General features: G+C 41.1%; 1 protein-coding gene across 2 annotated transcripts; it reads right to left on the bottom strand.

The window, feature by feature from the left end:
- Positions 1-32,840: 32,840 nt before the first annotated feature.
- LOC115011319 (protein FAM110A) lies at positions 32,841-56,381 on the bottom strand. Of its 2 annotated transcripts, none has more exons than XM_029436429.1 (3): positions 56,050-56,381; positions 35,882-36,302; positions 32,841-35,535 (listed from the first exon to the last, which is right to left on the bottom strand). In XM_029436429.1, exon 3 carries the CDS (start codon positions 35,523-35,525, stop codon positions 34,110-34,112), a length of 1,416 nt encoding a protein of 471 aa, XP_029292289.1. In that variant the 5' UTR covers positions 35,526-35,535; positions 35,882-36,302; positions 56,050-56,381; the 3' UTR covers positions 32,841-34,109. The 2 variants fall into 2 exon arrangements, with proteins under 2 accessions (XP_029292289.1, XP_029292291.1); XM_029436431.1 differs by lacking the exon at positions 56,050-56,381 and adding an exon at positions 45,791-45,954.
- Positions 56,382-71,330: the final 14,949 nt, after the last annotated feature.

The raw sequence follows: 71,330 nt of genomic DNA, 5'->3' as shown, positions 1-71,330 counted from the left end.
CCCGTGTACCAAACCTGTTTCCGTGACCTGACTCTGCTCCTGGATTACCCCTTGATACTTTGCATGTTCAACTGTCTATGCGTGTACCATAGCAACTGCAAAGTTTTCAGTAAAGACCAGTTCCATTCAACATTTATCTGCCTCTGTGTCGTGCAATTGAGTCCCACCTCCCTTCTGTCTTGATCGTACCGTTACAGGTCAGTGTATAGGCCTATACATGATTATAAAGTGTTAGTCAGTGGGCCTCAGAGGTGCCGGTAGGCGGACTTTATTACCTTTGGATAAATCAGGCTAAGTGTTTTCCCCTGTTTCCAGTCTTTGTGCTTAGCTAAGCTAACCACCCTGTGGCCATGGCTTTATATTGCACACGGACAGATATGAGTGGTATCAATCATACATGTACTTACCAAAATGTCAAACTAGTCCTTTAGTTGTAAATTGAAAATGAAAGCTGGACAGAAACGTTTTTTTAAAGTTGACGCTGGACACCAATTTGGCTACATAGCGGAAGATGAGGGACCAGCAGCGGTGTACTCCGAGTTATACAAATTTAAGTTATACATTTGTTTTTATTCACTAAGTACAACTAAACTATGGACGGATAGAAGACATCAGTATGATTATTGGGTTGGGTCACAGTCTCTAATGATTTGGTACCACAAACTATAGCGAGCATGCTAGCTAACAGCGGCGATCTTCATTTCAGGTAATGTCACAAGAGCCGTGTTGATGCGAGACAACACTAACTGACTAAAAGGATTGCACTACACAAGTAAGTACATAATGTACATGGAATTCTATGAACAGAAATATACAAATTGAGACATGGCTTGGTAGGCACTTTCTGAGACAATTTAGCCATAGGTCTACTGCTTTTAACAGTAATGTTTGAATACACCATGTTATAATGCTTACATTTGTGTTTCGGTGCAGGCAATTACCAGCAATAACCATCAAGACAGAGACTGTAAGACAGTAAATGTGGTCACATGTGTCCATTAAATAGCACCTAATAACATACTTGAACTTAAAAAGCGAGTCAATGAGCCTGCGTAATCGTCAGTGCAATAAAGCCCCCAGGTGCAGTGTGCTGCTGTTAATGGCTACTAAACCGAAATCAAACTCAGATTAAAAACAGCCTTTAAACGGACATTAAACAAGCCTGTCTCTTTGTGTGTGTTTTATTACCACACCAGAGCATCTACACAACCTCCAAGGCCCTTTTTAAAACCTTTAAATGTCCAACACTGACTCACTCACACACACACTGTTTGGGGTAATACCACATGACATTCCACTGAATGCCTCCCAGACAATCCCCCCTCGCCAATTTTCCAGCGTTTTTATTGGTGGTGATGGAGAGAGACCAGGGTCACCGTGGTAACGACATGCTCGGCTGGATGCAGGACCTCATCTGGCTGTGTATAGGCTATGCCTGCGAGGAAGCTGCCCCAGATCTCAGTTGACATTTGGCAGCCTTTAGTGTCTGTGTGTCTGAGTTAGTGTACAGTAGATGTGTGGGGGGGGAGGGGCTGATAACTAATATATATTTCCTTTTTTATAATTTGAGTCCAATGAATACATTTGGATGCATCCTTTCATGTCCTGACAGAATCATTTGCGTGTATTTTTGGCTTTGCTTTTGTTAGTTTTTTGCCTGCATTTAAAGCTGTATATGCAGACGCATGACTGAGATGAAGAGTCTGGATAAAATATTGATTCACCTCATCCAAACTAGGCCTTTTAACACACAACGCAGATGCTCCCATGTGTCCTCTGTTCATCAGAATTAAAGTTTCTCTTTTCTTTTTTCCGTCTCTTCATCTTCCCAGAATTTCTGGTTCAGTCATCACGCTTTAAAAGGGCTTAGTTTCTCTCCGTCTACGCATGTGCTTATGTAAGCCACTAACATTGCATTGTTGTAAAAAAGGAAGATGGAGAACAAGGGAGAGAGACGAAAGGAACGAGAGATGGAGAACAAGGGAGAGAGACGAAAGGAACGAGAGATGGAGAGACAAAGCAGTGAGGTAGAAAGACTGAGTGATTAACAGGATTAAACAGATGCATGGCTGTTGCTGATGCCTTACAAATCACTGTCCTCACTGATAAATAAGTCCATTAACTATATCAATTAATACCTATGCATCCTCTGCAGTAGATCAGTGTTTTAGTCCGGTTAAAAGCTTTTTTAATTTTCTGTAACAGCTGATGAAAACTTTGTGGATGATTAAAAGTTAGGGGTTAGTACAATAAATGTCTTAATGGACTGATTCATTTGCAATTATTAACTGTGTCTGTGGTGACATTTCTGGGAAAAACCACAAGCAGCGCACAGTTGGAGACACGGTATCCATCACCCAGCAGTGGACTGTCTGCTAGTGTGAAGGAGAATAGCTTCTTACAAGGACTAAATAAATAAATGTTCACAGAGTGATAACAGTGATACTATGTGTTAGAGAGGGTATTTTGTCCGGATATGAACACAGGTGTGCCTTGAGATTTTGGCTTGGTCTTTGGTGCGCCTTGGCCACAGAAAGTTTGGGAACTCCTGATCTAGACGATAAAACTTCAGAAAAACAAGTGTAAGTGAGATCCAAAAACACACCAGCAGTTACCACTTGGCACTATAGGATACATGAATGGAGATACATTGTAACTTTAAGTTACTGTTAACAGGTGGAGTCACATATCGTGTCCTCAATCGTCAGGATGTAACTATTTAAAATCACTGATTTGTGGCATTTCTGTCTAAGTGAAAACGTTTTCTTTATCACAAGGCGGAAATGTTTTTATAGTGCATAATCATCATGTGATACCTTTGATTATCACTTAATTATTAAGTTTATTTATGTATGTATAACTTGTGTTATATGTGATTGCCCATATGTTTCCTTGTTCTAAAGGGAGAAAATATAAAGAGAAGTAAATAAAAGAATAAATAAACGTGGAAAAATAAAGACAAATAACAAAATGTTAAAGAATAATAAGCATTTTCATTTATATACACATGTATTTGTTTATTTATTTCAGAGTATATTTATTTACATATTTTTAATATATACATTTATTTGCATATAAAACTACTCTATTTCTTTCCCGTATATGTTTACAATATTGTTTTATAGATTGTCATTTATTTGTTGTTATGCCTTCATTGCTTCTTATTATTTTCCCTATTGCTAAACTAAGTGTCATCTAATCCTCACCTCCTCCTTTTAACTCATTAAAACATAGGCTTCATATACAGTATAGTAATGACACGCTTCCACATGTGTTCAGACCAAACCGGGAGTAATATAGAGCTTTATTTGAGCCATTCACTTCTCACCCTTATTCAAATCAGTTTAGAAGGGGAAGCAGGCCAGAGTTGTGTTGCAGACACTCGGTGTGGGTTACGGAGTCAGCCAGCACAGAGAACGCGATACCGGGCCTGTGTGAGGAGATAACAAGGAGACAGAGGCACGGCCCCAATCACACATGAAAGGGATTTCTGGAGACTGAGTCGGGTTTCTTTTCCCTGGAGCCCCTCCACCTTCTGACACACACACACACACACACACACACACACACACACACACACATTCTTCATCACCGTCTTTTACTTTCTTTCACACACACATGTAGCTCCTGGCTCCCTCCTCCTCCTTTCTCTGATTCCCACAAAGACAAAACAAGTCCTTGAATCCTGTGACAACGTTGCTGCTACGCTATCTTTGTCTGTTTTTCTTGCAGTCTGTTTTCTTTTTACTTTAACTGTCTATCATCCCTTACCCCTCCTCTCTCCTGTTATCTTCTCTCACATAGACAGACACACTTCTCTCAGCCTTTCCCCACTTTTGATCTGATAAGACAATTGCATGGCAGGTCCCATTTTGTCTCTACGTCATCCAGAATAACATAATAATGGGAGTGAATTTATTTTCTAAATGCATCCATATCACAGCTTCTTCTCTGATTCTCTCCTGTTTTGTATGTATCATAAAGCAGTCAACTTAATGCTCCACCTTCCCTTTTCCTCATCCCTGTTTCCTCTGGTGAGGTTTCCTCCCAGTCTTTCAAAGATCAGCGTTATCAAACAGGAAGTAGAGGAGAGTGTGGCTTCCTGTCCCATATACCCAAGGCAACATAATGGTGCCAGTGTAAAAAGAAAAGTCAGACTGTTTATCAAATATTCAACGGATACAGCCAAGAGCTCACTACAGTATAACATCTATTTTTAATTGAAGGCCTCAAGAGGTGTTCTTTACTGTTTATCTTGTATCTTATTTGTGTGTGTGTGTGTGTGTGTGTGTGTGTGTGTGTGTGTGTGTGTGTGTGTGTGTGTGTGTGTGTGTGTGTGTGTGTGTGTGTGTTTATTAACAGTTATAATAATGACCTCCACCAAGGAGGTTATGTTTTGGGCAAGGTTTGTCTGTTTGTGTCTGTCAGCAAGATTATGGAAACAACTACTGGCCCGATTTTCATGAAACTTGTTGGAAGAGTGACGAACACGAGCCAAGAAAGAACCCATTCAAATCTGGAGCGGATCCAAATCACAGAACGGATACATGATTTTCTTTTTTACTTTCATTTATATTGCAAGATAGGAAATGTGTGCTGCATTCATGAGGTGTCAGAATAATCCGAAAAATTAGTTCCCGACTGTGAACATTCACATGAACGACGCTTCACGTCAGAACAACAACGCGGAAACAGCCACTTACGTGTTGTTTTTAATACTCTAAGCAATATAATTCAACACAACTTCTTTGTAGTGTCCATGTTGTTTCCACATTAAGACTTAAAGCTCATGATACAACAAAGTCGGAAGAACAACTTCCCAACTCGGGGGAGAAAACCATCCGAGGAGCACATGACTGCGCCATTGGCCTTGGCAGAGGTCTGCGCTCTCCGAGGGCCATTCTAGTTACAGTATGCATCTCAGCAACACCAAACGTGGGTTGTGGGATACAAAATTAAATGTTTCTGCCATAATTTGCATTCAGCTCTACATCAGCTAGGAGCAATGTCAGTGAAGAGAGATTGCTGATGCAGTAAAGCCAACAGTAGCTGCTTTCACCCACTATTTATAAATGGAACAGTTTCAGTTCAACTCAGATCAGAAAAGTGGCAGGTATTTATTTTCCATTGAGTAATCAGATGAATTGAGAAGCGGGTTTTCTGTGGTGACTGTTGCTGTGAACCCGAAGCGACGCGAGTTTACCGACCGTAGTTACCATGATCTGAACAGTAAACAGCAGCGTGGAGGTAAATTAGTGCGGTAAATTGGATGTTGTGTAACTGTAACTAAATTCATTTAAATGGTACTATTAGCTACTAGGTAGCATACAGTTTATAGTTTGTGTTAAGATAAAAAACACCGATCAGTCAACAACATACTCACAACTTGCTCATTAGGGTCACCTCTATCACTCAGCTCATGTAAGCATGCTTAGCCTTGCTGTGCACGGTCTGTACTCCTGAAGAGTCATGTGTCAAACACACAACTATGTGAGCTATACACAGCGTTCACACTGAGTGGGTCTCAAACTTTAACAAGCATATTCAGCCTAACCACAAACATAAAGAGTCTGAAGGTTAATGAGATGATTGACAGTGGGAAATAAGAAGTGGAACAGCAATCAGAGAAAAGAACAGGGAAGAACTGAAATGCACAAATAGGAAGTTTTTTGCGTTTTCAGAAGTTACACAAGTGTTGCATCTGTTGTGTGTTTTCTGTCCAAGAGTGCAGGCGGCAAATGATTTCAGAATGATGAGACACCCTCAGGCACAGTCCCTATTACCTGGGTGGCTGTTTATGTGCATGTGACAGCATGCAGGCTAAACATGCACAGTGGTATCGTTACTTCTGCGTGCATGTGCTTGTATATTTGTGTGTGTGTTTGTGTGTAGGACAGTTTACTCCCTTTAGTTAATTTGACATCACAGTGACGATCACAGGTGATTCAGCCTCTAAGTCATGTGTGGGAGTGTGTGTATGCGTGCGTGTGTGTGTCGGAGCGTGATGTGTTAGATTTTGATGGAACCTTTTAGAGGGAGAGAGGTGGAAGTGGAGAAGATTTAAAGTACTTGACAGCTCGGTTTGGATAAAAAGATGAAATGTGAAGAACGGGAGGGACACCCACTGCAAAAACACCCACCGCATGACCCCATTTAGCCTCATATTCTGCATTACACTTTTATTTGGTGCCACTTCTTCATTCTTCTCATTATTAATACATGCAATCAAAGTCTGTACATTACGAGGTGGAAAATAAATGATGTTTCAGTGTATGAACAATTCCTAACCAAGAGGCACCTTAAGAAGGTTTTTAGACAAGGTTTGCAGAAATATTCTTCAAACATCGAACAGTGCCTTGACAATTAACAAAATCATCCGACTGGTGCCATGAAAATGTCACAATTGAAGGTAATTCTTGAAATAAACAGACTTACCAAAGCAGGTTTTAATAGAGGCTGAAAGGCAGGAGTATGATGTTAATTTGTGTGTTTGTTTCAGCGAAGCACACTCTACTGGAGATTCCAACATCCTGATACCTTTTCCTTAAAACGTCATTCAAATAATGAAATTTAGGACAGCTGTCTTTCTATTTGTGTTTCAGTTATCTTTCATCTCCAACATTTCCATACGTAATTCACTGACATTTTAACATCATTTGTTGAATTGTTGAACTGACAATTCAACTTCCACATCTCATTTCAACTAGCAGTGCACACACTTGAAAGCACTTCCCTTTCAACTGAAATTTGAACTACTTTTACTACTGACACGGCAACTGACACTTCAACTGCTTTCATCTCTTAATCTGTTTTCACAATTTAGCCAACATGTCAACAGACTTCGTTGTGAATCTCTTTGGTATATTGGTGCAAAAAATAGATTTATCAGAACCAATAAGGCATTTTCTCGTCCCTCTGATATGATAAAACAAATGCCCCTTTGAGAAAAAACCTTTATTGTTTGACCAGCTGCAGAGAAAACATTTAATAATTTTTTTTATGGGAGAACTAGAAAAAGACACGTTTTCTTGGAGCTCTGACAGCAGCTGGATCAGATCTTACCTGGCTTTAGTGACGTAGGAACACAATAGAGGGAGCAGAGAGAACAAGGGCCTGCAGTGTAGAGGGGACGACAACATGACAGGTTATAAAAACATGCATTAAATCCTGACTGATAACAGAAACCAACACACTGTGATATTAGCTCTGCTTCACCTAGAGGTGAACACAATGTAGCACAATCGTGTCTCCAATACAGACACAGATATATACTAACACACAGATAGAAAGATACAGCACACACACTATCTAGCAGTCAGTCACACACTCCCACACCTGGGCAGTAACAGACATACACACTCTCGCCAGTGAAATTCCACACCACCCCTCTGTTCTTACCTCCTCTGTTCAGGTTACATTGTGCTGTATGAATAGCAGCTTTTCCACTTATAGAACTGACGTAGAAAAACAAGTGAATAATGGAAATGTTCCTGCTGGAACATTCTTTTAAGAAACTTTTTTTAATGAGGGATATTCTGACAAGCAGAGAAAAGAAAACAGGTTTTAATAGAGGCTGAAAGGCAGGAGTATGACGTTAAATTGTGTGTTTGTTTCAGAGAAGCACACTCTACTGGTCCCACGTCCTAATACCTTTTCCTTAAAACGTCATTGGACATCTGTGTTTCTATTTGTGTTTCAGTTATCTTTCATCTCCAACATCTCCATACATAATTCACTGACATTTTGTCGTAATTTGTTGAATTGTTGAACTGATAATTCAACTGCTTTCATAGCTTGCACTTCAACTGAAAACTCAACTCCCATACCTCATTTCAACTTTCAGTGCACACACTTGAAAACACTTCCACTTCTACAACAAAAATTTGAACTTATTTTACTACTGACATGGCAACTGACACTTCAATAGCTTTCATCTCTTAATCTTTAAATAACATTTCAACTGCTTTGGTTGTGTTGTCTGTGACTAACATTTCAACTGCTTACAAACCGTTGTTTTCAAATGAAAATTCAAATGAAGCTCGGTAAAATGAGGAAGACTAACTTTACTTTCATTCATTTTCACATCTCTCTCACTCCTCCAGCTGCTTCTAATCAGCTCATTATGGGCGTCCACTCTTTTTATTAACCAATTAGATTGTGCCACCGTATCCAACAGCCAATCATGCTGCTGCTGTCAAACTGTAAATCTGTTCTCCTCTCTGCTGCCATCACTGCATCCCTCCTCCACCCCGTTCACCTCCAGTCATCATATCCAGTGCCCATCTCATCAGAAGTCCACTCCTCTTCAAATACAGATCTTCAGCATTCTCTTAGTAAACAATATTCTCACACTCTAGAAGAAGATTCCTCTAGATTCAGACGTAAACTGGTATCTCTACAGAGAGTATTTAACTAACTTTAGCTGTTTTAGCCACACCCACTGCAATCAGTCACCCAGATGGCCCTGACTGATGGCTGGCAATTGAAACTCACTCAACAGCTTACAAACCGTACTCTTCAAATGGCAATTCCACACTTCATTTCAACAGCTGTCAGTGTACACACTTAAAAAGATTCCACTTTAACTGAAATATAAACTACATTTACTACTGACATGGCAACTGACACTTCAACTGCTTTCATCATTTACTTTTCAAGCGAATGCTCAACTGTTTTTAGCTTTTACATGTCAACTGAAAATTCAACTGCTTTTATTTCAAACTCTTTAACTAACATTTCTACTGCTTACAAACCTTACTCTTCAAATGGCAGTTCAACTGTTTTCAGTTTTTACACTGCAACTGACTTTTATTTCTTATTCTTTAACTGTGAACCTACTTTCAGAGATTAGACTTCAATTGATACGTCAAACCCTTTCATGTATTAGGTTTTCACCTTTCAACACCTTAAGCTTTTCTAAGTCTGATTACTTCCACTCTTCATACACTTTGTTCCAACCGTATTCACTACTTCCATTTATTTAACGGACATTGTCTTTCTGTTTATACACTTGAACTGTCACTAATTTATTTTTTGCGACTTCTCAAGGAAGTATTCCAGCTGAATAATCACTTGTCTTCCACTCTGATCACCAGCTACATGATTGGCTATCGCAGCGTCATGTCATGTTGCGTCTGTTTCAAATTTTTGGCATCCCCTGTCTAAATGCACTACCCAAATTCAAATGAATGAAAGGAATGGTGTGTTCGCCGCAACGTCTGATTTGATGTGAATTTAGACCTAGGCGTCACTTTTCTTCAGAATGTGTATGTGCCTACTTAATCTTACTGTAAAACACAAACCAGTATTACGTCTCTTCCTGTCGTTTAGCCAGCACCTGCCTTTGATCTGACCTCGCAGATCAAATACTTCCTATATCAACAATTTTAAAGGAAAATGGACATGAAACTATTTTAAACACTAAAAACAACTTCACCTCCCTGCAGTTATTTTAGTGTTAGTTTCTCGTGTTGTACAGTGTTTTTAAGCTAGTAAAACAGATGATCAGACAATGACATGCTGTAGATTTGGATCTGCTAAATCTGAACGTTTTGCCATATGAGGCCATTTTGATAAGAACACAGACGACTCACTGATGTTGGAACGCTTGTACAGAAACACGTCACACCTATCACACCTTTATTATTGATCTTTCCTATCCTGTCTGTAACCTTTGACATGTAAGTCTAAAAAATACTCACACAGAAAAAAATGTGGGAAAAGTACGATTGATGATTCACAGTACGCCTTTGAGAATACATGTGTGTGGAAATGCCACTATGAGTCAATGGACAGTGTTACAGCATTACATAAAGCTTGGATGTGTACACACGGTGTACTGAAGGAGTTAAAGTGTGAATAACAGACATGTGATGAATGTTGCATGCTGGGCCTCATGAAGGCGGCTGCCTGGTACATTTCCACTTTGTTTCCACTTTGCAAACCTAAGGCACCTGCTTTACTCATTCATTTTAGCACAGAAATTTGACAAAAGAATCAGATAAAGCTGTCCAATCAATATTTTTGATTTAATAATGGACCAAATGACTATGTGAAATGTGAAAGGTGCCGCATGCAGTGAAGTTACTGCCTTGTGTCGTGTTCAGCCACAGCCAGCAGCTGGTTCCGTCCAAAGTTTGAATAAAATCACTAGGCACAGTTATAATGTAACATTTCCACATTAAAATGTCTAAAAACTACTACACCTATGTTATATATTTTGTTGTGTTTTGTACTTACATTATCCAAAATGCTTTCAACAATTTTCATATCCAGATAAATCTGTCATTTTATTCAACAGTTCCTTTCATTTAGTCGAATGTACTGGCGATATATCACCTTTGTATTGCGTCAGCGTTGTGATTGTCTGCAAGAAGCTGTCATAAATTTACTTTTTATCTAGTTTTAAACCACATTGTTACCATACTCTTTTCAGATCTTGGTCATTTTAACTCAATATTTTAACCGGTTAAAGGATGTTAATCGGATATGAGGATCTCCAGGACGTCATTTGTCTGTCAAACAGTGTTGGGAAACTGATACTTGGTCCGTTTGTTTTTGGAGAGGCAAGAAGCTGACTGCAATGAGGTCAATGGTGGGGAAGACAACAACTCCCATGATCCCACGCTACTTCACTATTACACCAAACTCTGTCTTTTTGTTACTGTATGATTGAAAAACCCCTAGTGGCAGAAAATAGCATATTGTGCGTGTAACACGTGGTATCTTGTTTGTTTAATCTATATTTTTATTCATTTTTATTATTGTCATGACTGTAAAAGTTGCCAGCGACAAACCACAGAACCAAATAATTAATAAGCTAAACAGATGTTTGTTTGTATTTCCCCCTTCTTCCAATTGTTATGCTAAACTAAGCTAATCAACTCCTGGATCTAGCTTCATACTTCATGGACACACATGAGAGTGGTATCAATCTTCTTATCTATCTCTCAGCAAAAAAAACTAATATGTTTCCAAAATGTCAAACTATTTTTAACTATTAAATATTCCTTTAAATGCTACACCTCTTTGTAATTACCTCCGCCAAGGAGGTCACGTTTGTCTGTCAGTTTGCCAGCAGGATTATGTAAAACGACAGGCTCGATATTCATGCAGGTTGGTTAAAACTCTGCTGGCTGGGAATAAGGGTCCATGGATTAGATGGACGCAGGTCGGGGAACGTGTAAGAGGATTGGTTGTTTCTCCAGTAGTCTGTGGGGAAAACAGACAGATGAACAATCAACCAGCTAAGCCTGGAGTCAACAACAGTTTATCATAATCTGCCTTCATCTCTTTCTCATCCCCAAACAGCAAACTCTGTTTATGTATTTTATTTTATCTTTCAAATTCCACCAAAAAGCTTTTTCCATTTAATCATATCAATCAATTCCAAGAAATCCTTCCTTGTGTATTGACATCTTTCTTTGCTCTCTCACCTCCTTAGTTGTTATTCATTATCATCCCCTTTACACCCCCTCTTCTCATCCTCTTGTTAACCCCTGTATCCTCTCACCCCCTACTCTTCTTCTATGCAGCAGACATTATGAAAGAGGTTTACTATAATCATTACTCTAATCACCCTTTCCCCTCTGACTATCCCCCTTTCTCTTCTGTATAATGAGGGAAATTGTAGGTCACCAGGCCGAAGCCTCTGGTGAGTTGAGCCGGTCAAATAAGGCATTACAGAATCCCTCCAGTCAAATCAATAACAGAACGCACCACTGCTGATGTTTTGAAATGGAGAAATGACATAGAGCCAACCGTTGATTAGCTTAGCATAAAGAATGGAGGTAGGGAAAAACCAACGCGTTCTCACCCCCAAATCGTCAAATACGGCAGCTTGGTCAGTGACCTACGCCTATGTCTAAACCAGGAGGCTCCATGTACCCCTCTGGCATCAGTTTGTGACGGGAGTATAAAGATAGACAAAGTCGCAAACACAGGACTTTCACCCAGGAGACGACTGTTTGTGTCCCGTGTGAAACCAAAAGGCATCTTGACTTATTTGAACTTTAAGTTAACTTACATAACGTACAGAACTTACGTACTTAACAAACATACTTATTTTATCCCAAACCATGATCTTTTCCTAGTTTTGTTGCCTAAACCTAACCATTGTCTGAATTAGTAACGTCAACGTATTGAAGTCTATTAGAATACCCTGCACGTTGAAGAGGGGTGACGACAAAGGGTCCTGAGCTGGTGTTTGTGAGTGACTAGTTGGGATTGAGAATTGGGGAAAGCAAATAAGCATATTTCCCAAAATGCCAAACTGTTCCTTTCACATGAAATATGTTTTCTCCTCACTACTAAGAGTAATATGGAGTAAAAACTATTAATAGCTGTTCCAAGTCATCTTTTTAAAAATCATATATTATAATTTGCGTTTAAGTATTTGAAGTGACAGCCAGTAGATGAAACTGGGTCTCATCTCTCCCACAAAGCAAAAAAGAAAAATGTTCCCAATTCAAAGCAGATGTGTAGATGTTTCATTTGCTGCCACACAGACTGCAGCTGTCTGGTGACGTTAAAAGCTGCAGATCTTTTAAATCAGCTCTGCAGCTGAACTCACACTCGGGATTTCAACTCTGTGTTTACCTGGCCACACACACACACACACACACACACACACACACACACACACACACACACACACACACACACACACACACACACACACACACACACACACACACACACACACACACACGCAGACACATACTTAACGCTAAACCCTCCCCCTGTCCTCAAATGTTATGCATGAACAGACAGATTTCTTGCATGTGTTCTCTCACATTGTCAAAGCTTCTCATTTCATTTTCACAACCATCACTTTATGGAAAAGTGTTTGGAGAAATCATTACGAGAGACGGCCGCTCCTCAATTCACCAAAGGCTCAACTTTCCTTTTTCATGTAACACATGAAAGAGATGGGAATTCTTATGAAATCTTTCCACATGGGATGCATGTCTTTTTCCTTTTCTTACTTTTTCTTTGACCCTCTTTGTCTCCACCCCCATTCGTTTCCCATGTTAATGTCCTCTCTTCACCCTCAGCTTTGTCTCCACCTCCATCCTTTCACTTCTGAGCCTGATTTCCATCAATGCTTTGTCTCCTATCAGCAAAACGATGCTACTGTAGTGGCATCATACAAGATTCTAATTCTTGTGAGTTTGATTTCCGGGCAGTGCTTCTTTCACTCTCTGTTCTTCATCAGCTCTTCATCTTCTGTTCATCCCCAGCCTGAGATTTTGGACTGAGCAGTTTCAGACTGAAATATCTCAAAAACAATTGGATGAAATGCCATGAATGTATTAATGCCCCACAAGGGATGAATCTTACTGACTTTGATAATCCTCTGACTTCCTATTGCACCATCATTAGGTAAAATAATGTGTACAATACTTTTGGTTTATGACCAAACACCTGCAACTGCCGTTCCATTTATTTTCAGCTGTTTGTATGTCAGGCTAGGCTGTGATTGACAGCATGCTAAGCTAAGATGGTGACATACTTGCGTGACATCAGCACATTAGCATTGTCATTGTGAATGCATGCTTATTTTAGCATCAAAGCAGCACCACTGTGCCTAAGTAGAGCCTCACAAAGCTGCTAGTGTGGCTGACTTTTAGTCTTGTTAAATTAGTAATATTGGAAGCTTGTTCTACTACTGCACTTATTTACTGTGATATCTTCCCAGAATAAGACCATCAACCCAATGCAAAGAGCGCAGAAATAATGTAAGCTATAAGAAATATGTTGCTGACATCCTCTCTGTGATTTTAAGTGAAGCACATTCTCTCCTCCCCTTAGATGCAGTGCCTTCATTTTCCACCACTTTCATGCATCTGCTAAATAGCTTAAATATGAGCTGCAACGTCTGCTCACTTCCAGGCCATTTTATTAACCAGTACTATTTGAGGCGTCTACTCGTCAGATGAGAATTATTGCATGAACAACCAAGAGAATTTGCCTTTTTCTGTTTCTTTTGATCCCGCAACCACATGCAGGGCTATGTGGGAAAACCACGCTAATGTGGTACATACTTGTCCCTCCACCAGTAAATTCCACATAAAAACCATATGCATTTACATGGTTAATGAGCCAAATCCGAACAACTAATTTCAGTTTTTATTGTCATGAGATTACTTGACTGTTTGATCATATTTGTTTTTTCTGGGTTGTAAATTTTAAAAAGACAAAACTGCTACTTCTCACGGCTAACACTAACAAGCAGCAGATTGTGCTAAATGGATGACCTTTGTATTAATACGACTGTGTCCCAGCGTCATTCAGGTCAAACAATATATACACTGTATAGTATGCACAGTAGATCTACACCATGTTCAGCAGCTGCAGCTACAGCTGGTGCTCTTCTCTGACAGCCTGATCTCAGAAAACTAGTGCCTCTGTATAATTCATCTATACCCTTTCTACACAGGCACACGGCTGCATGCATCTACAACTGCCAACACACACACACACACACACACACACACACACACACACACACACACACACACACACACACACACACACACAGGGCCAATTTATTACAAAACTGCTAACAGAGTTACTGTTTACATTTTTCATAAGTAGGCCATGCAGGATAATGGATAAATGGAGCTGAATTATGGGCCACAGGGTGCCAAGTTTTACATGCATACGCAAGCTTAAAGGGTAACTTTTAACTTGGACCCTATCTCCCCATGTTTTTGTGTCTAAGTAACTAATGGGGACAATTGTTGTTCAATTGGTCCAGTACTGAGCGAAAGTGCTACAACCATGAAGCGGGCTGCAATGTAATCATATTGGGTAATTCCGCATTGTCAATGTACGTCCACTAAAAGTTTTAGTTTTTGCTACTGACAGGCTCAGATTAATATTATAAGCGTTATAAAGCGATCTGGTCTGTTTGTTATCATGTCATGTGACTTGTTGTAAGAAGACAACGGTGAAAACGTGAGTGAGAGTTGGAGAGAGGAGTGCCGGTGTTGTCACAGTTTGATGTGTTGAAGTACTTAGTGTAGCTTAGTGTCACCTAAATGATTTTCAATGTCATGTCTGAATATTAAGCCGATTTGGACAATGTTGACGAGACCCAATGGAACGGTCACACATGTGTGAATGCATGTGCGAGGTTTTCTGCCTCTTTGTTCACACAGAAGGGTAAATCTTTCCGCAGGTGTGACCGTGCCCTAACCCTCTTGTGAGATTTAAAAACGAGACTTCTCCTCGAGCGACACATGGTTAGACATAATAACCAACGGACCGGATCAAGCTAAAGGTAAAGAAAAACGTTTTTATTTCTCTGTGGGGTCCTTTTCATAACGACACCTTTAATAACAATATTAGCCTGTCAGTGGCCCGGAAGGATTACATTGCAGCCCGTTTCGTGGCTGCCGGCTGCAGCACTACTACTCAAGGAAGACGTTGAAAAGGCTCATGGGATCTCACCTCCACAAATGGAAAAGTCTGGCACTCAACTAGACTATTATCCTCACATGTCTCACACCATTAGACACACAGTCACACTTGTACTCCCTCCAAACCAGGAAGGACAGGGGCCCTTTAATGGCGTGACACCTTTTATGGATGGGACAATGTCGACGAGACAAAAAACTGATGGAGATGATCTTCCACCTCTTACACACAGAAGGCAGTGGTGCATTCTAATGACCTCCGAGGTTATAACATGACTTTATCTGACTGTCATGATAAGAGTTGTCTGAATTTGTTGATGATGATGCTGGCAGAGGAACACTCTGTCCTCGTTTCTCGCCGTACCCCTCACGATTTCACCAGCGTCTGAAGAGTCAACCTTCAATTCTGCCTTAGTTTTACATAGTTCTCAAACAAACAATAGACTCTTGAATAAATGAATGCTTTTATGGCATTTTTAAAGCACAAAAGCCACATTTAGAATTCTCTCTCCAGACCCAAATAAATCAAACCAGAAGCCTTCACTCAGGCTCGAGCCATTACACCTTAATAATGCACTATTTTAGCCCCCCTTGCATACACACACACACACAAACTTTCTTTCCTGTCTTGCAAAATTCCGCAGCTCATTCTGGCGACCTAGTTTACAGCCTTCGCCTCTGAGCCACAGAGAGTTGCTTCCTTTTGAAGATGCATTGAGCAGCACAGCATGACAAGCCCATTATAGAGCCGGAGGAGGAGAAATCGCTCAATTACCAACTGGCAACTCTAGAGGGAAAAGCAATGTGCAACTTTTCACTTAAGGATATCAGTTTTTATGACTCAATAATAAATAAATATTCTCAAGTGTTAGGTTGCACACAATACTCTATTCTCTCTCGACGTATAATACACAGCCTCACAGAATACATAGCAAGAGCTATATTGATATATTTTGCTCAAGCAGTTCAGTAATGCAGTTTTATTTACGAATGACCGTGTAACAGACATCCATACTACTAGACGGATCACGTTTGAGCAGGCTTTGGAGGTAATCAGTCCATGAGGAGAGCAAAGGAGGTGGAACACCGAAATGTAATCTCAGAACCCATCGGCTATTGTCTGACGCCGATTTAGCTTTTTATTTATCACACGAGAAAGTGCAGCAGCGACGTACATTCACACGTCTTTGTTAAAGATGTGACAAAGGCACTATTTGCAGTCCTAGCTGGTGAACCACTATAGCTGGAGCTCACCGCTAACACAGCATCAAGCCGCAAACATGCTAGCACTAGCATTAGCACAGTAGCTCGCCAAGATTCTTTCTATTTTCTCTGTTCTGTGTAGTTTATTGGCATTTTGTTCCCAGGATAGTTCACAATTTCATTCAATAAAGAATATTGAAAAGGGATAAAAACTCCCCGAGCTGACCGGCTTGTTAGCTTAGGTGGTAACAGAGCCGTTTAAACACAGTTTACTCAAAGCATATATTATTTTGACTCCTGTCGATATCTGTCTGCAGCTGTGTCTTTTGTCCCTTCCTTGACATACTCTAACAAGGAAGGGTTCATTTAAAGTTGACGGTGCAATTCAGGCTAATAAAATATGAAAGCATTCTCCATTCGGACTATTGGTTACTCTAAAGGTCAGCACTGTTAAGACGGTTTGCTATCGATGAATGGTGCAGATTTAGCTTCAATGCAAGATATTTTGCCCTACAAACATTTTAGCCGTTTTAAATGCTGGTGTGACTTGGCCTTAAGTCGCAACGAGCTTTGCACACCTTGATTTGGGCAGTTTCTTCAAGCCTGAAGTGGTAAAACTCCAGCATCACCTGGAGTATGCAGAACAACTTTCAGATTATGGACCCTGATGAAGGCCACAAGCCGAAACGTGTTGGTCTATCAAAATAATTATTCTGCATACTCCAAGTGTTGCTTAATGCAAGATGGAGGACGGAGTTGAAGTTATTTTAATCTAAATGGGACCTTATTTTCCCAAATGAAATCAGGCTGTATTGAAGAAGATTAGAAAGTAGAGAATGAGACCATAAGTTCTAAGAAAAATGTTTACTGAGGTAATAAATCAAGTGAAAATCAGGTCATTTTCTCATAGACTTCTATCTAATCTGACTTCTTTATGCAACCAGTGGAGTCGCCCCCTGCTGGTCTTTAGAAATAATACAAGTTTAAGGCACTTCCAAATTGGCTTCACTTTTCTAGGTTGCCGCTTGGTTGTGTTGTGTGTTCTTGATACAGTTTATGTAGTTTTGCAAAGAGGCACGTCTGCAGGGCTTATTATCCAGCATCAAGAATATAACAGTGACCTTTGCCCTGATATTAAAGCAATAATGGTTGAGTAAAATAATATAAGTGTATGCAAACACACTTTAGCACACCCACCCACACAAGTGCATGAAGGCATTCACAGATGCAGTCAGGCAGACACACAGTACAGTAGATGCAACCATGCTGCACTGATGAATCTGCAAACCCACTCACACACACATGCACAGACACCGTTAAGCCTCTGCACATGCACACACAAATGCATGCATGAATACACATATGCATATGGGCACAAACACGCTCACAAATACACACACAAACACACATAAATCCCTTGTAGAACAATAGTGAAATATTAATCCACCTCTGTAAAATGAGTGGTGAGATGGGCTGACGAGAAACAAGACCCGACAGTAACCTACATATCATGAGGTTTCCGGCTGGATCACCAGGTTATTTCACATTAAAACTGCTCTACTTATTCTTCCGTCTTTCATTGCACTGTTATAGTAACAGTCTTCTGGCATGCAAGATGAAAGGAAGGCTGTGTGTTAAAATAGAATAAAAATCAGTGTGACAAACTGCCACGACAGCCTTCTAAATGAGTTTACGATCCTGAAAAAAATTGTCATTTGACAATGCAGATTCATGAAGAAAAACTGGAAGCACTCCAGTCTGCATTATTTCATCATACACATTGAATTACATGATTACATGTGACACAACATTTACACAGTCTGTGTGTGATAAGATGCTGCAGCTCAAACAATGTTTGATTCACCGGAACATCCTTCTTTCTCTGTGTACGGGACGTCACTGTTACTGCTTCAAAAGCCCTGTAGTGTGTTTCTCAGTTTGAATGGCTCAACTTAAATAACTGTATTCAAAAACTAAATTTGAATCTCGTGATTTCCATTTGAAATGAATGTGTTGATTTATTTATTTATTTTATTTATAACCTTTATTTTACCAGCATAGGTCTCATTGAGATTAAAAATCTCTTTTTCAAGAGAGTCCTGGCCAAGATAGGCAGCAGCACAGTTACAGACAATATATAAATACAATTTATTATTATTATTATTATTATTATTATTATTATTATTATTATTATTATTATTATTATTATTATTATTATTATTATTATAAGTCCTCGGAGCGAAGCCGATATGGTCCACTGCATTTCCGACTAATGTAGATCCTTAAGTAAGGAGGAAGAGCACCAAAAATAGCCTTAGAAATAAGGATGTGCCAGTGTTTCAGTCTACGGGTGGTCAGGGAAGACCATCCAACACGAGCATATAAGGTGCAGTGGTGCGTCAGGGTTTTGAGGTTTGTTATGAATCTCAGTGCCCCGTGGTAGACGGTATCCAGAGAGCTGAGGCACTGAGACGATGCTTTCATATAAACAACATTTCCATAGTCCAGCACAGACAGAAACGTTGCAGAGACTAATCTCTTTCTGGCCTCGAAAGAAAAACAGGACAAAAACTTTTATTCTTAATTTTTTCAAAAGTTCTAAAATGTGAGGTTTAAAAGAAAGAGAATTGTCAATGATAATAACAAGATATTTGAACTGAGACACAGATTCAATCTCAGAACCCTGTGAAGTGGTGATAGGAGGGACGTTCAAGTGTTTGGTTTTTGCTTTCGAGATCATCATGAGCTTCGTCTTTCCAGCATTTAAAATAAGTCTCAAATCACTCAAGTTACATTGTACAATGTTAAAAGCAGTCTGGAGCTGACAAAGAGCCTGATGTGAGGAGGACACAGAGCAGTAAATTACTGTGTCATCAGCATAAAAATGGAAATTTGCATTTAAAACATTGTGATTAAGATCAAAAGCCTTGGATAAGTCAATAAAAAGTGCTGCACAATGTTCTCTGTTGTCTAAGACATTTATAAAATAATTTACTACTTTTAAGGCGTTCGTTGTAGTGCTGTGTCTTTTCGTAAAACCAGATTGAAGGTCAGATAAAATATTATTAGTCGCTAAAAAGTACTTTAGTTGTTGACTTACCAATGATTCCAGCACTTTATTTAAGACAGACAATTTGGAGATGGGTCTGTAATTGTTTAGGAGAGTGGGGTCACCCCCTTTCAACAGTGGGAGAACAAAAGCAGATTTCCAAATAAGGGGAATTTCGTTTGTCTCCAGGGATAGATTGAAAAGATAGACAAGGGGCGAGGTGAGGAAATCAGCTGCTAACTTTAAAAAGTATGGCTCCAGGTTGTCCGGACCTGCTGATCTTCTTGTGTCTAAACTTTTAAGGGCTTTATGCACCTCTGAGACTGTTACTGGACTAAAAGTAAAGAGTTGACCCTGCCAGACACGACCTTCAGAGCGAGCAGGGGCTCCTTGAGGTATGTTCTGAGATTCAAACAAGGAACCAGAGGCAATAAAATGTTCATTAAAACAACCAAGCATTTCTGCCTTGTCAGAGGTTTGAAGAGAGTCTTTGACAATACAAGGTGGAAGCTCTATCACATTTTTATTTCCAGCTATTGATTTAATAGTTTTCCAGAATTTAAGGGGATTATTTAAGTTATTTGTGGTTTCAGTTTGGAAATAATCAGATTTGGCTTTTCTGATTTTAACAGTGGATGCATTTCACAGCTGCCTGAAGAGCAGCCAATCCGACCCAAGACTTGTACTCCTGGCTTTTGACCATGCCACATTGCGCTCGTGAAGTAAATCAGAGAGATCTGATGTGAACCATGCATTATCTTTGCCTTTTACTCTTTACTTTCTTAAGAGGGCGTGCCTATCAACAATTATAACAAAACCATCATAAAAGAATTTCGAGGCATTTTCAACATCAGAAATGAGATTGATTTTCTCCCAATCGAAGAGAAACAAGTCGTGAAAGAAACCTTGCTTCACAAAATGTTTCATATCACGCTTTATGATGACACGGGGTTTTGTCTTAGGGACTTTTGTATTCCTTACTGTAGCAATGACACAGTGGTCACTAATGTCATTTGCAAATACAGAAGCAGTGGTGTATTTATGAGGAGTATTTGTAAGGATAAGATCAATTAAGGAGGATTTATCAGGAGATTTCAGATTGGGTTTAGTGGGACTACCAACAATCTGAAAGAGATTTAAGGAATTGCAGTATTTTTTTAAAGTTCTCTGATGCTGGTAGCAGCCAGTTCCAGTTAAGGTCACCCACAATGACAATTTCACTATAGTTAAGACTGGACAAAAGCTGCATTAAAGATGGTAAAGCGTCACTGACAGCTGAAGGTGGTCTGTGGCAACCAACGACAGTGATATGGAGAGCTTTTGATACTTCAAAGTCAAGAGCCAAAAGTTCAAATTGTCAGTGATGTAGAGAGAAGAATCTTTACATGAAACTTAGATTTAACAAAGACTGCAACACCTCCACCCTTTTTAGGTCGATCAGTCATATATACATTGTAACCATCAATATTAATATCCTTGTTTGGAATGGATTTGGTTAGCCAGGTTTCAGATATCACCATTATATCAGCATCAGTTGAATGTGCCCAAATACGAATCGTATCCATTTTAGCAATCAAGCTGCGCACATTCAAATGGATGAGACCAAGACCAGACCTCGATTTAAAATCGATTAACAACAGAATCTGGTCCAGGGTTAGGTTGCACATTTCCTGAAATCAACAATAACAGTACAATTAGACATCTACAGACAAACGTAGGTGGATTATATGATGGCTCTCTCTTGGTGTTTAAACCGAATACAAGGTCAGGAACACGGCTAGCAGGGATAATAAAGTTGTTTTGTAGAGCCATGAGGCTCATCAGAAGGGCCAAGTCCACAGATGTGCACTGGACAGATGCGGGGGAGAGGACCAGAGGGAGGGCGATCACCATAAAGCCCAGTGGACTGCAAGATGAGCACGTTCCCCGGCCTGGTAAAACCGGGGTTTAGAGAATTTGACAGGATTTTCCGGTCCCGTGGGGGCATCCCCCGGTGCCGCTCCAAATTAAAAGGGATAGAACAGCCGTGGAGAACCCAACCAGAACAGCGGACTCCCAAGCTCCACGCCACATGATCAGCTGGGAACGATGCGTGTCGTGTCGTCACAGGTCAACAGGAAGCCAGACCCGGTGCATCGTTGGTTCAAAGTAAAACACTTTGGACCAGCAGGATCCTTAGACAGTCAGATACAGTCAAGTGCGCAGCTAATAGAGCCAGGAATTAGCTCTTCCCTTCCAGATGAGAAGGAAATTGGACCCATCGAGTTCAACGACGTGTTCCCGGTTCCCGAGTTGAACAGGCTCCAATAGTCCAAGCAGAAAGGATCCGGTATTTCCGAGGAGACGAAGAAGTAAACCACACTACTACATTTACGATTAGGATTTAAACGTAGCAGTTGTAAATTGATAGTGTCCGCCAGACAATTTAAATATAATCAAATAAGTTAAATATAATCACTCAAACGTAACAGACATACAGACACAGAAAGAGACATGCTGCCATCTTGGATCCCGAGGACATGTGACCAGATAGGATATGTAGAGTATGTATATTGAGAACTGAATTCATATAAACTTAAAAGTATATGTAATATTATTACATTTAAATTTAAATAAATAATATTAGTTATATTGCAGTTTCAAGAGTTTGGGAATTCATCTCCAAACTGATGAATTCTAATTCTATTTATGCCATTCAGATTCAGATAATTTTTTTATGCAATTATTCAAGTTGATCAAATGCAAATTATTCAAATTCAGATTCCAGTGACACATATTTCTGCCCATAGCTTGGAGCATGTGCGTTGGATGTGAGCGGGTGCACGCCTCACTGAAACAAAAGAGATTGAGGAACGTGCAGCCTCATTGTGCGGCCAAGTATAAGCTCCTCAGCCTCACACATTTACTGACGTTAGCTCGAGCCAAAAGTGGGCTACATTGTGCACGTGTAATTAGAGCAGAGTTTTTACTCCCTGAAAAGCTCCTCAGATCTGTGAAGAGGATCAAAGCAGAACTGAGAGAAAGAAAGAAAGGGCTGTCATTGTTTGTAAGGATGTTGCTGTTGTGTGTATTATTTACACAAAACACTGAGTGTGTTTCTGTGTGTGTGTGTGTGTGTGTGTGTGTGTGTGTGTGTGTGTGTGTGTGTGTGTGTGTGTGTGTGTGTGTGTGTGTGTGTGTGTGTGTGTGTGTGTGTATAATCTATTTGGGTTGCTTCCTTTCTGTCTTTGTTCAGGAGGAAGAGATTCAGGCTCAATTCATTACAAATTCTGAAATCGAAGTTCTCTCTCTGGGAGGTTTGCAGTCACTTTACCGTCGCAGCAGGGAATCAGCGTCTGAATCAACTGGAAATGTAAAAGCATCAGGCCCGTCTTTTTCCTCTAGGAATGATCTAATGGGACGGCCATGCTTAAAATACAGATGAAGCCGTTAAGAAACACAAGAAAAAAGTGTTTATATTTTGAAACATACACACAAACTTTACATGTTCAATGTTGGACATCATAACTGGCACAAACACACTGTACGCTGCTGGTTGTTGTCTCTATTAGATACTTTCCCATAATTCAGTTCAGTCCAAATGACAGCTGCTGGTGACCATTTTTACTTATTGCTGAGTGCCAGCTGTGGTCCAACGGTCCACTCTAAGAGACAACTGGCACACACACACACACACACACACACACACACACACACACACACACACACACATTCTCTATGCACAATGGTCATAATGACTTGAGCGGCACATGAGGAGGAGGCGATCGAGGCACACACGGAGAACATCACTATACAGATTTCAACTGATTTGCCCAAAGCTTTTATATGAACCTTACACAATTTCTAGTGATGAACGAGATAAGCATTCTCAACTAACCTTGTGTGTGTGTGTATATATATATATATATATATATATAAAATATATAATAATAATATATAATATTATTATTATATATTATAATAATATATAATATAATTATATATATAATTACATATATAATTATATAATATTATTATTATATATTATAATAATATATAATATAATTATATATATAATTACATATATAATTATATAATATTACATATATAATATTATTATTATATATTAGAATAATATATAATATAATTATATATATAATTACATATATAATTATATAATATTACATATATAATATATATATATATTATATATAATTAGCAAAAGGTGTAGATAGTACCTGGTACTTCTTTCGTACCACCGACGTCGAGGTTGTGCGCGAGCTGAGCCAATACTAGAAGGACGAGTGAAAACACTGCAGACTGCACATCGTCACAAGTGCAATATGGGACATTCTGAACAAACACAGCATTTTTAAATAGCCAAGCTACCGTCAATAGTGGCCGAAATGTTTTTATCACTTGACCAAGATTTTTTTCAAACGGCAGCCCTCAAAACCACGCATGGTCAGTTGATAAAGCGCAAACATTCCCGTTATTTGGTTGCCCATAGAAGGATCCAGCACGAGCTGGATGGAGCAACATCACTAGTTGCACTACTAAAAACTAACACCAAGGATCTACGTATGTACTGACGTTTAAGCAAAAAGAGTTAACATTTGTGGATTGACTTTAAAATAGAGAAATAACGTTAACCATTTATAAATGGGTGACAACTATGTGCTATCAATGAGTTTCACTTTCATGTCAGAAGTCATTCTGAAGTCACATTGAACAGGCTGTAGATCTCTCATTTAAGACTGAGCTCTTGATCAAACGCGTCTGCACAGTGGTGACTTCTTTGCTCTTCGAACTTTCCGTGCGTTTAGAAATCTCTCACATTGCAGAGACATGTCGAATTCAATGCTGCAAATATGTAACCATGGGCAAACAACTCCAGCTATCTTATTAAACACACACACACACACATGCTTATCTATAGAATAAATGTATGCTTGCCGAGTGTGCACATGTAAAAACAGGCCAGAGCGAAAGAGGAAGATGACTATGAATAAAACGAGGCTGATGTTGTGACAGCAGGTACAGAGAGGAATGTGCTGCTTCATTGTCCGACACAACAATACGGTTTTTATGACATCATGATGAAGTGTTTATTCCTGGCAGAAACGGGAAGAGGAATCATCAGTTCATGGTGTTTTAGTTCTGATTCAGCTTCGTACAAAAACAAAAGGCTGCTTGTGGAAACTTGTCAAATGAACTTAGAAGTTCTGTGCCGACAGTATCGCGGTGCTTTTATGTACGAGATCCGCTGAATGGGTCACATGTTTAACCGTAAAGATCCCACACCACGTTCAGTCCCATCAGCTCCATTGATGTGTGGAGTCTGGCCTCCAGCCTTCTACCTCGTTGGAGCTGCAGATGAAAACGTTCTAGTCATTGGGACGTGTCCTGTCTACCATTACGTTCTTTATAATATAAGAATCTATCCATCTTGAAACTTGCTTGAGTTGTGTACTCATCTAAACTCAGCAATAATGTCACTTTGACAAAAAGAAATGCCGACTCGCTGTTCACTGTGGAGTACACAACTCAAGTTTCAGGACTTGATTTAATACCAAAAATAAATGATGGAAACTATTGGCTGCCTGGAACCAAAGGAAAAATAAAACAAAGTTTTAAACTTGAAAACAGCTAAGCTTAGTGTAAACCACGGGCCTCTCCTGGCTTATTGCTTAAATATTGAATTTCTCCTCTACCTTCCATGTTTACAATCAAATCATAGGTTATACATTTGATTCCCACATTGTTGCTCATTGTCATTCTACCACTTTATTATAAAGCCTTAAGATAATCCGTATTCATATTATAAATGAAATACCAATATTGTGTTCTGTATCTGTTAAGTGGCAGAATACCTGAAGGTTTGAAATAACTGCAGGGTGGGAAACTTCCTATAATGTATTTATGATGTTAGTCAGTCAGAGGTCAGGTAAACATTAAGCCTCTGGAACTCTGTTTCTCTTTCTCTCTCACACCACGCCAGTGACATTCTCTGTGCGTTTGGCAGCCGTCATAGGCGGTAAACTCCATGTTTCCGCTGATTGCTGCTGTGGAGCTGCTGGACAGAGATTTTGTTTTGGCTGCAGATGGACGGTGTGAATTCCCTTCCAAACATAAAAAATCCTTCACACTGCTTTTAAGCTTCGCAATGACGTAAATTCAAATCCAATTTTCCTTGCCTCTACTTTGCTTTTTTCCCCCTCAATGAATGCGCTGTCAAGAGAGCACAATTATTGTGACTTTTTTTTCTGTCCTCCCCAACAGGCACTAAAAGAGAATTTACATGAGAGCAAAAGGGGATCCAAACTTAGCCTGTGGGTCTGCTTGGTGTTTGCACGTGGGACTGGTGTCGTGTCAAAGTCCAGCGGATCTGTTTCCAGAGTCTGAGGCCTTTAAGCCCACAGGTCAGTCCACCTCCGATCGGAAAGTCCTCACATGAGCCCTGGCGCCATGACTGAGTCATACAAATGTCAATGAGTAAGACTTATAGAAAGAAAAACAGAAAGAAAATGCCAAAGAAAAATAATAAATGTAGTACTTTCTCTTTTGGACTAAAAAGACAACATGGAACACACACAGTCAAGTCAATAACACGAGTGCTCTGGCCAGATTACTGACATTTAACCGTATGTACATGCTTGAGAAGGAGAAAGGAGGTTTTGTTTTCAGCTCTGTTTGTCTATCAGCAAGATTACGGGAGAACTACTTGCCCGATTTTCATGAAATTTAGTGGAAGGGTGTCGCATGGGGAAGAACCCGTTACATTTTTGGAGCAGGTCCAAATCACAGGGCGGACACACAAGTTATGTTTCACTTTAATAAGACTCAGGTGGAAGAATACTCCCTATAAAAGTAGTTCTGTTACTAAAGTCTAATGGCCACATTTCACCCCGTGAGTTACAGTCCGTGAAATAGAAAACATTTGAAGTAATCATTTTCGTTGGAGGTTGCACACGTCTTTCACACACCACTTTAAAAGCAAAATAAATTATTGACAATATCTCTTTGCACTTATCCTCCTTAAAGTATCTTAATGTGGTTCCTGTGAGGGTGTGTGTGTGTGTGTGTGTGTGTGTGTGTTGGAGAGAATGTGTGTTATAGTTCAAATGCAGCTCTGCACTTCAGCAACTCGGTGCTGTGTGTGTTTATGTGTGTGTGTGTGTGTTAAGAAATGTTACTCTTTGCTGTGGTCTGAGAGTACGTCACTGTTGCAAAACATACACTTTCCACCTCATTAAAACTCAGCGTACACACACACGCATCTTAACATAACACTCTTAATCACAACGCCCAATCGTGCTTTCCTGCTCATACTCCCACGTCCTCTTCTGTCGAGGGGAAATATCATATGTCGTGTTTGTACTAAACATTAGGAATCCCAGCATGTAGGTATCCTTTAATGCTACAACTCCTCGAGGCAATTACCCAATAATCTGTTAAAAACCTTAATTTTCTATTTCCTATGAGATTATAATAATACTACTATTGTAACTTAACATTTGTCTTTGTTCCCCTTATTAAAGGGTTACTATAAGTACTCATATTTAAAAGTTTTAAATTATTAGCTTCATGTAGCCTAGTTTATTCGCTCCAAACCAGTTGATGGAAACGCGATTCATTTCCTTTCTCTATTTTTAGACAATTTACCAATTTAATGGAAACATGACTACTGTCTGTGAACAATGAATGGCTTCACCAAATGTCATGGTAATCCATCCAATAGTGATTGAGATATTTGGACCAACTGACACAACATGGCCATCCCTGGAGCCGTACCACTAGCATGGCTGAACACAACTGTCAACAAGTTAAATCATCACATAGAAAGGTTTCCGCGTTATAATTTGTGTCATGAAGTTGAGGGAAATGCTGAGTCAAAGCTAAATCAGAGACATGGCATGGAGTTGGTTACACAGTAAGATTTGGCGGAGAAAGCTTGAGGGAGATCTTCATGAACCTGCTGGGAGGAGGATTCTGCTGGGAGAACTAATCCCTTAAATAAATACACAAATGAATCTGAGTTCAATCAAACGTAGAAATAATGTAGCGCACAAGGAAGAGGTCGAGGGGGAAGAGGGAGCTGCAGGAGCGAACAGCATTGGCATGAGGGTAATGTAGTAAAGGTTCATGTTATAACGATATGAATAGGATTGGATGAACCTCATCACAGCACAGACAGTATACAGAGAATGCCACACACACACACACACACACACACACACACACACACACACACACACACACACACACACGAGGAGGTGCAGCAATATGGAACATGGAGATATCCTCCATCTGTCCATTGTGTTGTAGCTCCTGCAAAGCTATCACCTCATCCAAATCAGTGTGTTGTTTTCTTCTTAAAAGGCACAATTCACAGCAGTGTCTCTTCAAAGTCTGGATGTTTCTGATAAAATGGTGATATTTTGATTAGGTCTTCCGCTGCAGGCATAATACAAGGCAAGGGGCAGTGACTTTATGTAAAAACATAAAAACATTCCATGTAAATATGTGAGTTTCTTTCCTCGAAACTTTATTATATTATTACCCCCCTCACCTGGCTCCGTAATTCTTTATATTTACAAAAAAATATATATCTACAATGGCCCTAGCATAGCATCAGTAGTTTTGAAATGTCACAATTAAACAGCTGGATATTTGCATTTGTTAAACAGGAATCTGTGTTCTCTGTCACATTTAAGAGCCTGGAATAAGACTGTTTGATCCTGTCTGATCCAAATCTATAGAGGAGGCTAAACAAGACCGTGCTGGCTGTGTGTTTAGGCAGCAGGCAGCGGCCAGAGGCTGATATGATAGATGAACAGATAGAGACAAAGAGAGGAAGATAGAAAGATGGATGTCCATAGATAAGGGAAGTGATGCAGTGCTCTGCAACAACACGTTAAGCTAACACAGACAGCCCAGTTTTGTTTTCCCACGGGATATACAGTCGGTCCCTGTGACACACACACACACACACACAGACACACACACACACAAATATAGTCAAAAGCACAGAGATCCCATCTGCCCCGGCGCCTTAATCAGCTTATCACTCCCTGCACTGAGGCCGTTCAGAAAGACTATATCAAGCTCTGACATACATTAGTGCTACTGCTGGGATCAAGCTATACACTGTTCCTAACAGAGCCCCCCGTCACACACACACACACACGCACACACGCACGTTCAACACACTGGAGCTGACAACACACTCCAAACATGCACACGCTCACAAATTCAGATTTAAGTATGATTGCATGCAGAGTTACACTGCCACTAACGTTTCCATCCCAAAAAGATTGGAACCATCCTCTGCATGTAAGCACCACAGAAATCATTAAACATGCACACACACTCGGAGGACTTACTGCTAGAAGAAAACAGCAGGAACAAGGCCGAGACACGCAACAGAACATGCACAGAGAAATACAAACTGTGTGTGTGTGTTTGTATTCTGACAGGATGCCAAAGCCCAGCTGATCTCCCAGTAAATATGAGCATATGGTCAGCCTCTGTGGGGAGGGACAGAGAGTATGAGGATGACACAGAGATGCTTCTTGGCGTGTTTTCCTCATCTGTCCACAGGGACAGCACAGCAGGCGGAGACATCTTATCCTCCCGGGACATGTGTTCCTTTCCCATAGCTGAAGCGTTTAGCCTTTTTGACTCTTCACTTCACCCTGGGGAGCGGGTCAGAGGTGTCCAGTTATGTAATGATGAGACCGTCACGGGATGAAAACAGAGGGGATCGTCGTGCCAGACTGACTAGTTTGTTATGTAAGTTCCACAGAGCGGTTTGAAGAAGCGATGTCAAATGCGTGCATCATGTATCAAAATAAAAACTGTAACAGCTTGGAACTAAACCTGGCAGCTACAGTCAGGCTGTGATCTCTGTCTTTCTTTCATATCTGCAGAGTTTTTTCTCTCTGCTTTGCTATTTCAGGGCTCCAGACAAGTTCACTTGGAAGTTAAATAAAGATTTTAAATGGATTTTAAATCATTATGAGTCCTATTAAGGAAGACAAGTTCTCTTTCCAATACCTCAGCACAATAGATAATCCAGTTTGTTGAATTCAGGCAACAACCTCCAGCTCTGAAAAGTGAAGGCAATGCGGATGTGACTTAAACCTGCGTAAACTGACTCCACTGGATGCAAAAAGAAGTCCGGTTGTATAGAAGTCTATGAGAAAATGACTTCTCACTTGATTCATTGCCTCAGTAAACATTATTTATTTATGGTCTCGATCACTAGCTACAAGTCTTTTTCAATACAGCATGATGTTTGTTTTGTAAATCATGTTCCCATTTAGAGTAAAACAGACGATAGGTGCTAGCTTGTGATTGACATAGCGTCGCTAGTTGTAGCTGACAATGTTAGCTCATCATTACTGCAGTGTTAATTTAATCAAATCCTTACTAACTAAAAAAAAAAATTAATTAATGATCCTTTTCACAATAAAAATAAGAAAACTAAATAAGTAACCATTGAAATAGACAACTATGCCAAAATGGATTACGAGAGTTGGGATCATGTTAAGTGTGCAAGGATGTCCTCATTAGAAATTGTAATTATAGACTATATTGTCTTTAGTTTGTGATTACTGAGACTCAAATGAACAATAATTAACAAACAAGTGACAAAGAGCGACACACAAACAAATTGCTTGTAACACTGTATTCCTGCAAAACATTTTCTGGAGGAAAAACTACTTTCTGATTTCATTTTAATTTTCAGTTGAATAGTTCCAGAACTTCCTGCCATGAGTGCCAAGCTGCTAAACTCACTTAGTGGACATTGAAGCCCCAGAGATGCACAGCTGCTCCAACACTGAGCTTATTTGCTCCTCTAACAGAAGCGGACACATTACTTATTGATAGGCATAAAATCACCTTCACTTTTGCAGCATCCATCTAGTTTTCCCAAATATTCTCTCTCTGCTTCCCATCCCTACTTCCTTCCACCAACTTCCTCTCTCATCCGCTTCCATTTCCGAGCCTTTAAACTGCTGTGATCTGTCGATTCTTTTTTAGATCTCCGCTTCTCTCTCTCCACTCGGTGTTACTGGCTCTTAATCAGAGTTGTTAGGGAGGGACATCAGGCGGCTGCTGTCATGATGCCCAGTCCCAGGCTCCAGGCAGCAATATCTATCAATTGCAACAGCGTGCTCCACTCCACCACACTTCTCCAATCCTCTAGCCACCCACATCCTCAAAACCAGCAAATTGTGAGAGCTGGAAATGCTGGAAAGCTGGAAAACAAACACGAGAGAGAAAAGTTGGAGGTGATGGGGAATCAGATCCCAGACTGTTCAGACACCCAGGGTGGGTTAATACTTTAGAGTTTAAGTTTAAATTGAAGGGGTGTCCCATCGAGTATACAGGGTCATTCCACGTTCCCAGCTTTATATAAAACCTGTACTTAACCCTTTTGTTTTTAATTCATCACAGAACACAGAAACCCAACAGTGTTTTACCTGTAACTTATAATCACAAGGAACATTGATTTTTAATAGTACGGCACGAAGCAATAAAACTGTCTGCGTAGTTTTTGTTTTGGTCCAACAAGCCAAACAAGAGTTTAAGTAAAATGTTATCCACAGAACCACGTACTCTTTAATATTCTCTCTCTATACACCACAGATGTAATAATTTTGTTTATCAATTTTGTCAAAATAAAATGATAACCATTGGTTTTGTTGTGTTTATATAACGGTTTTGAAGTTTTGCTACAATAGGAGAACAATCTGATAATTAATGATTCATAAAATATTTTTAAGTTGAAACGGGTCAAATTTGAGCAGAAAACACAAGATGGTTAATGTGTGTATAAATATTGAAGTGGGGAACATCGATACACTCCCCAACGTCATGAGCAGTACTATGGAAACAGTTGTATAATGTCTTCTGGAGGGAGCTGAATAAGTTACTTAGGCAACACAAATATTATTATAACAGGGTCTAAATTGCTATCAAGTTGCATTATGGGAAATGTAGTATCCAGGGAATCCGGGACACGTACCTAGACTAAAATAGGTAGGCTTTTCTTCGACCAAGATAAGACTCCCAGACCTTTAGTCAACTAAAACAACAAAAGGAGGTTGACTAAATATGATAGAAACTAACAAGAACATTTGACACAGGATTAAGACTAAATTAAAAAACACACGGTCATTGACACCAGTAAGTAACCCTTTCACACCCAGTCATTTCACCCTCCTTGCCCTCCAACAGTGAGTTTAATTGAGCAGTTGCTCTGTTAACAAGGGTCTCTGAGACAGGGTGTGGTGATGGGGAGACTTTGGTGTGGGGGGTTAGCACAACAGGCTTCTGGCACACCGTCATAATACAACTTCCTGTTAGTGACTAAACGCGAGATTACAAATCCAAGATCAGAGTGAGTTTGCATGTCTGTCGACATTGTCCCACCTAAATAATGCAGCAGTCTCATAACAAGATCAAAGTAAACAAAAGCCATCCAGATGAGATCAGTGGAAGCGCTGCGTCTCAATTATTGATGCTGAGATGAGGGGCCAAACACCTGCCTCTGCTTCAACTGGACCCGCACCAGATTTCAGATTAGAAACAGACGACTTGGCAGCAGCACTTCATAAACTCCCAAAACACTGAAGGAATCAGAGGAGCGGCTGTTTGCAGCCATATGCTGGAACCAGGTGGGCTCCATACAGCATATTAAGTCAACAGACCAGAAAAATAAGAGAAAACAGTGAACAAGAACATACTTTAACATTTTTTTATTAATTGTTTAGAATACATTTTGGATCTCTCACTTGAAGACTCTTTGGGCATCCAGTGCCGGATTCAACAGCACGCCTTGTTCACCGTCGCTGCGGTCGTGTTCTCCAGCCCTCTCAACTGACTGCACGCGGCTCTTCGTACGAAGAGGAAAACCTGGCTGCTCACACTGAATATCCTGAAAAGTTAAATGAATTAGACACAGAGGGTGGAGAGCTCGTACAGGGGGAGACAGACCTCCTCTCTTTGCTCCCACCGTGACAAACAGAAAGTCAAATAAATACACAACACTCTCACTTTCTGTAATACTCCCCGCAGAGCAGAGCATGTTCCACTGGCACTCCCCGGTTTACAACATTCACACTTACTGGTGCCTGCGCTTGTGTTTGAATGTGATCCTACATACACTGTTATTGTTGTCCATATGAGCAGATTGCATTTAAGAGCAAAGATTCTGTACAGAAAGTTTTCCAATATTAAAAAATACATTAAATTATCCAAATAAATATTGGTCCATTTTCGTTAGTATGCCAAGTGCATCTTTCCTGAGAAACTTTCAGATATCTTTTTTTTTTCCATCCATGAGATTATTTTTTTCAATTTTACCCATCCTTAGATTTTCTCTCCATTCTTACTGGAGGCAAAATATCTTTTTCATGCTACACTTACTTCAACCATCCACTTATGAGATCAACCTTTATCATATGACTCGCTCTCTCGTGTGTGCCGAGACATACATGGTAAACAGATTTCTCTCGCTGCACTAAAGTAGCAGAATCCCTGACATGAGACCATGTTTGAGATGCAAACACATGGCGAGACAATGTTACAGACAGCACTGAGTGCAGCTGCTCCCACGTTCACTCTAATTCTCCTGAATGTAAGTCTGTGCCGTGATTATCTGTGTGTGCTTTGTTGACATGATGAACCCTAAAATAAATGTGTACAAACGTTTCACTCGCATGCTGACAGAAATTTGTATAATAACAGTCTTACAGACAAAAAGGTTTTTTGAAAATACAAATGTGTTTTATGGAAGCTTTTTTTTGTGAAGTTTCACAGTATCAACATGTTTCTCAACAGTCACTGCGCTGTGTAGCATCAGTCTCCGGCAGTTTACAGCCAAGTTCCAGCGGCATTGTGCTGCGGACCTCTCTGCCACACACACACACACACACACACACACACACACACACACACACACACACACACACACACACACACACACACACACACACACACACACACACACACACACACACACACACACACACACACACACACACACACACACACACACACACAGTACCTTTACATGAGGAACCACAAACATCCTCTGCCTTCATCCTCACCATCATCATTTATACCATGTCTATTATTGCTTTCATATACCAATAGTTAAAACAAGATCAAGTGAAGGAACGGGGAAATGTATGGTCCATGTTGTCCTGCAGGGAAGCAGTCCTGACTTGCAGCCCGGATAACAAACACTGATGTGTAATTTCCAAAACAAGTGTGAGCCTTCACAGGAAACAGAAAACAGTAACTACTGGATTATCCTAAACGTGATGTAAGGCAGCAGAAGATGGGCTTTCCCTTCTACAGACGTATGTATACATACAAAAAGTACTGCTTCCCTGCTTCTTCATTCAAGTTATTTCAACTCCTTCCAAGTCCTTGTTAGTCTATACGTTAGAGACGGCGTTGTTAACATCTCGCGCCTGACGGATGCCGTACAGCCACTTGATGACTCTAGCGTTCCTCTCGATGACAGAGATGCCGTAGGGGACCCGCTCGTTGGCTCTGGCGGGCCCATCGTCCTCGTCTCCCCCATCTTCCCTTGCCCGTACCGCCTCGTCCCCACAGTCCGAGCTGGGCGTGCTAACGCTGCGGAGCTTGGAGACGGACACTATGTCCGAGTTGGCTCTTGTGAAGCGCTCCACTCCGCCCATGACCTCCACCTCCCCCGGGTCCAGCCCGCAGTAGTTGAAGAAGCGCTCCAGGTCGGCCGTGGCGCGGGAGTAACGGTCACTCAGGTCCGACTTGGAGCGGTGCAAGGATGGGTGCTTACGGGCGGAGCCCTTGGAGCTGGCGTTCGATATCCGGGTGAAAGCGGGGGATGCAGGCGGGATCATGCCAGCTCTGACCAGCATGGGACTCGGCGGCAGGTAGACTGGAGGGCAGGGCAGGGTTTTAGAGGGGGTGATGAGCTTGGGATGGGTCTGAGAGGGGGGAGGAGGAGGTGGTGGAGGTGGGACCTGGGGGTGTGCGACTTGGCCCTGGGCAGTCTGTCTGGGCCTGAGTTGCAGAAGGGCCCTCTGAGGCTTCCTTATCTCAGCTTGGGGCCGAACGTCCACCCTGCGCACTGTCACTGAGTTTGGGGAGCTATAAGGTACTGGAACCCCAATGCGGGGTACTCGTGCCGGAACAGGGGGCGGACGGCGGGTGGGTTCTGCTGCCAGGGGCCGGAGGTTGTTGTTGAGTGGAGAGGAAGTGCAGGAGGAGGTGGATGAGGAGTTGATGGTGCTGTGATTCAACGGTTTGAGGTTGTTGAGAGGTCGGTTGTTCCTCTCCTGTTCTGCTGACAGGCTGCTGCCGATGCTCTTAGCTCCCGATGAAGGAGATGAGGAGGAGGGGGAGGGGGAGGGGGAGGTGGAGGAGGAGGACTGGGAACAGGGCATTGGTCCATCACATACATCATTGATAAGATTATTCAGAATATCCAAGTTCAGAGCAGGTCCTCTTCTTCCTCCCAGTCCATCTCTCCCTCCTCCATTCTCCACATCAGCTGGGCAGCGGGGGACTTTGCGGGCTGGAGGAGTGTTGATGTGGCACTGAAGCATCATCCCTGAAGGAATGAGGGGCTTCCGGATGATTGGTGGTTTGATGGGGGCCTGGCGGGTGAGGGCCACCTGCTGGCTCTTCACGTACTTGGCCTTGTCGGCCTCCAGGCGTTCTACAGCGCTCAGTTTACGGGCACCGGGCTCAGCCTGACGACGAAAGTAGTCCGGACCCTTGTTAAGTATCCTGAAGGGCATGGCAGAGGTGAAGGGGACCCTGGCCAGACGGCCGTCTGACGGCCGCAGGGTCTCCACCGGCATACTGGAGGAGCTGACGGAGAGAAAAGAATATTTTCAGTCAAAACCTTTTTGAAACTAAAATTATGTTAAATTATAAGGAAGCAAATAATTCAAAAAGACAATGTAACACTCTGTATTTACTGAGTTAACAATAAGGGATTTATAGCAACCACAATGTTGTGGACAAACGAGAGACGAACTGACAGAAGGAGAGTTGGGTGAGAGTGGGGCTTTAATGGTGAACGAACATCCTTTTAGAGCTCCCACATGTCCTTACTAAGCTTAAGAAAATAGCTCTTTTGTACCCTCTCTTTTCTTCCCATTCTCCTCCCCCGCCTCCCTCCCTTGCACCCAGAGCCCCCTTTAAACTTCCTTACCAGTCGATGTGCTTCTGCTCTCACTTCTCTCCTTTTCTTACTCCTTTCTTCTCCGTCGCCCCTCTTGCGCTTTTATCCTGAGTCCAGGCTCAGTGAAAGGCTACTTGTGGGACGGGGTCAGTCGGGGTCAAATTCCACATCAGGCCCGGCCAGACCACCTCTATTAGCTCAGCAGTGACCCAGAAGGGGGTTTGTCTGCAGATCGGGGTCACCGGTCAGCCACAGTGCAGCCGACGGGAGCTCTTTATCCAAAATGCAGGTCTGGTAGATCAGCCGTCAATGACACCGGCAACACAACAGCCTTTAAGATCCCCTTCCTTCACGATCTCTGTCCAAACTCGTCTGTCAAGCCCGTCCGCCTGTCCAGCTGCGATCCGACACAAAAAGCTGTCCGGCAATTCAGCTGGAGAGCTCCACCGTCCTGGAGAGGGTTAAAAAGAGATGGAAGTCCAAGTCAGAGAATAGTCGAGCTCTCCGTTTTCTGCCCGCCTCTCATTAACAAAAGCATCCACACACTTTGATACACACACACACACTCACACACACACACACACACACACTTCTCCGGCTGACAGACGGGGACTCTCTACAAAACTGAAGTGGAGCAGACGGGACAGGCTTTAATACAGAGTCTGACTCCTCCCAGCCAGCGAATCATCATGTGTCAGGCTGGGAGCCTCAGTGGGGCACGGGGGCGGGAGGCGCGCTCCCATTGGTCAACCTCAAACTGGATTCTGACCAATGGGACCCCTCCCCCTCTGAGCACAACAAAACACTGAGGCAGGGTTTTCATTCAAATGAAAATTCTTTGAAAGGGAGAAAGGGGGGAGAGAAAAGAGAGAGGAGGACAACGGGCAAAACAGCTGCAATCTTTTACATTGACTTGCATCAAGCTCAGCGGGGTGCTATGAAAACATTGTGAAAAACACTGAAAGCCCACAACTGTTCTCCTTGTTTAGCTCTTTGTCTTCACCAGCGCAGAAGAAAAGACAAAGTGGAGACATGTGGATATTGTGTGAACAACAGAGACACACTTAACATTATTCCAAGTCTAATCCTGGTTACATTTGTATTTTAATTATTTATCCTGTGCTTGTAGTGCTATGGTCATAATTAGAGCTGCACAGATTAATTAAATTACTATTCATTAATCAACAACTATTTTGATTATCGATTGAGGCATTTTAAAGGAAAAAAGTCTAAATTCTCTGATTCCATCTTATTAAATGTTAATATTTACTCCTCTATGACAGTAAACTGAATATCTTTAAATTGGGTACAACAGAAGACATTTGAGGGCATCATCCTCGGCTTTGGGGAACACTGACCAAATTGATTAATTGAGAAAATAACCAACAATATAAATAATTGTGAGTTCCAGCCTTAGTCTTAATGTTTACAGTGTATTAAAATTGGCTAACATATACAATGCTACTTTAGAAACCAAAAGACAGACAGGGAAAGTTTTTTTCCTTCCCTTTGGCACCCACTTACTTTTGGATTATTTCTGGGTTTTAGGAATTCAAAGCACTGCTGACACAGTGTTCATCTTTTTCCCCCTCTTTCTCCAAGCTCTAATTTCCCATAAAAACAATTCTCTCCAACACTCCTCCACTCCTCACCGCTGCTCATCCCTCCCCCGCTTCTTATCGTTTACAACATACACTCCAGGGTTACATCACACCCTGTCAGTGGGCGCGTTTCTCTCCCGCCTCCTCCTCCTCACCTCCACCTCCAACACATCTATCCGCACATTTTTAATTAGTCTTTTTATAGCAGTCTTCCTTCCCGTCTCCTAAACATGTGACCCCTTTTCCCCCACATCTCCCCTCTCTCTTTCTCTCATCCCTGTACAGCAGACCAGCAGCAGAGAGAAAGAGCAAAAGCAACCATGACAGCTTAGACTTGGACACACTGACACACACACACACACACACACACACACACACACACACACACACACACACACACACACACTGACACACACTTGCTTTCAGGAACTGCAAGAGCTTGAAAACACACAGATGTGCAACAAACAGTCACACGCTTTGCTTTCATCTCGACTATGTGACAGACCAAAGAAGAGTTTAAAATAGTCCATCTTAAATTACAAAGACATTAACATAACAGAAAATAAGATTCACAAACATTAAGCGACCAGAAGCCTTTGGGTAAACCTCTAGGGAGTACATTTAGGGGATAGAGCAAAAAAATACTATTGTGAAAATATGGAAATACTGATAAAGAAAATTATCCGAGTGAGAAGAAAATGTTACATCTTCTAGACAAAGGAGGGATTGTTCAGTTAGTTTCAGTTACAGACCCACGAGACGCACAGACGATGATGACATCATCACAGTTGGGACTTTTGGTTTATGCTACGTTACATCGGAAATTGGAGCTGGGAATGACGTCACACCCGAGTTGACCATGTTCCAGAACAACAATTTGGAAAAGTTAGCAATACCAGTTCTAGCCAGGTTAGCCATGTTGATAACATCGCATTAGGCGGTATTTTGCGCAGAAATGCAGTAGTACTCCACAGCACCTGTAAACAGATGTGTCAAATCAGTGGACTTCCCCTTTAACACACTAATTAATGTATGTGGTCAGTCAACAAACCATGCACATGATGCAACACTGCTGTTCCACCTGCTAGAAGACCTTAGCACCACAGTGCAGTAAACACACTAAAGTCCACAGTAAAAACTGGAGCCAGCCACTCACACATACAGTAACAGTAACCAGTGTACGGAATATTTGAATACAGCCATTAAAGTCTGTCTTAAAATCTGAATTCTCAAGCAATACATGTCAATTTGCAGTTAGATATTTTGAGATAAGGTGCAAACACTAAGAAGAGGAAGTACTTAGGAAACGGAAAGGCTTTAATAACACTTTGAAACACCAGGAAAAAGGCCTTCTTCCTCACCACTCACACACTGACCAACACCAGCGTCAGTGCAAAAGCTAAAAGGTAATCTTAAAAATGGTTGGATATGCGTCCATTCATGTAAACCCATCCTAAAGAAAGACTTCACCAGAACCAGTGAGGACACATGTCTGGTTACACCTCAGCCACCTCAGGTTAATATGCTGAGGCCTCGTCATGACCCTCACAGAGGCCAACTGAAAAAAACACATCCTTTCAATCCAGAAACTTTCTTTAACAATTTCTTTAAGAATGGCCAACCTCTGGCTGGTCTTTGTCCTATGGGTACAAATAGATATAAATACTTTGAGAGAGGTCCCAATAACATGTTTAATGGTCTAAAAAGTCTACAAACACTAACTTGGCCTCCTCTCTGTCTTTTCCACAACATAACAATGTCATTTAAAAGGCTCCATTCCTGACTAGAAACAGACACAGTAAACATGATTACTATAGTGGAAAAATCATGTAAACACTAAGGGGAATCGTGGGATATCTCTCCAGTTCAAACACTATAAAACACAACCATGCAAGTACATGTGTGCAGCTGTGTGCATGTAAACTACTGTATAAATCACATAATCCGCTCATTATTTACTCTCTTTGTTACCTTACAGGACCCAGAGATGGAGACATGGAGGGAGAAAGAGTTTAAACTACTAACAATAATTATTGTTGAAACAAGGCTCCCAAAAGCTGGAGCAAAGGCCTGAAAAAGGTCAAATAAAAACTAGTAAATGAATTCTCACTGCATGGCGATCATACTTGAGAGTATGTAAATGCAAACAGTTACCTCCCTTCATTAGCATTGAGAATAGCCATCTACATGCAAATAGCCTGGATAGTCACTCCTAAAACAGCAGCTATAGTCATTCATTACCTCACTGCACAGGCTCAGGCAGCTAAAGGCCGCTGGCTGCCACCAAACAAGGTGTGAATTGATGGAGCTACAAAATGAGTCCCGGTTGACACCTGGCATTATCATGCGTCCTTCCTGATCCCATCACAAGTGGATAGCACCAAGTAAAACTAAATGTACTCCAAGTACATCCGTTCACACCAAAAAAAGATAAATTGGACTGATAATGTGAGAAGAATTACATTCAAGTACAGTGATGTCACATGTGCCTTTAACCATCAAGCTTTTACATGATTGAATCCTTTTTCCTCTCGTTGCAACGCCGCATATTGCGCTGAAAAGATGAGAATATATGAACTTTTATGCACGTCTAAAAACTGCTGGAAAAAGGCAATGCAAGAGGAAACAATTGTTTTGCTGGTGACGCGACTCTAAGCTCGGAGCCTAAGGGAACATATCTTAGGAAAGAAAAGATATATTACAAAACAGATGTGTTTATTGGATCCAAACCTACATGTGGTGTGGTTCATTAGTAAACGTAATGTGATTTACTCTCAGAGTTAGTAGTAACAGCTATGTGCTGTGCTTTGAGTTTTATCATTCCAAAGTGTTTTCACCTCTGAAATAAAAAAGGTGCCACATAGTGTGTGTGTGTGAGTGTGTGTGTGTGTGTGAGAAATAATTTCCTTGTGAAACAAAAAGGTCTCTCAGTCGGTCGCTCTTGTTTTTCTAACTTTCCGTCTTTTGCTTTCCACTCATGTTCTGTTCTGCAGTTACACAAACAGCTGATGTCTGTAAAAGCGAGGCGCACCACAGGCAGCCATCACAGCGACAGACCAAGGAATGATATTTCTATTCCGCAATGGAAACTGGCTTTGGTTCGATTATTATAAAACTATGTTAACTACTGCGTTGTTATGAATCTGACTGCTTTGGACATTTTCCAACCGCCATATTAGCGGATAATGATATGATGTCTGCCGTGTGTGTGAGGAAGAGATTGTGTTTCATAGTGTGTGAGCGAGTGAGTAATATGTTAGGAAGACAGAAAGAATAGAAAGATAAAAGCGTGCACTGATCTCAGTGAGCAGACATGTTGCAGAGGGTCGCAGGGGAAGCTCCAGCTGAAAGGAAGAGATGACTCCATTTTTACCACAGCTGACTGTGGTCAACTACCAACCGGCCTGCTTAAGTGTAATTATAGGGAGAGCCCATGCTGGGAGCAATTTGCCATAAGTTACTTTGTGACGAGCAAACAGCGACACGTGAAGAAATGTGTTTTGGTAGGAGAGGTAAGAGGAACGGGAAACACAGGCCAGATTTGACAGTTTTCATACTTTTCTTCATAGAAAATGTTCTCAATCATGACTAAATAAACAGGAAGATGCAGCGCAGCCCACAGCCCCCCCCCCCCCCCCCGAGGGTCCAAACATTGAGGGACAGGAACAAGGTTCGTTCATGTGTGTGGTCTGTGATGCCAGCTGGCTTGCCATATCGCAGTGGCCTTGGTCCCAGCGGACATTGACCCCAGATTGTGTAGAAAACAAGAGAGACCCCACCTAAAGCGAGGTCATCAGAAACCCCCTCCTGTCCAATGTGGCACATAGACACTGAAGAACACATCTTTAATCTTGTGGACTAAATCAAAGATGGAAGTATAGATAACGAGATAAGGGGAATTAAACTCATGCTCTCTCAGAGGTCTGGAGCTAAACAAGCTGGAGGGCATTCAGTATCTTGCTCAGAATGCAATGTGCAGAGAGATACACGTTAAAAGGCGACAAACCAGTATTGACGATAACCATGATATTAAAAGAAAATTGAAATATTGACATAATGTTAACAATACACATCATGTAAATAATCCAGCATTGTTTCCTTCTGTCCGGAATTCATTTGGCAAAAAAAAAAGAAGAGACAAAACGCACAATAAACAAAGTTAAAGACGAATTTGACAGAAATGTTCTATAGATGTTGCGATATTATCGTAATCTGGAATTATTTTTGGCCACGATAATCGTGTAGTGAAAACTGATACGGTGATAATGTTGAAATCCTTTAATAATTCTGTACAAATGTTCTTTGTACAGAATTAGAGTCACCTCCACCCCAAGCAGACAGAGAAAAGGGGGCAGTTGTGGCGAGTTAGTCATCAGCAGTGATTTCTCAGGTTCGTCTCCCACTGGAGGGACGAGCAGGAAACTATGACGCATGTCACTACAGGAAATGTATGAAAACAAACAAACACACTCAGTTGGAGTGTTTGCTTCTGACTGTGTGTGTGTTGTCTGACTGCTGTTCTACGGTGACTTTAGCTCATCTATTTCTGGGCACTTGGACTTGCCTCTTCGTCATGAAGCCTGTACACAATGCACTGGCAGCTGCTGTAGAGGACTCTCTCACACACACACACACACACACACACACACACACACACACACACACACACACACACACACACACACACACACACACACACACACACACACACACACACACACACACACACACACACACACACACACACTTAGCTGTAGTACTGACCCAATCTAACCCCTGTTTAACAAAAAAGAGAAAAAATAACAATTTAGTCTCCTGAGTATAGACTTCACTAAAGCCTTGTAACGTTTGTATGTTAAGAGTTTCTATATTTATCAGTTCTGCCTTTATTTGAAAATACAGTAAACAACAGACAATATATTTTCTAGAACTAAACAAAGCACAGCTGAGGTTGTAAAAAATAAGTAAAACTTAGGATATTGCCAAATTCAAAAGGATTCATAGTTTGGGTACCATGAATGTAGTTTTTGAGATATTTAAAGTCAAGATAAGTGTCCTGTGAACACAACATCATCATGCAATGTCATAGAAATATGTGTCGTCTTTGTGATATGGCTGGAGTGAGGTGCTGTGGAACAGTATGCTGCTGTGTGGACAAGAGACAGGATAGGAAATAAGAGAGGAAGTACTGAATGTAGGACCGTCCCTCAATATTTCCATGATCTGATCAACTCTGATCATGGCTGCCACTTCTACACTGCAGGCTTAATTAACTCAGTTAAGCACCTTCCTTGTATGTTCTGGGTGAATGATACTCTAACCTCATCAAATCAACAATAACCTAGGTGTAAAAGTTACAGGATGTGCATGCAACACCAGCCCCTCACCTCACTGAGACACCCCAGCTTCAGTTCGTAAGTCAATAAAAAGCTTAAAAGAAGAGTTCAAAAGGTTATCAGTCACGCCCCTTCCAGGCTGATTTAGGGAGCTCCAAAGACAAGATAATGAAGACGGAGAGGCGAGCACCAGACCTCACGGGATTTCACCCTTAATGCCCTGGCCTCACCACACAGTGCTGTACTGCTATCAGCTCCGGCCATGCTGCTCATTTCCTACTGAGAACAGCACTCGGCTGGGTGGAGAACTCCACTGCCTGACATGCATGACTGAAGTGTCTGGACTACAGGGTTATGCAACTCTTATATGCACTGCAAAAACAAGCGTTGAACCATAAGCAGACAGTTATTATAGCATCTAGGTTGATCTTTGTGTGGCCCTTTCCCACTCTCTCCCCTTAAACCCCCCTCCTCCACTTCTGCCCATCACTGTCTGCGCCTGTGGCCCCAGGAAACACACACATCCATGCACAATTACACCCAGGGGTGGGATGAGGAGGGGTCCAATGACATCCTGTCTCATGTGTAGCTATGCATCCATGAATGTCAGCATCCCCATTTCTGTGTGTGTGTGTGTGTGTGTGTGTGTGTGTGTGTGTGTGTGTGTGTGTGTGTGTGTGGAGAAGAGAGTTTTGACTGAGTAGGTAATCAGTGGAGAGCAGGTGGCTAAGTCTTCCCTCGGGGAAACTAAACGCGGCAGATGAGACAAACATATAACAACATCTGCCATTTTCCCATATTAAATAAATTTGCATTAAAATGCATTTACAAAAATCTGGGAATACGATACAATATGTATCATGATACAGGGTTTACAATTCAATATATTGCAATACTGTAAACAAGGCGATTTATTGCAATTCTTTTAGTCTAATTGTAGGAAAATTGTCATAACAAAAGCATAGAGAACACACCACCATAAGATAAAATGTGACTTTACCATCAGAACACTGGGGTCTGCATTTGCATTCATCAGTCCTTGTAACATCCAACATGCGACACTGCAACACTGCTTTTTGTGCAATCTGAGACATTGTCTGCCACAAATCTTTGCATGTAAAATATTAATTCAAAATTGATATTGTTTTTGAGAATTTATACAATATCACAAAACATAATATATATTATATACATAAAACATTACAATACTTAAGTGTACCAATAGTTTCTTAAACCCCTAATACATTAGAAAAAGAAATCTGATTCAACATGCATTGCAACATGAACAAGAACAACATAATACAATACAAAAAAAGTTTTCATTTTCTATTCTGTATTTAAAGTTTAAAAAGTTGTAAATGATATAATTCCCATTCAAAAAGTAACAACTAGAAGTACAATACTGCCTCTATTTGTTTGTTTTATTCTAACGACATTTTGTTTTCTATTTGACCTATACTGTATAAATAGCATGCAGGATTACAACCCTTCAGAATTTCAATACCAGTTGAAATTCTGGCATTTCTGAGACTCTGGAGGGTGAAATAACTCTGAACCAGCAAAGGAATTCTGCTCATTATGGAAACTGGGATGGTACCCCCAAACTGATCGGTGGATGTTTTGGGAGATGATGAGTGTAATTTCAAGTGTGTGTTTGGATCAGAGGCTTCTGTCAGGTCTCACACTCTCACACACACACACACTCTATGTTGCAACAGTTGAGCCTGAAGGCAAACAAGAACATTCAGGGAGAGAAAATACCCCCCCCCCCCCCCCCCCAAACAACGTGGTGATGAACACATTCCAGAGACACGCAGGGGTGGACGCAATCACATACTGCTGTCCTCAGTCAGCTACAGAGCCACCACCACACACACAGAGAAACACACTGGTGGGAGGGAGAGTGGTCACTGTGGAGTCGCCTCAATGGCTAGGCCTCACTGTTGACACACACACACAGACACAGACACACAGCACACAGACACACAGACACACACACACACACACACACACACACACACACACACACAACACACACGTACGTTTCTGTTTGTTGTAGCCAGCAGCCTGAGGTTGTGGCTTCTCCCATACACATCACCTACAGGCTACAGAAGTAACTCCATGCATCTCAGAGAGAAATGGGAGACAGATGAGCTCATGAAACGTTGACTCTTATCAGCACAGTCTGCAAGATAAACCGACGCACATCTGCCATGATAACACTCTGGAACACTTTCCTTTTCTTCTTGTAATTAAACATCAACATGAACCTTGTCAGAAGTATAATACATGCACTCTGCCAGGCTGTCGGGCAGCTTCTCACGCCGTTACAGCGGAGAGTCCTGGAGCAGAGCTGCCAAATGTTAGAATCAAGACCAGTATTTTTAGATTTGGCATTCCATCTCAAGGACAAGGAAGCACAGGCAGGGACACAGCAAGAGACGATAGCTGACCATTATATACAGCATTTCAATTGTTACGTATTGTTTTGTGACAATAAATACTTATCCTCTTGCTAACATCCTATGTCTATATCTATAATAAAACAGGCCATAAATGAAAATCTATTGAAGTGAAAACATCCCTCTCAAGTGTAAAGTTTGCTGTCGATACCTGCCAGAGCAACAAGCCTGCCCCCCTTTTTTTCTAAGCACACAAACACAAGCCCATGTCCACACACAGCAGGACTCCACAGTGAACACATTACAGTTCATTTAGCTGACGCTTTTGTCCAAAGCGACTTAAAATAAGTGCAAACAATCATGAGGATACAACTCCAAAGAGCAAGAATCTTGCTTTAGCTTCAAATAGGTGAAATCATTTAAGTGCAGAACACTAGCTTCATATAAGCCAAACAAAAGTGCAACATACAGAAACAATAGAATAACAATTCAACCATTAGCTTCAAAATAAGCCAAACCAATGTAAGGGCATCATACAAACAGAATTATTTTTTTCCCCACTGTGATCTGTGAACAGGACAGGAGGTAAAGTTTACTTACATGATGTGTACGAGTCAGACAGTAAGATCTTAAACCAGGAAAACCAGAAAGCTGAAACTTCAAAGCACCGGTTGCACTGAACGAAGCAGGTAGGAGCTCCGAGTCTGCACAAGCGTTGATGTGCGGGTAAACTGGTGGTGCGCTCCTCTGTGTGTGCGAGCCAACTGAACACTAACCTGAGCGTCTCTCTGCTCCTCAGGCTCATATGCTCCCCTCCTCCTCCTCCTCCTCCTCCTCCCCCCACTGCAGGCGAACACTCCGCCCCCTCTGTCGAGAAGCAGGAAGCGAGTGCTTTTCCTCGTAGTCACATGATCTTTCCCGACACTTTCTCATCATCCTGTGTTTCTTTTGAAGTGCCGTTTTCCACCAGCTATAGCAGTGACACACATATTACTGGGGCACCGATTCATTTTTGTAACCATAATGTAGTGGTAGAGGAAAAGCAGATAAAGTGTCACCAGCGATCATCTGGAAGAAAACACTCAATATGGACACAAATGACAGATTAAGCTGTGTGAACACTACCTGTAAAGGCTGTTTCACAGGTTCTGTGACAGAGTTTTAAGAGTAAGATTCAAGCCCTTTTTGGTGAATTAAGGGTTTATTTCGACCATATTGTTGGAACAGTGAAGACCTAACCAAGGTTTGGTGAGTTTTATTTAGTTTCTATGATGTTTAAATTAAGTCTGTTTACTACGCTCCGCCACTCGAAAGCATCTCCCAGCTGCCACGTGCCAGACCCCCACCCCTTTAACTTTCAGCTGATGAGTGATTTTGTAGCTGTATCACAATATTATGATATCATTTCTCATGGGAGTATATTCAAATGAAAGCATATTCCTAACCTTGAAAACATAACAGTTAAAATGAATCATTTTCCAAACTTGTAAGACTTTGTAAGACTCTGCTGTGCACGCCTTTATTCCAAACAAACGGTAGCAGAACAGACTGGGGTAAAGTTGACACTACTTCCTCTGTATATAACTAGACATATTACTAGAATGCAATAATTTGTCCATTAATCAATTAATTGATTTCTCCTAGAAGACAATCCTTTCATAGACATGTGACTTGGGGGGTTATTCAGACAGGAGAAAATGTAGAATTGTCATCCTATTTACATAATGAAAGGGGCATATTATTTAAAAACCCTATCTTCGCAGAGTTTAAATCAGTTTGATATATAAACAATACTTTTATGTAAATAGAAGTTAGCGAGTTTAAGCACAAGATTTTCAGATTTATAAGACTAGACATAACACCTTAGAACAAACATTTACCTCAGGATAAGAAAGCGGATAAACACTATTCATTGACTGAGTTTAGGCGGGGTTACCAAAGGAAACACTCCACTTATTCCAAGTAACATTTCCGATCCAATAGATTTGTCTGAGATAATAAATATTTTCTAGTCAGTCAGGGAAGGGAAGTTGGCAAACACACAGCTGCTGAATAAAATAAAAATAATAATAGGATTATTAGGAAGGAGGTGTGGTCAAGGATATCCAGTCATTAGGGCCTGCAAAACAGTGGCTCAGCAGAAGCTTTAACTACTGGAATACCTCAAGAGGATTTCTGGGAGTTTGTATATGAAGGTTTGTGTCCAATTAATAGAATAAATAACTCAGTAAATGCACTTCTATCCATTCCCATGAGCAGTTTATTTCACCTCCTGCACACCGTGGCCGAGCTGCCCTCGCTCCTTACAGTCCAAACATACACAAGTGGTGCTTATTTAAAGGAGTCAGCAGGGCGGGGTGCACCAGACCAATCTCCCTGTGGCACACACACACTAAAATACATGTATACACACAGATTTAGGCACTCACACCCAGTCTAAAGTCAAACACACACATGCAGTGGTCAGTGACTCTCCGGAGGCGACAGCAGGGAGCGGACTTCCACTCCGACTCCTTACTGTAGAGGAAAACGAATCGGCAGCTCTGAAGTCAAAAACACACAGCGGGAGTCTATGGGATAGGACAATAAACATTTCAGCTTGGTCAACAAATTTCGACACCTTCTGTTAACACCATCCATCACACTCTGCTCCCTTCCTTCTTCCGAGGATTGGGCCTGGCTGATAATCATAGATCATCATCTCTGTTCCGCTTCTCATATATCTTTTCTACTTTCTTCTTCTGCAGAAAGTCTACTTTTGTCTTGATAGTAGGGCTATATCCGAGTCAGAATTTTTGTATATAAATCGGATTTGGCTGTTCAATGCGAAGATCCGACTATTTGTTCCTTTTTTCCTCCAGAGACATTGGTTCACTCTGGGAAGATCCCCAAGTGTTGCCACTTCCCTGTCCCTCTCCCCCTACAAAGAGGGACAGGGCCTCGACTTCCAGCTGTTAGAATATCAATAATATAATGCAATGCACACTGACTGACAAAAAATAAATAAGAAATGACGGCTTCTCCGTCTCATTACTCTCTTAAACGTTCTTCCTCCTCTTCTGTCAGTCCTTTTCACATCTACTGAAAGCTAAACGATCTCTGTGTCAGGGGGAAATATTTTCAACACAATACCCTGTGAGCATCCCAGTGGCCCTGTGGCAGCGGCAAAGCACCTCCATGAGAATGCACACCTTCGCTCGGAGACACAGAGGAGGCAGACGGATTAAGAGTATTAGTGTGAGTGTGTGGTTCCTTCTCATTTGGGCAAATACTCTGTGATCCACGATTCACAGATGCTCACTTACCCACACAATGATGAGTCTATATTGACACCCAGCTGGATGTTAATTAAATACACACTGTTAGCGGTATTCACAATTCTCTGTTTCTGAATCATCAGTTGGAAATGTCTTTTCATAGTGACCAGTGGAGAGGGCGAGAAGTGTAAAGTTACTGCAGCTCGAGCTCTTTTCTCTCATACCAAAATCATAAGCGCCGTGCACACACACACACACACACACACACACACACACACATTCTATGAATGCTGGGACACACCAGGCCCACATCTCACATTACTGCTCACATTACACACTGGCAGGCTCAAGCAGGCCTGGTCTGTCACCCTGCATCCTCAGAGTTAGTGAACATACCGAACTGCACCAAACTGGAATCAATCTCCTAAGAAAATCAGACTGAGAACAATCCTGAGACTTCTTTGTAATGACGCAGGTGATCTGTTGCCTGTGGTCCATAGACCTATCTGCTCAAATTTGCAATTCAGGTCTTGAATTGGGCCATTGGGCCATGTAAATGGGATTGTTGCACGAATGACAATAGATGGCATGGCACTTGATATTCAAATTCCAAAAAAGGGACTTCTTATCACGCAGACATTCAATATATTTTCACATGTTCAAGCATGCTGCAACAGGCAAAGCAAATACTGTGGCCTTGTATACACATTTAGAGTTCTTTAGGGCAACATGTGACTTGTTTCAAAGACCTTGACCCATTCTTTAAATCAAATAAACTCCCTAACCCTCTAAATAAACTTCATACCCACCTCAATCCTTGGACGGACATTTTACCCTGACCTACTTCAACAGATGCTCCTGGCACAGTGAAGGACACCATCTATATGTCTTCACAAAAAGAGCAACATTAATCAGTCTGGATTAGTTCACACAGGCAGCTACTCCTTTAATGTCTCTGCTTGAACTGCAGGCCAGCCTGCAAAAAGCACATTTAAATTAGGATGTTTTATTCATAGCGCCCACTTCTACTCTGTATTAAAAAAGGGTCCTACAGTGATCTAGTATTGCAATGGGACTCAATACATGTTTTGTTTTTTAAATGATCAAAATTGAAGCAGGAAGATACAGTATATCATGACTTTTAATCTCTGGTTTGGGGCAAACGCCCAAAACACTGGATCCTACAATTTACATAATCAGAGCGGATATTAATGATTATTTTAATTATTGATTAATATACCAGTTATTTGTTTTTTAAATCTTTTTGGATACATAATATCAATTATGACAGAAGCCGTCATAAATAATAAATTTATCGAGTTATAAGCCACATTTTAACGATACACATTTTAGATATTGGTCATTTTTAACTATATATTTAACCGGATGAAGGATCCGAGATAACCCCTCATCAAGGTTATTTTATCAGACTTCAGGAAGCTCCCTGTCTTTAAAGCTTCGGAAGACAACTACAACTCAAATTGTTTTCACAAGTTAGAGACAGGTGAACTGAACTTCATGTGTAAAACTGGAGCACCATTGAAACTTTCAAGAGAAAATATGCTACCACCAAATCAGTCTGTTGAAGGTACACAGTATATGTTTATGTATCAACTAAAAACAACAGTTTATTTTGTTATTGTTTGTTAGCTCTGTAAAGTTTCAGTTTAAGAAAGCATCCATCAGTTAAATTGACAAAAAGAAACAACAAGACGTCACAAGTCGATAACACATATTTACCTTTTCTTCTCAGTTAATTTGCACCCTCACGTGCAACTATGCAGACAGTTTGCAGCTACATAGAAATATGTACTGTAAAAGTGTATCCAACGTGACACACTCAACAGCAGGGATCTGAAACACAGACACATTAAAAGCTGTTTGTTTGAGCTCCCTGGTTAGTAGGTCAGTGGGTGTGGAGGGGGCAGGGTAAATAATGGTTAACAAGAAGCATGTTGCTAAATAGCGGCCTCAAAACAGCCAGAGGCGCTGACGACAGGCAAAGGGCAGAGTCCCCGTCACGTGCAGTGAGGAAGCATGGCCTTCTGGGAATTGAAAAACCGGAGGGCATGATGAAAGAAAGGCCGGCATCCAGAGACTGCTTTCGTTTGTCTTTGGAAGGGTAGGGCAGAGGGGAGATCCTCCAAAAATACACCAGCAAACACATACGCACGCATTCCCACACACATGCGAACGCTTCTTCTAACTCACTTGTTGTGGGTGTGTATGGGCACACGCTTTGTGAAACTCATCAAACCAGATATTGTATATATGCAGTCATAGTTGATTCAGTCTTAACTGTCTGGTTCACAGCCTCAGACACAATGATGATTAATGACTCAAACTGTGTGTGGGCTGTCGGCATATAAATAGCAGCAAACTGAGACACCACTCGTGTTCCTTCACCTGGCAAACACAGAATACAAAGTAGAACAAAGTAAGTAGATCACAGAAAGACTGATGTCCTTCTGAGCCAGCCTTTTATAACAGTTTTCTCATGTGAAGGCCAGTTCCGCTGTTGCAGGATTCTCACTAACATGCTGCAGAGGTCTTCCTCGGTTACTTCTCATTGAGCAAAGTGCCGTCGGTTTGTCTCTGAGTCACAACTTCACTCTGTCAAGCAAGACGAGCCGTTTTCATGTGAGGGATCTGTATGCGAGTCCTGAGCTGCTGACCTCCAGAGTTCAGTGCAAACTAGAGACACAGCTTGCCGGGACAAGGAGGCACACTGACCTCATACCTTGACCAAACCGGGAGCACCTAAGGGCCAATGACAGAAGGGAACTCCGGCCACATGACTCCTACTGTCTAGGATATTTAGGCCAGAGAGGGCTTAACCTGCCTCTGAAGCTGACAAGAAGGCAAACTGCACTCTTTAAAAGTCAGAATGGAGTCAAACTATCAAAGCTGATAGAAATATCACGCCTCTCTAGTTTAATCACTGATGGTGTTTCATTTCCTAAAACTATGCGATGATGAGTTGTTCTTTTTATTGCACTATATTTATGTGACAGCTGTTACTTTTCACTTTAAAGTTCAAGATTATATTTAGAACATACATGTGTGTGCATACATGTGTGGTATCAATATATAAACAAGATCAGTTTATAAATGATGTTGCAGTGTTACAAATTTAAATACCCACCAGAATAACATAGTTAAAATGAGTTCTTTCTCAACTAGCTACAAAAGTTAAATAATAATCACACATGAATGCATCGGTAATAATTACCCAATTATAGATATAATACACTGACAGGGGCCATTCTTCTGCCTCATTAGTACTTTTACTGTTGATACTTTAAAGATATAATCCTTAAAATGTCAGTTATGCTCCATTTGGGGACAGCTGTAATTACTGGTGCTAACTAAATTTTAAATGACTAAATCATTTAAAATAAAAACCTTTATTTATCCCTGGGGACAGGAAACACTTACGCAGCTACTCTGTTGGAAATACAACAGAAACAGAGGAGCAACTTGTATATGAGTTTACATTGCATGATGAAAATAACTACACTTGGACTGAAACAAATATGTTTTCTCTTCAAAATGCCTTGGCCCAGCTGTTCAGCTCCTCTGGATTACAGCATTACACGACATAAGGGCATGCGCACAAATGATTTCCAATGTATGCTATTTCCTGTGAATCCCTAATGCACGCCATCTGAATCCAGCGCTGCACCACTAACAACGTAGAGTACTATATACTGCAGAGAGGTAACTAATGAGTGGAAATACATTTGATGGCTATAGCAGAATGAACGGCAGCAATAAATACTATCAGAAATGGGGTTTAATATGATGAAATTCTGGAGGATTATATTTATGTAATTCTGTTTGAATAAAATTATGAATGCAGGACTTTTATCGGTGATATAGTTATTTTATAATGTGGTACTTCTACTTTTACTTAACTAAAAGATCTAAATACTTTTGCCATTACTGCTCATCATGAGTGTATTTATGCATTATCATGTGCAGCTTATTTAGTGCCTATGATACAGTATGTAAATGATTACATAAAGAATCTATTTCAACCACATTAAATGGGTGCTTTGAACAGCACTGTAGCATGCCAGATTGTGTGTGTGTGTGTGTGTGTGTGTGTGTGTGTGTGTGTGTGTGTGATACTCTGGGCAACATAAGATGACCTCATCATCTCATGGCAGTGCAGATAAACCGTGCAAAGCTACGTGCTAAGAGCAGCAATAACGGCCAAATACAGGTAGCACCACAGGACAGACAACAGCCAAACAGAGACAGACAGACAGGACACTAGAAAAATACAGACAGGAAGACAAACACAGACAAGCAGGACAGTCAGCAGGACAGTCAGCAAAACAATGCAGCACTTTGACAGCAGCCAGACAGTCAGTGTGAGAACTGAAGCCACGCCGCTTCTGAGACACTTCTTTCTGAAACCGTGTGGGATTTGACTCTCCAACCAAACTCGCCCTGTGTTCATCCTGGGAAACTCAACCAAAATAGCACTCGTATCCCTGCATGCATTTAGAAGTGTAAAATCTAAGATTGGCCAGTCTCCAAAGAAAACAAAACACATTCCCTATGTTGTTCTGCAACAATGATGTTGGCTATAGTATTACAGGCCACAGCATAATCTAGCCTCGGCCACAAGACCATTATTTTCTGGCTTTTCATTGTGATGGATAGTATGTAGGTTTTGGTCGGAAAATATGTTATTTTCCAGCTAATCACAGGCTTGGTTTAGACCTTCTGGATGAGCTGAGCGAAAACAGAGAACATCTCTAGCATTAGCAACTGTGGTTAGATACTCTATTATGCATGCCATCACAGCCAGGCTGATGTAACAGAGGAGATTAAATGTTCCAGCATGTCTGTCTGTGTGGCAGCTATGTTAAGCACACACTGTTATATTACAGCCCATGACATCTACCATAGTCCTTAATTAGAAAGGATTCCCTAAAGTTTAGCTAAATTCACACCGCTAGGACCAAAATACTGAAAAGACAGAAAATCTCATGGACCAAACCTCCAACATGGTAAATTACTGGAGAATAACTTGAAAATCTACAAGCACACATGATGCAATGGCCAAATATATAAATAAAGTGTTTGTGTTTTCCACAAAATTATTAATCTCTTGATTTATATTTTTTTTAACCCGAACATTTAAGAAGTATTTCCTCATTGGAGCCTCAGGAGTTACGAAGTCCAACATTAGAGATATTCCACAAGGTAAAGACAAAAAAACATGTTCAGTGTACTCTAATAACAATTGTTTTAATTATAGACTCATCTGCACATAAGTTTTTATAAATTATTTGTTTTGTCTATAAAATGTCAGCAAATAACAAAGAATGCTCACCACTGCTTCCAAGAGCCAAATGTGACGTCTTTAAATGTCTTGTTTTAGTTAATCAACAGTCCCGAAGGTATTCAGTTTATAATGATATAAAAAACAGAGAAAAGCAGCAAATCCTCACACGAGAGAAGCTGGAACAAGCAAACATGACTCAAATGATTAATATTAATATTATCGAAATAGTTGTCGATGGATTATAATCAATTTATTGTTTCAGCTCTAGTTCTGAGAGAAAGAGTCAACATGTCCCAAGAGAAAAATCTGTGGCAAACAGGAACATCTTTGTGTTCGTTCCTTTAAAAGAAAAACTGTTTTCCTATAGAATTAATCAGAAGTACTAAAGCATGAGTTTAAAATTAGTTTGCCCGCCAGCATTTCAAAGCTGCTGATCAGGCGAATCTAAGACACTGAATAAGACAAAACGCTCCGTTACCAGTGGAGAATAATCAGCCAACATCTTCCAAGTGCATTATATAAGCAGCAGCTCGTGTCCTGCTTTGATATCACTGATGTAAAAGGACATCCCCTGGACAGGACACTAGTTGGCTGTGGTGGGCCTGTCTTCAGTTAAAACCCCCATAAGCTTCTTTCCAGACATCACCAACCCATACTCTTCATCCCATTTGATGTTTCTCCTTGTCTAAATGAAGGAAACAAAGTCTCTGTGGATTCTTTAGAAGACAAATGTGAATAACAGTCAGCAGTTCTGCACTACCGTTATATGCACAGTGTCACGCACCGCTATTAACGTTTAAAAAAGGTAGTATGTTTTTCCCATTTAGATATAAGAAACAGAGTCAGCCAACGTTTTTTACTTGTTTTTCTCAAGATGAACGCTCACTCACAGAGGGGCCTATAAAAAGAAGACTCCACGCTGACAAGCAAAGTAACTTTTGTAGACTGCAGGATGCACATTCCTGGCCTGGGAATGATTAGGAATGGCAATTACAAGATGGTGTGTTTGTTGCCATTGCCCAAGGTGAACAGCTTTTGCAGGTCTATTGTGAATGAGGCAATTATTAAGCCATCATACATCTTCTACTTTTCTCACGTTATATGTTCTGTTTAAAAGGGGACATATTATGGAAAACTCACTATTTTAGTACTTGTGCACATACATTTGGGTATCCTACCAACCCACAAACTGTGAAATAAGAAAACATTCATGTTTTTGAGGGCTGCGTCTGTCAGAAATCATGAGATTCAACATGACATTTAGATTTCATATGTCACATGCAAGAGACACAGACGTTTCAGATGGAGGATCAATATAGGTATATTTAGACAGTATGAGAAAAATAACGTGTCTTTTGAACATTAAAGCATGTAAACATGTTCAAGTAGAAACCAAAAATACAAGTATGAACCTAAAAATGATCATCACATGTCCCCTTCAATGTGACAGGTTGGCACAGTAGCTCAGCAGAATGTCTTTCAAATCAACAGAGGCATGGTCAAACAAAAATAGTCCGATTATTAGGTTAACTTTCTGGGGCTCGAGCTGACCTTTGACCTCCCAGCAAAGAGGAGAATAGACATATAACTTCACCCATCTGCTTAAAGTCATGATTGTTAAGCTGACTCCGGACCAAGCTAATACAGGAAGGGACATCTGATTCAACAGCAGCACATCTCAGACCTCAACTTCCTCCTCTGATGGAGAGAGAATAACTGCTCACCTCCCCATGGTGTAAATACATCAACAGTCCAACAGTGTGAACTAGCCTTGTGTGACCTTTAAACCAGACTAGACTCATATCCTTTTAGTACTCAAGTGGGCTTCCTCATTTTATGCAATAGGCATCATGTTTTTTGCATTACATTATTCTGGGAATCACAGCTAACAGGCACATTTCACAACACCCCCTCCCCAGTGAAGTCATCTCTGAGAAGGGTTACAGAGGAACTGAGGTGGTCTCAGAGATTACAGACTCACTGCAGGCTGCAGTTCGTGCAAATGGCCATGTTGTAAATCTTGCAACAATGAAGCAAAGATAGTGCCCTTTGGTACTGAATGGAAAGACTATTGCCGTACAACGTCACGTTGACACAGCGTCAAAAGAAACGAACTACTTTGGCTTCCATCGACATATTTAACTAACTGCGAGGGGCCCGCGAAAGACTTCAAACTCTTTAATTTCACTGCTTTTTTTCTTCATTTAATTTAAACGTCCATTATGCTAAACCAGGTTAGCCCACAACAAAAGCCACATGTTATTCCCCATGACCACTTTCATTAGAAAATACCTACTTACCCGTGTCTACAGCTCTTTTTGGAAGAAGGTGTTTTAATTGTCATGTGTGATGTGTCGACGCAGGTATTTCTAGATGTAACGGTTGGTGTTGACTATATATCAACGACAGATGGTGTCCACTTTCACAGAAACTTTCAATTGTGGCGCGGCTGAAACCATGAATAAATTCTAACTCTGTAACACATATCTGGGCTTTGTAATGTACGATTATGAAACACAAAACAACCTCCAAAAGAATTAAGGGATTAATGTGTTTCAGCAGACGTCTATTCGGTGATTCTTGAATGCTGAATTTCTTTTACATTTTAGTTTATTTAAGAGGGCCATTTAGCGCGCCCCTAAAATGATACCCACTTGGTACGGTCGGGTAGGTCCTCATTGGTCAGCCTGGGCCATTTACAGTTTTTGGAAGACGCCGCGTGCCCGGTACCTTGGCAACCACGTTTTCTCGCGAGAATAAATGCATGAAACAAAATGACAAAGCTTGAACGTTGAACAGGCTTTTCTTTTGTCGGATGTTCCCTCGTGCTTCAGAGGTGCAGCCCTCAGTATTATCACTGTTACCTATTTAGTTCTGATAGGGATTGTGGAGATTTACCAACACAATTCAGTCCCCATGTTCCTTATGGACTAAAAGAAAGCCCATACACAAAGCAGAATGAGGAAAAATGTATATAGTATTTTGTTCATTTATTAGACAATGACGGAAATATATTTAAGCAAGAGCAATGAAATTGATTCAATCTAAATTGTTTATCTACAAAATGTAATAGCATAATAGAAAACATTACCAACACACTAATTACAGCACTTGAATAATGGAGGAACTCAATTATTTATTTATTTTGATAATCTTCTAAGAAATAATTTCAACAAAGTAATGTACCATGCCTAACAAGAACAATGTTTTGTTTTTGTTTTTGCAGACATTGCAATAAGAATACAATATGTATCATTCCCATTATGCAATGACATACCCTTCGAAATCTGGATTTAATATATCCATCCAAGGATATATTAGACTATATTTAACTTTGATTTAAAGTTCTGCTAATCTGATAAAGAAACATCCTAACTTTTATTTTACAGCTGTGTATTCATCGAGAAACTGTAGGCATTTATTTATGATTGGATTTATTCTAAAGAAATAAATGTAGAGCATTTTAATAATAATAATCTATATTGGATATTAAGGTGGGAAAGAAAACCTGGATTTATTGTGAATAATATATTATTTTGGTAAGGTAGTTCAAACTTGAATGCAAATTTAACAAATCACCCCCTTCATAAATATATAGTATCAAATCAAATCAAATCAAATTTATTTGTAAAGCCCAATATCACAAATTATACATTTGTCTCAGTGTGCTTTACAGACTGTACAGGTTACGACACCCTCTGTCCTTAGACCCTCGCATCGCACAAGGAAAAACTTCCTAAAAGAAACCCCAAAATTAAAGGGAAAAATGGAAAAAAACTCAGGGAGAGCAACTGAGGAGGGATCCCTCTCCCAGGACGGACAGACGTGCAATAGATATCATGTGTACAGGATAAACAACATAGAACAAATACAACATTTGACAGAAAATTATGTTGTGTTGAAAAAGAGAAAGTTTGGATGAATCCAGGAAAATGTCAAAAAGGCTTCCCGGTGTCCAGCAGGACCAGGGCAGCAGGCACAACCACGATTCCTGATCCTGACGTAAACTTTATCAGTGGCAACCTGCAGAACAGAAACAGAAACAGAAACTCCGGGGATGATACCCCGTAAGTATGAACCTAATTTCATAATTGTGTTTATTTTCTTAATATGTTGTATTTCTGAACCAAACTGAGGTATTACAAGATTACTATAGACCCTCTAATCAGTGAAACAGACTAGAATATGCAGGAATATAACATTTTTTTAGTCTAAATGTTACGTTCCCTATTGGTCTAGGACAGTGTTTCTCAAAGAGTGCTCCGCGGACTGGTCCGTGAGCGATCGCTAGTGGTCCGTGAGTATATTGGTAAAATGTCACATTTTAATTTAATATATTGTAAGTTTAAAGTGTTAAAGTGTGTCTGGGAGCGAAACAGAGCGGATGAGGGAATGTGAATGCGCAAGGCAAGAAAAAAACAAAAAACTTGAATTTCAGGCGGCGCAGGGTTTCATTGGGGGAATATATATACATTTTTTTAACGGTGCGCGATCTACCCGCAATGCACTCTTGGGCAGCCCTGGATTAGAGTGTAGCATAAATGTAGTGGAGCTATGTAGGTTTGTTTTATGATCTTACGTCATAAATTATCTGCGCGGTCAATTTGAGCCGCGGTCAGCTGGCAAGATGGCTGGATGTAGACAGCATCATCCATCCATCCATCCATTGTCTACCGCTTATCCAGGATCGGGTCGCGGGGGCAGCAGCTCCAGTAAGGAACCCCAATCTTCCCTTCTCCGGGCCACATCCTCCAGCTCCGACTGGGGGATCCTGAGGCGTTCCCAGGCCAGTGAGGAGATATAATCTCTCCACCGTGTCCTGGGTCTTCCCCGGGGTCTCCTCCCAGCTGGACGTGCCTGGAACACCTCCCTAGGGAGGCGCCCAGGTGGCATCCTTACTAGATGCCCGAACCACCTCAACTGGCTCCTTTCAACGTAAAGGAGCAGCGGCTCTACTCCGAGTCTTTCACGGATGGCTGAGCTTCTCACCCTATCTCTAAGGGAGACGCCAGCCACCCGTCTGAGAAAACCCATTTCTGCCGCTTGTACCCGTGATCTCGTTCTTTCGGTCATGACCCAGCCTTCATGACCATAGGTGAGGGTAGGAACGAAGATTGACCTGTATATAATACCAATACTCCGGCCAATCTCTCGCTCCATCGTCCCCTCACTCGCGAACAAGACCCCGAGGTACTTAAACTCCTTCACTTGGGGTAAGGGCTCATTCCCTACCCGGAGTAGGCGATCCACCAGTTTCCTGCTGAGAGCCATGGCCTCAGATTTTGAGGTGCTGATCCTCATCCCAACCGCTTCACACTCAGCTGCGAACCGATCCAGTGACTGTTGAAGGTCACAGACCGATGATGCCATAAGGACCACATCCTCTGCAAAGAGCAGCGATGAGATCCTCAGGTCACCGAACTGCAACCCCTCTCCTCCACGACTACGCCTCGATATCCTATCCATGAAAATCACGAACAGGATTGGTGATAAAGCGCAGCCCTGGCGGAGGCCAACATTCACTGGGAACGAGTCCGACTTACTGCCGAGTATCCGGACACAACTCTCGCTTTGGGCATACAGGGATTGGATAGACAGCATCAGTTAAAAGTAAATTAAATCAAAACTCTGACGCGACAGTGAAGGTGCATCGTCCTGATGCAGGTGATTCAGCAGCTACAAGTGGTTTTGTGTGTGTTACTGAGTCCCAGGAGAGCGTTTTGCCGTCCAACCTCTATCCTGCTGAAAGCTGTGAAACTCGTCTTGAACGCGAAAAGTCCAGCGCTAAAGTGAAGAGAAAATATCATCAGCGACTACATCAAATTTGGATTTTTTTGGACTGGAGATGAAGAGGATCCCAATCCACACTGTGTTTTGTGCTACGAGTCGTCGACGAACGAGGCTATGAAACCCGCCGAGCTCAAGCGACATTTTGAGAGTAAACACAAAGATTACTTTGGGAAACCTTTAGGATTTTTTGAGAGAAAACGTGATGAATTTAAGAAACACATGACGAAGGCTTCCTCACAGTTTGCATTTTGCGTATCTCTCAGTAACAAACGATCTTGCTGTGGGTAAATTGCGGCTCTGTACGGACATAAACTCAGTAATAAATGTAGTCTACGTTTCATATGATGTTTAAAATCTATCAGCATTCACCGTTTAAATCGCATATGAACGAAATGCTTGTAGAATCCGTAGTTGTATTTGTATTGTTGATTTAATGTGTGAGCGAGCGATATAGAGAAGGTCACATGAAGCTCATTATTAGTCATTTGTAATATATTGTTGGTGTGGTAAGCAGGCCTATTGTTTTTGAATATTTGGGGAGTTAGGTGGTCTGTGAGTGTTTTTTTATTGGTTAAGTGGTCCTTGGTCTGAAAAAGTTTGAGAAACACTGGTCTAGGAGTTAAGGGAAGTAACAACTTATAAAACAATAAAACAAAACAAAAACATTTAGAGCTGAATGATGATCAGGAAAGTTACTAAGGTTTCAGTTCTACTGCAGTTTTTCCAAAATGAAGGCATGATCTGCCTCCTTCATGTTTCCCTTCTCAAAGAGAGGGGGCCAGCGGAGGGGCTTGGGGTTCAGCTAATGACAAAACAAGCCGGGGGGATGATCTAATGTTTTGGCAACAACCTGCTTTAATTAACTAAATTCATGATGACCTCAGTTCTAAGGAGAGAGGAGTGTGTTTACCCCTCTTTCTCCACATGCTTGCAGAGGAGTATGCATTTACCACGCTGTTCCTATGAGGACAACCATTGTTTTCCTCTGCCCAGAAAAGTGTTATTCCTCTGCACATTGAATTAAAGAGGAGAGGCTAAACGTCTGGATAAGTGCCGATAAGAGTGAGAGTGATGCAATGAGTAATACTTGCCATACATCAAAGAGCAGCCAAGAGCTGCGTGTGAGGCGATCATAGCACAATCACATTATAACTGCGGGTGGTGAGTTTCTATGGATTTAACAGACACGTGTTCATGTGAGAGACAGCAATTTGTTTAGTTTATGTAAAACGAACGATAAAACGTCTAATTTGCAAAGAAATCAGGGAGGAGAGAGAGAAAGACTATCACAGCTGAGGGGCAGTATCAGCAGAACAGTTTCATATTTCCTTTCCTGGACCCAATGTACTTGTTAGGATGGAATGAACATTACAGCTCCGTTCAAATCTCTGGTAAACAAAATGTGTCCTTACAAAGCATGTAAAATGTTTGTACTGATCCAGGAAGGTCTTTTTGAGAAATAGATCCATACATTTGAAGACTTAGCATACACCAATGTTATTTATCAACATTTGTCAACTCATACTCATTGACAGCTGCACACAGAGAGCTATTAGCTTTGTGACGCTCTAGCTGCAATTAATTAATTAATGTAGTTCCCTTCCAAGCTTAACCTAAACATACTCATTCTGAAAAGTGTTCTATTTTCAGTCTCAGCTGGCTTGATGCAGAGTTAACGTTAGCTCTGTAGTGCTCTGCTATGTTTTTACAATAGTGAGAGAAAACAAATCTCAAGGACTGCCTTCTTTCATCTACGTAACATTGCAAAAATAAGACACATCCTGTCTCGAAATGATGCAGAAAAACTAGTCCATGCATTTGTTACTTCAAGGCTGGATTACTGCAACTCATTGTTATCAGGTTGTCCCAAAAAGTCGCTTAAGACATCCAAAATGCAGCGGCACGTGTATTGACAAGAACAAGGAAACGGGATCATATTACTCCTGTATTAGCTGCTCTGCACTGGCTCCCGGTAAAATACAGAATAGAATTCAAAATCCTTCTGCTGACTTACAAGGCAATTAATGGTCAGGCTCCAGCATATCTTAAAGATCTCATAGTACCTTATAAACCAACTAGAGCATTGCGCTCCCAGACTGCAGGGTTACTTGTGGTTCCTAGAGTCTCCAAGAGTACAATGGGAGCCAGAGCCTTCAGCTATCAAGCTCCTCTCCAGTGGAACCAGCTTCCAGTTTGTGTTCGGGAGGCAGACACTCTCCACATTTAAGAGTAGGCTAAAGACTTTCCTTTTTGATAAAGCTTATAGTTAGGGCTGGCTCAGGTTTGCCCTGGATCAGCCCCTAGTTATGCTGCTATAGGCTTAGACTGCCGGGGGACACCTCCCTGCTCTCCTTCTCTTCCTCTCTCCTCCCCTCCCTCTCTTCTTCTCCCTCTCTATCTGTATACATTTATGTAAATGTATGTTACTAACTCATCATCCGGGGTATCATCCACTGACAGTTTACGTCAGGATCAGGAATCGTGGCTGCACCTGCTGCCCTGGTCCTGCTGGACACCGGGAAGCCTTTTTGACATTTTCCAGGATTCATCCAAACTTTCTCTTTTTCAACACATCATTCTCTGTCAAATGTTGTATTTATACTATGTTGTTTATCCTGTACATACGACATCTATTGCACGTCTGTCCGTCCTGGGAGAGGGATCCCTCCTCAGTTGCTCTCCCTGAGGTTTCTTCCATTTTTCATTCATTTTTCCAGGTTTCTTTTAGGAAGTTTTTCCTTGTGCGATGCGAGGGTCTAAGGACAGAGGGTGTCGTAACCTGTACAGTCTGTAAAGCACACTGAGACAAATGTATAATTTGTGATATTGGGCTATGCAAATAAATTTGATTTGATTTGATTTGAGTGAAGGTCTGGGTGTATAACGTTATTGATTGTCAGTGGTTTTCATGTTGACCATTACAGTGGTATACTGCTGCGGTCATAAACAACAGAAAACAGCTCGTGTGGCACTGACTGCCGTCACTCCCCACCTGCATAAACCGATTCTCACTAGTATAAGCGCGGCTAACAGTGCCACTAACTGTAACTTGCGCAACTGACCGACACCACTGTTCGTTCCCCTCCATACCTGTCAACATTGGAATTTCAAAATAAGGGAATTTCTTTGGTGGACTCCGCCCATATTTTAACAGCTCTCAGCCCCCCAGCCCATAATGTAAATGTAAACACATAAAGGACGGGTAGGCTATAGACGGAATCGGAGTTTCGGGCTTCCGGTGGAATCGCAATGCATGCTGGTGTGGCAAGCCTACAAAAGTGAGCACCAACTCTACAAGGGCCGCCATATTGGATTTCTTCTCCAGATTGTATTTAGCTTATTCCAATTCCGTCTATATACATTCAGGAAATACATGTTTATTTAAAGTATGTATTACTTGTAGCCTACAGACATCCATCCATCCATCCATCTATCGTCTACCGCTTATCCGGGATCGGGTCGCGGGGGCAGCAGCTCCAGTAAGGAACCCCAATCTTCCCTTCTCTGGGCCACATCCTCCAGCTCCGACTGGGGGATCCTGAGGCGTTCCCAGGCCAGTGAGGAGATATAATCTCTCCACCGAGTCCTGGGTCTTCCCCGGGGTCTCCTCCCAGCTGGACGTGCCTGGAACACCTCCCTAGGGAGGCGCCCAGGTGGCATCCTTACTAGATGCCCGAACCACCTCAACTGGCTCCTTTCAACGTAAAGGAGCAGCGGCTCTACTCCGAGTCTTTCACGGATGGCTGAGCTTCTCACCCTATCTCTAAGGGAGACGCCAGCCACCCGTCTGAGAAAACCCATTTCGGCCGCTTGTACCCGTGATCTCGTTCTTTCGGTCATGACCCAGCCTTCATGACCATAGGTGAGGGTAGGAACGAAGATCGACCGGTATATTGAGAGCTTTGCCTTCTGGCTCAGCTCTCTTTTCGTCACAACGGTGCGGTAAAGTGACTGTAATACCGCCCCCGCTGCTCCGATTCTCCGGCCAATCTCTCGCTCCATTGTCCCCTCACTTGCGAACAAGACCCCGAGGTACTTGAACTCCTTCACTTGGGGTAATGGCTCATTCCCTACCCGGAGTAGGCAATCCACCGGTTTCCTGCTGAGAGCCATGGCCTCAGATTTGGAGGTGCTGATCCTCATCCCAATCACTGCACACTCGGCTGCGAACCGATCCAGTGACTGTTGAAGGTCACAGACCGATGATGCCATAAGGACCACATCATCTGCAAAGAGCAGCGATGAGATCCTCAGGTCACCGAACTGCAACCCCTCTCCTCCACGACTACGCCTCGATATCCTATCCATGAAAATCACGAACAGGATTGGTGATAAAGCGCAGCCCTGGCGGAGGCCAACATTCACGGGAAACGAGTCCGACTTACTGCCGAGTATCCGGACACAACTCTCGCTTTGGGCGTACAGGGATTGGATGGCTCTCAAAAGTGACCCCCTCCCCCCATACTCCCGCAGCACCTCCCACAGTATCACCCGGGGGACCCGGTCATACGCCTTCTCCAGATCCACAAAACACATGTAGACCGGATGGAAACATGTCCGCTACACTGCGACTGAAATCATCGCAGAGCCTGAAGGCTACATTATTTTTGTCGAAAAGCATCAACATCTTTCCCTCAGCTTTGGTCACTTGGTTTGCCTCCGACACAGTTCTTGTCACACATGAAGTCATTGACATTGTATGTTTGTGCTTCTTGGGCGTGCTTGTGCTTGGACGATTTTTCATGCTGACGGACATCGTCCGTGTGCAAAGCTAACATCTGAATGGCACACTTTACAAAAAGCATGAGTTTGCCCGACTCTGCTTTTTATTAAATAAGTGAAGGTCTCCTCTCATTTGTCTAGTTACTTGCATACAGTTTGAAATTGTTTGGCAGGTACAACTGCGTCTCCATCTATCTCCCGTTCACTGTGACTCTCATCCATATGTTCTCATCTCCTTCAGTAATATTGTTCCTGTTTTCTTCTTCTGTGTGTTTACTGGCGGATAACGTTTTTCAGCTCATGTTAAACATAATACTGCCATCTGCTCTATCGGAGGCCACTGTACACTTTTTTTTGTGAAAGGTTAAAAATACAGGATCATTACGGGAAAATATTTAAACGGGAGGAAAACGGGAGGGTTGACAGGTATGTTCCCCTCTAGCACATCGACGGGAGGCCGGTATAGATATTATAGTAAAAGAAAAAGTACAGGCACTGATATATGTAACATATATATATATATATATATATATATATATATATATATATATATATATATTAGGGCTGTCAAGCGATTAAATAAATAATCTAATTAATTGCAAGCTTTGTGATTAATTAATCTAAATTAATCGCATATATCAATATTTGCTGTGAGAAGCATTTCAAAATATTCAAATGGATTTTGCAAGATGAGTGAATCAATGAGTAGCATTATACACTTAAAGGTCAACTTGTCGTTTATTTCAATATTATTTCTCCAATATCTTGTATGCTACAATTATTTTAGACAAAACAGACCAACAGTTTGACATAAAGTGCAATTTCAAATCGGGCATAACATCTTTCATTGCACAATAAACAATATCTTTAAAAGTTGTGTCATTTGACGCCATGTGTAAAGCCTCTGTTAGCCCCCTGTCCTCTACCACCTGCAGTCAACAGTTACATCCGGGAGTTTATTAATGTAAACTTTCCATTCACTGGGCCAAGTAACATTTTCTTTTCCGCTTCCATCATGTTGATGTGTGCGGAGAAGGCCATTTCAAATCTGTGCAAGCAACAATATATCTGAGTGCAAGCATACAGTTTGAGCAGAAGCACAAGCGGGGTCTATTTGAGAGTGTGGGCATGATTCTGGTGGAAAGCATTACACAATTTGAACGTGAAATCATGGAGTAATGCTCTCAAATAGAAAAACACGCTCTTGAACTAAAGATAGATAAAAAGCTCCATTCCTTTATAACCGTTCAGTAATCCATTCATGTCTGAAACAATTGTAAAGCAGAAATACAGCCTTTATGTTACAAAGTTATCTAGCAGGAATGTGTGCCTGCCCCTATGATGTTGCACTGCATTGCAAATTTGAGCCAGGTTCAACTTTTTTTGCAGGAACCCCAACCCAGTAGTTCCATTCAAATGAATGAGGGAGCTGCATGTTTCCCCATATTGCTGCCATTTCACTTCCAACGTGTTTTAATTTCGAAATTACAAGGAAATTCAAGGCTGTGCTTTCCGTTTCGATGCAAGGTTTAGTTTTCATTCATTTTTGACCATACACTGAAACTGATGTTCTGTGTGCGGAAAAGTTATTACTTTAGTGTGTTGTCATCAACCTGTTTGTACAACATTCCTACATCAGACGACATAACGCTTCGCTCTCTCACAGTTTGTGAGTGCAGTTTGTAAGGCTAATGTGACTGTACTGACTTCGCCTCCTGCCCTCTGAGGAGGGTCTGTGGTAGTTGACCTTTGACCTGCTGTCACGTAACAGAGGCAAACACTTCCAGTCACAATGTCACATGCGGGTTGTAAGATTATGACACACACACAATACTCTGAGACTATTATATAACTCACAATTTACGCATACATACAGACGACATGAAGACAACACTGCTTGTCCTTTGTTTTCTGCGTAAAGCTGGCTTGGTCGTCAGATGTCTGAGATATGACAAAACTTGTATTAAATCCAATTACCAGTTATAAACAGAAGTGAAATAAATACAAAGTGGGTAAAGGTTTTGGTGTTTTATAGGTGAACATTGTGGTGCTAGAACTGAAACCTCAGAAATGCAGAAGGAGTGTAGAGAGAAAGCTTGAAATGAGACGTGGCAAAGCGTGTTTTGACTGTTCTTGTCACAAAACAAAACCTTTGGTGTCTGACTGTTATCACGGCTTTATTTAGTAAGTCTGGAGCAGCAGGGGTGTGCAATTTCTTCTAACTTGAGTACTGCGAGGGTGGCAGCTTCTAATTTCTCCACTTACATAACTGTCTTATTTCTTTGATCTGCTACCTGAGGCCTGGGCATCAAAATACACACCCTCACCTTAAAAACACAAGTATTCGTGAAGTGAAACCGCTCAGAGCTACTTCGCTTATCAACTATTGTTCAGCTTCTTTTGGCAGAAAGCTTGTAATTACATTAATAAACATTGCCACTTCCCTTCTTATGTAACAAAACAAATATTTCCCCCATCGAGTAACACTTTTTCCACTAGCCTCACATCGAATAAAAAAGAGCCAGTTAAACAGCAGGCGACTGTTGTTTACAGCCCCACCTGTGCTGGCTGATTGTCCTTTCAATGACTTCCAGTTAAGCAGGAGAAAGCTCACGAGGGCTCAGACTGTGACCCTCGGTCAAATCGCTGGACTCCATAGAGGAGGAAATCATTCAGGGGCCCCTGGAAGACACAAGGTCATCAGTTGCTGTGGTTCTGTTTGGTTACACAGTGTTTTAACATACAGTAAAGCAGGGGGGGATGAAAAAGCTCTTGAGTTATATGCTGCATCATTACTGCACATGAGTTGTGAATTATACTTTATAGCGGTTTCTTAGTAATGATGGTTTTTGTAGAGTGGGACTCTGTATAGATATAACACCTGCTTTAACTGAGTTTTTGGCAACTTGGGGATAGCGTAAACAAGCTGTAAACACAACAAGGACATACTGTCACTTTTCTAAAAGAGTTATGATGAACTTGTTTAGCCAACAGTTGCCTTTTCACACATTGAGCCGATGCAGAGAAACATTAGCATTAATTAAAGTGGTTTCTGTTCACCTGATGAATGTATGTCCCATATTCACTCTGCTTTTAGTTCTGTTTTTGATCTCTGCCAACCCCTGGGGGAAATATCTGGCTCTTCAGCTGCTAAATGCTCCACTATGTTCACCATCATACAAAATATCATGTCAATCCTACGACGCCGTATAAGGGCCATTGTCAGTAGAGATAAATAGGGAGCCGAGGGAATGGGGTAATTTGAAGACAAAAACCTATTTTCCAAGATTAAAGTCGTAAATTTAGGAGATTATTAAATCATACATTAGCTACAAAGATTCTTTGCTTGAGGTGCTATAAAAAGACATTGCTTATCTCTAAGCGTCGGCCGATTTGACCACGGAGATGCGGAAAATGAAGCAGCACTAAACACTATTATTTTTACGAGTTTCTTTCTCAAATATTTGCCATTTTATTCTCAGAAATCTTGAGTTTTTTCTCGGAATATAACCCCTAATACGCCGTCATACAATCCATCCAATAGTAAGTGAGATATCGACAGACTGAGCCGGGTGCCACTGGCATGGCTAAACACACTAAAAGTCTCAGAGCTAAGAGGAACTGATTATTCTCGGTGGGTCATCATCACAAGCAACACTTTTCACATTACACAAGTTATACATTGAAGAGCCAGAGACAGGATTTAGATATTTATTTACATTGTTTCCAAAATTCTTATTATCACATCTTCATCCGAGTTCTAGTAAAATCCTTTCATTTTTTAAACAGGAAATATATCAAGGATTGTTTAAATGTTTGCCTCCTCTAGGATGCACTTCCAAATGGAAAACAAAATGACAAAGCGTGTGCAAAGAAAGGGAAGTCAATAGAGTAAACATGGAGTTCTTCCTTTTTACTCAGAACTGTGAGGGAGGAGGACACCATACATGCAATTTATCCTGAAAGTTCCTTGGAAGCACTTGCGAGTCCACCTGAAAAAAACCTCACAATGCATCCAACAACAGGAACAGCATTATCGTGTGCATCAGTCAAAGCCGACTCAGATGCTGGTTTATTTTTTTAGCAATGTGCAACATTGTGTGTGTGTGTGTGTGTGTGTGTGTGTGTGTGTGTGTGTGTGTGTGTGTGTGTGTGTGTGTGTGTGTGTGTGTGTGCTTTCAACAGCATTCTGCTCTATGATTTGTTTTTGAAGGATCTGTCACACTTTGTGTCTGTGTCTGAGAACATTGGGAAACCAAGACCAGCCACCATTTAAATGCTGATGTTTAGTTTTAGTTTAAACACATTTAAAAGTAGGTTATTCTGATGTAGCTTTAAAATGTATACAACTCATTGTACTATGCACTATTTTAGTTAATTCAACTTGTAAAATAGCTAAATAACAAAAAGTAAATAATTACACATCCATCGCTCCTCAACTTCCCATGGAATGTTAACATGTTCACATCCCTGCGCTCCGTTTCTTCAATTATCTGTATGGGGGAATTTTATGCAAATGAAATCACGAAAGTTATCCAGAAAATGTAGAGGTACTTCCAGAGGAATAGAGAATTAAAGGCACAATATGCAATTTTTGGTGTGGGATCATGGAAGTTGTTGTCTTCAGCTTGTTTCTCTGAAAATGTCAAATCCAGGTGTTCAAAGTAATTTTTTTCTGGTGATTAAAACCAATGCATAAAGTGGTTTCATTAAATATTCAGTGTTTCTCAGATGCTCTTTGGCTGCAGATAACATTTGATGAGTAAAATCCTTCATCCATCATCAAAAATGACCAAGATTTGAAAAATGCATTGTAAAAAATTAGGCTTAAATAGTCAATTTATGACAGCTTCTGGCAGACAACCACAACACTAACGCATGCTCAAAGGGGATACAACGTCATTACAGGTGACCAAATGAAACGCAGCGTTTCCTTGAAAATGAGAATTCTTTAGGTTTGAAAAAAAGTGTACACTCAACAGAACATAACATCATTCTAAACATTTTAATGTGGAAATGTAACATATTATATATTTACAAAAAGCATGGAGTACAATGTCCAGTCAGTTTCTTTTCTGTTATATAGTTTCTTTCTCGCCGTGACCATATATGTTGATTTGTGTTGTTTTTATCGACTCTCTCCATCAGGCATGAGACCATAGAGCTATTTATACGGCTGGTTTCCTGCTATTCAGAGGCTGTGAGGCTGCTGCTGGAGAAAGGCCTGGCCTGGATTCAGGTAGTCAATCACAAGTGACAGCGCCACTCTCTAAAGTCTTCCTCTTGATTCATCCAACGTTATCTCTCACTCCTCTTCAACGCTCTGCAGTTTCCTTCACACCACTATTTATGGAACTTCTGAGTAAAATGGAGTTCAAAAATAACACAGCATCGCTTTTGTTGACTTCTTCCTGGAATTTACGTAACCACATTATTTTGCCTCGTGTGTGAAGGATCTTTCCTGGCTACTGTTCTGTTTGTGTTTATTTGACACATCGTAAATCAAACACGGAAAAGAGAGATTATCAAAATGTATCTCCGCTGTTATGGGAAGGCTACTTCATTTCAAGTGTTGAGGCATAACAGTGAGTGAATGAAGGCAAAACCAAACCAGTGATTGAAAGGGAAAAGAATTTCACAAAAAATGACACGCAGTAAGAGAAACACAATGTGGTGAAGTCTCGAGCAACAGCAGAAGTCTGCTTTGCCCTGGTGCTCCGCTTAAAACGCGAGTTGCGGACAGAGCAATGGCCCGGGCAGCAGACAAGACTTCCAGCAGAGCCAACCACAGCGTTCCTCTGGGTTTTATAATAGTAGTGTACAGCTGTGTTACCTCCACTCGCTGGAATGTGAGAAAAACGGAAAAACTGACACGCGCATGTAAAGAGGCAGTTGCTAAATAACCACATTCAGCTCCTCCATGAGCTCATAATAAAGTCAACACATTTGTACTCATATGTGGCAACAACCACTAAGACATGGACATGCTCACGTGGTGCCTGTTATTTACTGGGTAGAAACCACATTTTACTTGAAGATATCCACTAAAATCTCTCTCAACTGTTTCCTGTTACTGTCCAGCTGTCAGAATCCATATAAAATGGTGGATACAATCATCTCAACTTCAAAGATTACAGTGCTCTCTCTGTAATAAGCTTTAAGAGCAGCAGCATAGACTGCATGTAAGAAGTGGAAGTAGTCACCGTGATTTCACAAAGTTGTTTTTGGACGACCGTTATGAAGCCTTTGAATTTGTCGTTTTGGACATCGCCATCTTGTTTCTTTTGGAGCCAGAAGTGACCATGATGTGGACGAGAGGGTGGAGCTAGATAGGAGCAAGGCCCAGCAAGGCCAGGCACCGTTAGCATATCAAACGCTCTATACCAGCTAACGCTAGTGCTAGTTATTGATATTAATTGGGATGCTAATTTTGACTAGCAAAAGAGACCATAAACTAGCAAGGGCTGAAATAACATTATCTACTTCTGCATGAGTAAAAACAACTTATATTCTTCAAAAAAGAAATAAACATTAGAAATTAAACATCAATCAATTAAAAAGAAGAAAAAGGACAGGGTTCTAAGTAAAGAGGGAAATGTACAACATATTTTATTATTACCATTATTATAATTATTATAATTAGAATGAATATAATAATAATAATAATAATAATAATAATAATTATATAATTATTATTATTATTATTATTATTATTATTATAGGCACATATGTGCTTCTCTATTCATAAAAAAACAAGAAAAGAGAGAGCCCTGCATGAAAAAAACAAAAAACAACCCAACCCTAAAGAGAAGTGTACTCAGTATAGAGGGACTGTTAACTGATTATGCATACAATTAGTCTCTATGTATGGGCTTGTGTGTGTGTGTGTGTGTGTGTGTGTGTGTGTGTGTGTGTGTGTGTGTGTGTGTGTGTGTGTGTGTGTGTGTGTGTGTGTGCAGAGTAACAGGCCAGCAGGCACGTGTGGGGGTGGAGGAGTAGAGGTCAAGGTTGACAATTTCAGGTCAGCTGATCACAGAGTTGAGACAGATGGTGATTTAGCAGCAGGTTC

This window comes from Cottoperca gobio, chromosome 7 (genome assembly GCF_900634415.1).
Source record: "Cottoperca gobio chromosome 7, fCotGob3.1, whole genome shotgun sequence".
In the NCBI taxonomy this organism is placed as follows: Eukaryota; Metazoa; Chordata; class Actinopteri; order Perciformes; family Bovichtidae; genus Cottoperca; species Cottoperca gobio.
This window is presented reverse-complemented; position numbering and strand designations above follow the sequence as displayed.

Bases quoted from the DNA above. Each gene is read 5' to 3' on its own strand.
- LOC115011319 (XM_029436429.1), bottom strand. From the start codon at position 35,525: ATGCCGGTGGAGACCCTGCGGCCGTCAGACGGCCGTCTGGCCAGGGTC.